Source organism: Cinclus cinclus, chromosome 26, assembly GCF_963662255.1.
Source record: "Cinclus cinclus chromosome 26, bCinCin1.1, whole genome shotgun sequence".
NCBI lineage: Eukaryota > Metazoa > Chordata > Aves > Passeriformes > Cinclidae > Cinclus > Cinclus cinclus.
In genome coordinates this window covers 1,721,491-1,789,343 of record NC_085071.1, presented here as the reverse complement: position 1 = coordinate 1,789,343, position 67,853 = coordinate 1,721,491, and the positions used below count along the sequence as shown (strand labels likewise).

Here is a 67,853-nt window from a genome sequence, read left to right as displayed (position 1 = left end):
CTGCCAGGGAACAATTCCTTCCCAAGATCCCACCCAGCCCTGCCCTGTGGCAGTGGAAGCCATTCCCTGTGTCCTGTCCCTCCGTGCCTTGTCCCCAGTCCCTGTCCAGCTCTCCTGGAGCCCCTTTTAGGCACTGGGAGGCTGAGAGGAGCCTCAGAAAGTTCAGCAAGGTGAAAGGGCAAAGCTTTGGCCCCAGGAAGAGCAATCTCACACTCCAATATGTGGTGGTGGCTGCTCAGTTGGAAAACAGCTCTGGGAAAGGCCCTGGGATGTTGCTGGGCACCGGGGGGAACACGAGGCAGCAGCGTGTCCCTGCTGCAGAAGGTGAGAGGTGTCCTGGGCTGCATCAGCTCGAGGGGATCCCATGATCAGCACTGGTGAGGCCACCCTGGAGTGTTGTGTCCAGTTCTGGGCTCTCCAGAACAAGAGAGGCGAGGCCATACTGTAGAGACTCCAACAAAGACCACAAAGGTGATGAAAGGTCTGGAGTATCCCATGTGTGAGGAAAGGCTGAGAGGCTGGGGCTGAAGGGCCTGCAGAGGGCTTTGGGGGATCTCACGAACACATAGAAACATCCACTGCTCTACCAAGCCACTGCTGTCACTGGAGAAGTTGATCAGGTTGGCTGGGCTTGGCTTCCCCTCATCTGCCATCCTTGATGAGCCTGGAAATGCTTCCCAGGATTAGCTCCTCCACCACCTTCCCAGGGACTGAGGTGAGACTGCTGTGTCCACAGTTCCCTGGGTCCTCCCGGCCCTTCTGGAAGGTACAAGTGACATTTGGTTTCCTCCAGACTCTTCTGTCCATCCCCACAATCAGTGAAAAGTTGTTGAGAGTGGCCTCACAATGGCACCAGCCCCTCCCTCACCACTCGGGGACAGGACTAAAATGTGCCCAATTTGCTGAAGTATGCCCTGATCTGAATCCTCTCCCATCGAGGATCTGTCTTCCTTGGTGCAGCCTTTCCGCATGGGATCTCTGGGTTCTCTGGAATTCCTTTTCTCTGCCTTCACCATTTTCCATGGCACCGGGTCTCCCACATCATGGAGCAATGGACCTGTGTTTTACCTAATCTTGCCCTTTTCTCCTGCACGAGCCCTTCTTGCTGGATTTGACATCACACCTTCCAGCTCCAACATTCCCACCACTCCCAGCAGACCCACCAGCCTGAACCCAGTCCCCTGCAGGGTCAGACCCCATGTCAGGGGGCTGAGGGTGGCACAGAACAGGTTTTTCCTGCTCTTCCTGCCCAGACAGAGCCTGGCATGACCTCCCAAGGCAGTGAGTGCTCTGCCATGCATAATACAGGGGCTGGAATAAACCGGGAGGTGCCAGCCCACTCCCAGACCCTAAATTTAGACAGAGGAGAAAGTACGTGTCAGCAGCAGACCTGTGGCTGGGGCCACATGTCCCCTGTGTCCTTGAGGAAGACGAGGGTGTCACACTTCTGGCTCCAGAGGTAAAGCTCCGGGATTTGGCCCCTGATCAGCAGCTGGCACAAATTAATAGAGGATTGTCTGAGCCTCTGTGGTCTCCCAAAATCTGCTGGCAGGGCCCTGCAGCACGAGAAGTCAGCACCCAAAAACTGCGCTCTGATCTCAGCTGCTCTCAGGTTTCTCCTTTCCGGAGGCGCTGGGGCGTGTGCGGGGACATCCTGCTCCGGGCACGGGTCTGGCAGCGCCCCGCGGCCCCGGGACACGATGGGCTGGCTCTGACACAGCCCCGGGACGGGCCCGGGGCGTCTGGCAGCTCCCGTCCCCTCCTGGCTGGGTGTCAGAGCCCTGTGACATCCCCAGCGGGAATGTCCTCCAGTCCCCCTAGTCTCGGGAAGGACAAATTGGCCGGGCAGGTGTCTGTCCCCTCGGTCCTGCTGTCCTTGCAGGCACACGAGCTCGCTGGCACGCCAGGAGCAGGAATCCTTCCATGCACCCTGGAGGGACCAGTCCCGCCCCCGTCACTGTTCCCTGGTCCCTTTGGCGATGCCACCAGATGGCAGTGCCGGAGTGAGGCAGTGCCGGACCCCGGGGCCGGTCACCGGCTCCGTCCCTGCCGCTCCCGGAGGGCCTGGCACGGCTGCCAGGAGGGAGAGGGTCCCCACCCGCCTGACAGCGGTGTCCCCCACCCTACTGCCACCACCCCCAGCGAGGGCTGCCCCGGGCCGGGCGGGACGCAGCGCTGTGACAGCCTTGTGACAGCAGTGTCACCCGGGACAGAGCCGTGGCGGGCCCCGGACAGGCCGGGTTCACCTCACCCTGCACTCAGGGGGTGGGATGTCACTAGAGCTCAGGGACATGGGGCTGCCCCCAGCCATGTCAGCCCGTGTCCCACTGCTGGGAGCATCCCTGTATCCCAAGAAAACACCTTTTTTATTTTTTTTATCTCTGCCTCCCCTCTGCTTCTTCTCCTGCATCCCTCAGGCATCTTTCCCCTTTAGTGATTCATTAGAGGTCAGGGCCCCCAAAACCTCAAATACGGTTCCTTAGGGCACAGGCCCCCCCCCATTTCTGCCCCTATGAGGGGATTATAGGGCTGAGGGGAGCAGGGCCAGGAGCAGGGTGCCAGGGATGCCCGGGAAAACAAATGCTTTCATGTGACTGTATCTGGGACAATACCAGCTTAGCTGTGGGTGCAGCCAGCAGGAATCCTGCTGCTCCCGAGTCCTGCTAGTCATGGATAAACCTACATTAGAGCAATTAATTATAATAATTGGTTCTGCATTTGGAAAAGCAGCTAAACCCAGCAGTGCTCTCCAGAGCATTGTCTAGACAATGTGGCCATGGCACAAGGTACCGTTTTGGGGTGATGGGTTTGGGGTTGACAAACCCCTAATCTATGGGGTTGTCCTGTTTTGGCATCCTGGGGTCTTCTGGCTGGGATTTAGGGCACGCAGGACCCTCCCCCTCAGCCCCCAGCTGCAATCGGGCACATCCCAGGCACACTTGGGGGTTGGGGGTCCCCTACCCACCCTGTGCTGCAACGAGGGGCAGGGATGGAGCCCCCAAAGTGCCTTTGCTCAGCTCTGCTGCCTCCTTAGGGGTCTGAAGCCCCCAGGTGAGAATGGGGACAGGAACAAAGCCAGGCTGGGATGGAAAGGATGAGTGCAAAAGGGCTGGGATGGAAGCACTGCTGGTCCGAGGATGCCTCTGAGGCACGTGGGGAATTAGTTTTCCACTAAGCTCCTCTGCAATAAACAGAGACACTGGAGCAATGGGCAATTGGGCTCGGCCTTTAATTACAGCCAGTCAGGGTGTTCAGGGTCACAGGAGCCAGGATTCAGAGCCAGGGGAAATGAAGGGGATGATTTTCAGGAGGAACACTGCAGGAATCTGCAGAGCCTTCTGTGCCTGAGCTCCTTTGTTGTCCTTTTCATTCACTATGACCCTCCCGTCTTCCCAGCTAAGAACATCTCAAATTCCAGAATCATGGATAACAGAACATCCTGAGCTGGAAAGGACCCACAAGGATCATCAATCTCACCCCTCTGTCCCTGCCCAGACCCCCCAACAATCCCCCCTGTGCATCCCTGGAGCGCTGTCCAAATGCTCCTGGAGCTCTGGCAGCCTCGGGGCCGTGCCCATTCCCTGGGGCATCACCCCTGAGAGCCACCCAGCCCAGGAGCCTGATGGAGCCCCAGAAAACTCTCTGAGCTTCCTGAGGGCCTTCCCACACTCTGGCGTTGCTTCTGGGAAACTCACTGAGAAACTAGAACCCTCTTCAAGGGCCTTTTGCCAGTTTGAGATGTCTTAAAGTGCCACTTGGAGTGACACAGAGGCTGAGGGGCTATCACTAAACCTGTCCCTTGTCATCGTGCTGGGGTCTTCTCCCCACAGCCTCTCCCATTCACGAGGATGAAGGGTTGGAAACGTTGTCCTTGAATCCTGGTTTGGGCTCCCAGACACAGGGACAGGCTGAGAAAGCTGTGATGTTTCCCCACTGAGCTCAGACAGATGCTGTTTGTCTTTCTCCTGGTGGTGCTCAGACACCTGCCTGGTGATGGATGGCAGTGTCACAGCAGAGATTCTGTGCTGTCACAACCACTGGGTCTCTCATGGGGTGGAAAATTTGGGGGGTTACTCCACCATGAGCTGCATTTCTTCCCCAAGGATCTGAGTCCCAGAGGTGGCAGGGTAGGGAGAGTGCAGGAGGAAGAAGCAGGGTGAGACCTTGCTCTGAAGGTGTCCTTGGCCCACCTGGCAGGAGGAGCTGGTTCGTCCCTTCCCTTCCCTTCCCTTCCCTTTCCCTTCCCTTTCCCTTCCCTTTCCCTTCCCTTCCCCTTCCCTTCCCTTCCCTTCCCTTCCCTTTCCCTTCCCTTTCCCTTCCCTTTCCCTTCCCTTTCCCTTCCCTTTCCCTTCCCTTTCCCTTCCCTTTCCCTTCCCTTTCCCTTCCCTTTCCCTTCCCTTTCCCTTCCCTTTCCCTTCCCTTTCCCTTCCCTTTCCCTTCCCTTTCCCTTCCCTTTCCCTTCCCTTTCCCTTCCCTTTCCCTTCCCTTTCCCTTCCCTTTCCCTTCCCTTTCCCTTCCCTTTCCCTTCCCTTTCCCTTCCCTTTCCCTTCCCTTTCCCTTCCCTTTCCCTTCCCTTCCCTTCCCTTCCCTTCCCTTCCCTTCCCTTCCCTTCCCTTCCCTTCCCTTCCCTTCCCTTCCCTTCCCTTTCCCTTCCCTTTCCCTTCCCTTTCCCTTCCCTTTCCCTTCCCTTTCCCTTCCCTTTCCCTTCCCTTCCCTTCCCTTCCCTTCCCTTTCCCTTCCCTTTCCCTTCCCTTTCCCTTCCCTTCCCTTCCCTTCCCTTCCCTTCCCTTCCCTTCCCTTCCCTTCCCTTCCCTTCCCTTCCCTTCCCTTCCCTTCCCTTCCCTTCCCTTCCCTTCCCTTCCCTTCCCTTCCCTTCCCTTCCCTTCCCTTCCCTTCCCTTCCCTTCCCTTCCCTTCCCTTCCCTTCCCTTCCCTTCCCTTCCCTTCCCTTCCCTTCCCTTTCCCTTCCCTTTCCCTTCCCTTTCCCTTCCCTTTCCCTTCCCTTTCCCTTCCCTTTCCCTTCCCTTCCCTTCCCTTTCCCTTTCCCTTCCCTTTCCCTTCCCTTTCCCTTCCCTTTCCCTTCCCTTTCCCTTCCCTTTCCCTTCCCTTTCCCTTCCCTTTCCCTTCCCTTTCCCTTCCCTTTCCCTTCCCTTTCCCTTCCCTTTCCCTTCCCTTCCCTTTCCCTTCCCTTTCCCTTCCTGCTCCTGCTCGGATCCTCAAGACCTGAGCCCCTCAATTTTCTTTTCTAGTGTCCAAACCCACCCAACATCACCCAAAACCACCCAATGTCACCCAAAGTCACCCAAAGTCACTCAAAGTCACCACCCTTCCTCCAAACTCCCTCACGAGCCCCCCTGAGCCCCTCCAGGCATTCCCATGTCCCCTGGTTGACAGAACATCTCTGGTGCCAGTTGGATGCACAGGAATCAGGGCAATGCCATGGGCATGGCAAATTTGGGAGAGCTGCCCAAGGTGCGTGTAGCTTTTGAGCCTCTTCATCTTCCTTAACATATCTCTTTCTCAGAGAAAGGATAATGAGCCATGGAGATTCAATTAGACTTCTCTGGTTGGCTTTTTACTTCGTTCTTGCCAGTTAAAACCAAAAAGAGAAAAAAAAACAAAAACAAAACAAAACAAAAAAAATACACAACTGGCAGCGTGGAGAAAATTAGATCAGTGTCTGCTTAATGTGTTCATGGATCCAGAAGAAATATCCCTCTGACAGGAAAGGCAGGAGCCGAGTCCAGCCCATCCCCGAGTCCTGTCCCCACTTTGCAGAGCCTTTGAGGGGTGCAGATGAGCCCTGCACGAATTTTGGGTTTGCTGCCTGCACCCCGTGTCCTCCCGCAGCCGCTCGGCTGTTCTTTGTTAGCCACGCCAGCCGGCCAGCCTTTTCCACCGCACGTTTCTAGGATCAGGCATCCCAACAAACTCCAGATGCTCCAGATGGGTGGAAGAACCCCAGAAAATCTCGGGGTGGGAGCAGAACTGGCGCTCCAAGGTGGGGAGAAGCCATTGGAACCGCCGGGAGCATCAGCGGCAGCGCTGGTGACACCGCGGGGTGACAGATGCCACCGGCAGGAGCTGGCGGTGTCCCCCCGGTGCTGGATCCCCCCGGTGCTGGAACCCCCCCGGTGCTGGAGCCCCCCAGTGCTGGAGCCCCCCGGTGCTGGAGACCCCCGGTGCTGGAACCCCCCAGTGCTGGAGCCCCCCGGTGCTGGAGCCCCCCAGTGCTGGAGCCCCCCGGTGCTGGAACCCCCCGGTGCTGGAACCCCCCGGTGCTGGAGCCCCCCGGTGCTGGAACCCCCCGGTGCTGGAGCCCCCCGGTGCTGGAACCGCCCGGTGCTGGAACCCCCCGGTGCTGGAGCCCCCCGGTGCTGGAACCCCCCGGTGCTGGATCCCCCCGGTGCTGGATCCCCCCGGTGCTGGAACCCCCCGGTGCTGGATCCCCCCGGTGCTGGATCCCCCCGGTGCTGGATCCCCCCGGTGCTGGAACCCCCCAGTGCTGGATCCCCCCGGTGCTGGATCCCCCCGGTGCTGGAGCCCCCCAGTGCTGGAGCCCCCCGGTGCTGGATCCCCCCGGTGCTGGAGCCCCCCGGTGCTGGATCCCCCCGGTGCTGGAGCCCCCGGCCCGGCGTGGCTGCGGCGGCGCTGCCGAGCCCCACGTGGCCGTGCCGAGCAGATTTTGCTTGGCTGCCTGGGCTATATTTAGCCGCCTGTGAAAGGGGTTAGCGAGCAGCGCTGGAGCCAGTGGCACAGCTAAGAATGTCAACGTAAGAGCAGCCAGGGCTAAAAAAAGCCCGGCCCGGGCGCTGGGAGCTTTGCACAAATCCCCGTGGCTGCGGGAGGTGGAGGCGGGCAGGGCTGCGGGCAAGCGCCCGCATCTCCCGGTGGCACCGGGCCGCGGCCACTCCCTGCCCACCCAGCTGCAGGTTTCTGTTTTCGGGCTGGTTTGCAGCATCGCTGCGCTCAGCTGGGCACTCAGGGGTTGGAAGCCGGTGGGTTTGGTGAAATCCCCCATTCTGGGGGCGGGTGTCCAGCTTTGTGCGCAGGGGACAGTGGCAGGCAGGAGGGACGAGGCTCTCCCCCGAGCTGGGAGGTGTTTGTGAGGCTCCACATCCCCATCCAGGCATCTGGAAGTTACTGGAGCATGAAGAATAGATTTGAACGCTTCTTTTTTTGCCCATGAACACATTTTTTTTGGGATGCTGCCTTTCTGCTCAGTTAACTCGAGCACACCTTTCCTCCCAACGCTCCACTCACCGCCCTGATCTGGCCCCTTAAAGCAAGAACTGGGCAAATCCTGGGCAAATCCTGCCACATCCCAGCTCTTTCCACCTCATCCCAGTTCTTCCCAAGTCCTCTTGTGCTGCTCTGAGCTGTCCTGACCTTGCCTGGGCTCACTCCTGCCTGTGCAACCCAGGCTGCTGCCCAGAAATGTGGGATTTCAGCCAATATCAGAGCCAATGCACAGGCAAGGTGGTTTCCTGAACTAATTCCCAGAAATAATTTGCGTGTTCTGCTGGTCCACTGGGGCAGGGGATGAATATTTTGGTGGTTGAGCCCCGAGAGAGGCACTTTGAGTCATCCAGTCCCCTTTTTATCCCCAGCTCCTGTGATGAACTGGCAGCAGGATGAGCCTCAGGCTGCGATTGCATCTGGCTGCAGGATCCACCTCACCTTTGGGTCAGGAAGGAGCTTCTGCTGCTGCAAAAACAGCAACAAATCATTCCTTTGGTTGAAAATTTCCATTCTGCTCGGGACAGCGAGGCTGCAGAAGAGTTGCGAAGACCTGTGCAACTCATTGCAGATATTCCAGCTGCCCTGACGGCTTAAATTAGGGAATAGAAACAGGAAAAGCAGCTTGTGTGTTGTCCCCCACCGGGGCAGGATGCTCTGGGCTGGGCACAGGCCGCGAGGGGAAGATCTCCAAAAGCTCCCCGATGTCCTGGGGACAGATGGAGCCGCAGAATCCTTGTGCCCTGCGAAGGACAGGGCAGAGCAGCACACTGGGATCCAGATGGCAGAGTCCTGGAGCACGAAGGGTGCCTGGGAAGGGCACTGCTGCAGCACTGACATGTCCAGACTCTCTGCTCAGTGTGACACTTCAGCCTGCCTGGTGACAAATCTTCTCCCTGGGAGCTGTTTGCTGGCATTTTCCCTCAGCTTTGAAATACTCCAGGCAAGCAAATGCTCTCGCTGCCTTTGGCCCCCGAGATCTCACAGGCAGGGAGGTTTTCCCCTCCTGGGCAGAGGCAGAGCACATTTCACACAGATTCATCCCTCAGGAGCCACCTCCATCACTCCAGGGGCAGCCTCGAGGCCGTGTCCTACCTCATGGAAAGTCCCAGCCCCCAGCCAGGGAACAACCTGCAGGTCCCCAAACCCTGTGACCCATGTCCCGAAATAGCACCTTAACAGAGGGACTGACGCAGCCCCTGGGCTCAGGAATAACCTTCCCTGCACGTCACCTGTGTCCCCAGCAAGCAGGGGCTTAACTGGGCTGGAAATCAGCAAGATGAGTCTAAAAGAGGAACAGCAAAGGGCTGCTCTCCCCCAGCAGTGACTTTTAGCCCAGATAAGAGCCCACAGTGCTGGGCAGGGCAGTGGAAAACAGCTCTGCTCCTTCCCTGCTGCCTCCACATCAGGAACTGCCCCGGAGCTACAGCAACCCGAGGGTCAGTGGGGTTTATTGACCCTCCTGCCCAGGGGGATAAAGCAGCTGGGCAGCAGCAGGGGGAGAACAAACTCCTCCAGACCCATCTTCTCCCCACTCTGGACCCTGGGTTTCTAGGGGAAAATAGGACTTTTAGAGAAGGTGGCAGAGCTGGGAACAGTCTTGAGCCCATCCTCGCTGGCCTCACATCCCTCACATCCAGGGACTCTCCCAAAGCTCGGGAGGGCACAAACGATGTGTTTTAAGCCCCCCATCAGCAGAGAAGCTCATCCTGCTGGGAGCATCCTGGGAAGAGGATCCCGAGGTCTGCAAAGCCCCAGAGCAGCAGCTGATAGAGCAGAGGAAGAGCAGAGCAGTCTTCATCCCCATACTGGTGCAGCATCAGGCACCATGACCCTGCCCTGGACCAGCTCCCAGTGGGAGCTGCCTGAGCAGGGAATAATTTTGGAATGATTTTTCCCTTCCCAGCTGTCCTGAATCCCTGGGGTTTGTACCTGAGAGTTTGGGAGCTCTGAGGGGCTGATGCTCAGCATGCCTTGGATGCAGGTGGGTTGGAAGAGGTTATTCTGTGTCAGCCCTGCACTGGCAGGATATGGAGGGACTCACACACCTCTGGTGTGCCTCAGTTTCCCCAGGTCCCCCAGCCCAGCCATCCCAAAGGCTCACACGGGGAATTGTTCAGCCTTGGAGGAAATGGGGATGTGGCGCAGCCGCCCTTCAGCTGTCCCAGGGCAGAGCATCCATGCAGAAAGGGAGAACTCTCCAAGGTGCTCCGAATCACAGCGGGCTCTCCTCCTGTCCCTTCCCATGCCCACAGCATCCCCTCCCTCTCTCCCAGCCGCCCCCTCGGCCCGCGACAGCAGTGTCACATCCGATCGGGTGCCAGGCAGGATAAACATCGCCGCTGTTCGGCCCGAGACTGCTCTGGAGAGGGGAGACAGTCAAGGAGAAAGCGGAGCGCGAGCAGCTAAAAATAGCGGCTGGCGAAGGCTCCGCTCCCCGCCGGCCGCGCGGGAGCTGCCGCTCGCCCGTCACCACGCGTGAGCGAGCAGCGGCACCGCGTCCCTCCCCTGGCTGCCGGGGATGGCGGCTGCAGCCCCTCCCGAGGGTTTGGGGTACGGGGGTACCGGACACGAGCACCGGCCGTGTCCCGGTGGCGCCGCTGGCTCGTGTCCCCGTCCCCTGGCGCAGCCGGGGCTGTCCCGCTGCTGCCTGCGGGGCTCAGGGAAGCGTCGCCCGTCCCGGGCCAGCAGCACCGGCGGTGCCTGCAGCAGCCAGCGGGGTGTCCCCATGGCCCACGAGCTGCAGGGGAAGGGACGGGATGGACACCTCGCTCCGGCCGCTGAGCATCGCCCCTCGCCATCGGCAGGGAGAGGAGCTCGGCCAGAGCCCGGAATTTGGGATCGCGCCCCCAGCCCAGCCCCTCTCCTGCTGGGAGCAGCGGCCCCGTGCAGGGATGGGGGGCACGGAACCCGTCACCCGCGGGGGTCCCTCCCAAAGCACACCCGCTCCCCCAGCCCTGGGGACAGCCACCTTCAGGGCCAGGAGGGACATTATGGAACCTCTCACCAACCCCACCAACAACAGGCGTTTCCCAGTTGCAGGAATGGAAGCGTTGGGAGGTGGTTACTGCTCCTGGGTCCAGTGGATTTAAATTCTCTCTCTGCCTCCACCAACTCGCTGCCCTCACCAGCTCAGGGGTGGGGGTGAGAACCCCCATCTCACACCCTCGCCGTTGGCCGTGTCCCCCACTCAAGGTGACATCGGTGTCGGGCCAGGAGCAGCTGGTGGCATCTGCTCCGCGCCCAGGCTGTGCCCAGCGTCCTTCCAGTGGGGCCAGCCCCCGGGCAGGGCACAGCGCGGGGCTGTGCCGTGATCCGCCGGATTCTCCAGCCGCACTCAGGGTCTCCCAGCCCCCCCGCCCCCTCCCCCATCCACCACATGCTACACTGGTGCAGCCACAGATTTTGTAATTCTTTTTCCCCCCAAGGATTCGGAGCCTGTCATCGATTTTGGCTGCACTAAATGGAGCTGTGTGGGTTGGGGTCAAATTGTCCTGGCGGGCGAGCAGAGCCCCCTCAATCCCCCAATCTTCCCCCGGGGGCCCGTGGGGTTCTGCAGCCGGGGAGCCGGATCCAGAGGAAATCTGAGGGGAAAATTACCCATTTCCCCGAGCAGGGCTGGTGGCCACGGCGGGCTGCGAGCCCCCCGCCCGGGCTGGGGGTCCCAGCGGGGCAGAGTCGCACGGAGCTTGGGGGAGATGGGACCCAGGGGATGCCACAGCCCTCCCCTTGTGGCAGCGCGGGGGGACGCGGGGACACAGCACCCGGGGGAGGGGGGCGAGGGGCGGCCCCGGCGGCGGGGAGAAGGGGGGGGGGAGGCGGGCGGGGCCGGCGCTGGGTCCCCCCCGCGCCGAGCGGGGGCCGGGCCGGGCGGGAGCGGCGGCGCTGGGCGGGCGGCGGCGGCGGCGGCTCGGCCCCGGGTGCCCCAGGGCCGCCTGGAGCCGGAGGCTTCCCCGCGGTTCCTGCCGAGCGTGGAGCATCCTTCCCCCGGCAGCCGGGCTGGCGCGGGCACCGGCACCGGCATCACCATCGGCACGGCACTGACACCGGAATCGGCATCGCCCCCCCGGCACCGGCAACAGCATCGCCTTCGGTGTCACACCGTCGCCACCGGCCTCGGCACCGGCGCCGCGATCGCCGCTGGCACCAGGTGAGCTGCCGGTGGCCGCTGGGTGCAGGTGACGTGGTGGCACCGAGGCCCTGGGCCGCCGCGGAGGGTGCCCTGGGCTCACCGGGGCGAGGGACCAGGTGCCCGCCCCGGGGACTGGGTGCCCATTTCGGGAAGGAGGTGCCCACCCTGGGCACTTCCCTGGGAAGGTGGAGAAGCCGGAGGGGCAGGGGTGGTGGTGGCCTCGGGGACGGATGGGTTTTGGAAGGGATGGAAGTTTGCAGCAGCTGCGGTCTCTCGAGGGCTTGGAGTGTCCGTGCCCACCGCCCCAGGGGCAGGGGGCTTCGGGGAGGATCTGGGGAAGCAGTGCTAAGGCACCGAGCAAGGCTCGTCTGTCTCAGGGTGGCCACTTTAACCCCAATGGCGGCACCTCTGTCACACCCTGGGTCACCCACCCCCTGCACGTCCTGGGTCACCGCTGCCCCGTCCGCCTTTCCCCCTGCCCTCTCTTCCTCTCAGCTACCACGACACTTCTATCCCCACCCCCAGCTCCAACCCTCAGCTTCCCGGATTGGAGCTTCCCAGACGATTTGGGCCCGGGGAGCTGCGGGGGTCCCCAGGCACGGAGAGTCCCCCCGGGGCTGAGCACTCCCGTGCAGGGGACACGCTCCTGTGCTGCTTCCTCACGGGAGGAAAGGGCTTCCCCCAGGGACAGCCCCTCCTCCCTGCGTTCGGGGCATCACTTTGGCAGATTGCCCCTGCAGATGCTTGGATCGGGTCCCTTTGGTCCCCGGAGCTGGCTGCTGTCCCCTGGCTGGGTGGCAGTGCCGCTGAGGAGGTGGCAGAGGCAGGATGTCCCACGCTCACCCCAAATGCTCCCATCCCATGACCTTGGGGTGTCCACCAAGGGACACCTCAGTCCTTGCTGCCACAAATGGACACAGCCCCGCCACTGTTCCCCTGTCTCCACCCTTCCCCTGCTCAGCACCATCTTCCCCAAAAAGCAGGAGATTGGGAAGGGGAAAGGTGGTGGCAGAGCCATATTCTCACTTCTTTTAATTGAGGGAATCCCAGCATTTCTTCTGGGATTGGGGTGCTGGGAGGCAGAGTCGGGGTGCTCTGGGGGAGGCTCTAGGGTTTGGTTGTAGGAGGAGACCTTGGGGTTCAGCTCCTGGGGCAGCTGGAGGAGCTCTGGCTGCAGACCCTGAGGAACCTGGTACCGTGAACAGAACCCCTGCTCTGCCCTTGTCTCCTGGAACAGGCAATTCCAGCTCCTGGCTCAGCCCTGGGGTGTTGGATCTGGCTCTGCTCCATCACAGATTTCCAGCCATGCCTCTGATCCCAGAGCACCTGCACAGATTTCTTCCCTCCTTGGCTTTTGGTCCCTTCCCTTTCAGCTTCCCAGGGGCCAGGGGTTTTGTCACAGCATAGTGGTGACAGCTGGAGAATCCTGACAGTGCTCCCATCCTCGGTGCAGGGGTGGCAGGAAACATCTGGATCACCTCCATGCAAGGCCTTGCCACCGGGTAGGGGCTGCTGCCTCAAAGCTGAGTGTCCTGGAAGTTTTCCACCTCCCCCCTTGGCTGAGCTGGAGTAGGAAGGAGAGGATCTGCCAGCATCCAGGGGCCTGGGGAAGCACATGCCCAGAGCTCCCCAGGGAGCCAGAGCTTCCAAGGAAGGTTCAGCTCCCCGGAATTCTGGGTGCCTGCACTTATCTGGGTGTGCTGGCAGGGCTGGGAGCCTCCTCCTGGACCAGGGTCCTCTCCAGGTGCCACTGGTGGCACCTGGAGGAGAAGGAGCTTGTGCAGGGAGATGAGGCTCCCGTGGTGCATGAGCTCCAATGTCACCCAGCCCATGGCACTCCTGGCATGGCACAGCCATGGCACACCCTGTAACAGCCCACAGCTCTCATCACAGCTCCCTGGGTTTCCCCTGGCACCGATCCCTGTGCCATGCACGGCTCCACAGCCAGGACAACTGAGGGTGTCCCCAAACCGAGGGTGTCCCCGTCCCCATCTCCGGATCGTGTCCCTCAGCTCCACCCAGGATGCTCAGGCTGGAGCACAGGTCGAAAACCATTTGGGGAGAAGGGAGCCTGAACCTGGTGAGTAATGGAACTGCTGTGGATGTGGGTGACACGCTTATTATGCAAAATTACCTGGTTTTATTATGCAAAATTACAGTTTGTGGTGTGTCAGAGCAGGGAACTGAGGGTTTTGCTGGTAGCTCCATTACCCAAGGCTCAATCACCCTAATTATCCTCATTAGATCCCTTCATTCCCCACGGAGATGTGGAGCTCCTGTTGATTCCTCTGACTCCCAGAGTGGGGCTGGGTTATCCAGGTGCCAGGTCCATCTCTGTGGGGCTGGGGGTGGCCCCATCCCCCTCACGCCAAAGGGACCACTGCATTTCCCCCTTGGACTCGACAAGGACTCGGATGCAGCCGATGGGACTGAGGGGTGTGGGGAAGGGAGACTCACCCCACACCTTTGTAGGTCCCTGATGGGCAGCCAAACTCCCCAGGAGGAATTCCTATGCTCCTCCCACCACTCCAGCTGATTACCTTTAATCAGTTAATTAAAGGGAATTAACTGATGGGGGTGGAGGATGGAATAGGAATAGCTCTGGAATAGGTCACAGCCTACAGGCTGGTGAACACCTGGCTGGCCTGGGAGTGGCTGGAGCAGCTTCCATTTCTCTTTGGGATGGGGTGGGATCCATCCATCCTTCCTGGAATCCTTCCTGGCAGGGAATGGATGGGATCCAGGGAGCTGTTCCTGCAGGAATGATCCCCATCCCCACCCAAACCAATGTGAGTGAGGGTCTCTCCCTGCTGGTGCCAAGTTGGATCCTGGAGCTGTCCCCCCTCCCCCTGGCACTGGGAATAAAGGCACTGCCAGCCCTTGGGATTTGCCATGTTCCTACAGGGAATAGCCATGGCTGGAGTGCTGCTGGTGGATTCTGGGTGCTTGTCATATCCCTGGTGCTGCAGAGGGGACTCCCTTCTGTCACTGAGCTGTTCCCAATCCCGTGCTTTACCCAGCACATGGATCAGAGCCTGGCCAGGGAGCTGATCCCTTCCTCGGGGATGCTCTCCTGCCAAGCAGTTCCATCCCCACCAGCAGCAGCATTCCCAGAGCCCCAAATGCCTCCTGGCAGAGGGACCTCACCCCTCCCAGCCTCCAGAAACCCTGCTCCATGTGATGGGAAAAGCCAGAAATCCTTACTATGAACACAAAGCAATGGAAACATTGCCCAGGGGAGAGCAGAAGGGGTGGGAAGCAGTGATGTGTGCTGGGCTGGGAGCATCACAGGATGGGGAAGAGGAGCTGGAATTTCGCCATTCCCTCTCTGGGCACCATGGGCAGCACAGCTGAGGCTATCCAGGTTTTCCATGCAGTCTCCTGGAGGTTTGGGATGCAGGATGAAGCCCTGCAGTGTCAGCCCACGTCCTCGTGCCCCTGCTCACTGTGCCTTTGGTGCTTTGTTTTCTGATTAGAGCAGCTCAGGCTTGTCCAGGGCTGGAATCCAGGTGGCCCAGAGGGAATCACACATCCAGGTTTGCCTGGCGCTTTCAGCATCTTTCCAGGATGCCTGTTCCTGTGCACCATTCCCAGAGGAAAAACACGTCGATTTTATCCTGGTGTGCACTCGTAGGAGATGCTGAGCTCAGCAGGGTTGTGCCAGGATTAAAGTGCTGAGTCCCCTGGAGTGCTTTTCCCTGGCCCAACCCAGGCCTGTGGGATCCAGAGGGGATTTTTTCTGGGGTCACTGCCCTGTGGGGATGCCAAGTCCTGATGTGGGAAGTGGTGTGAGCACCCCCAGGTCTGGAAGCACCTGGATATGGGTTGGGAGAATTTGGGTTTGCTTGGGGAAACTTAGGATTGGGATGTCAGGAGCACAAGAGCTGGATTCCCTCCTGCACTGGAGCAGGACTTGCTCTGGTTTGTGTTTCTGGTATTAAAAACCAAAGGGACAATTCATACAGACAGCCTGAAATCCCTTCTGGACAGATTTGGGTTGGATTTTAGAATTTTTCCTGGTTTTTGTGGGATATTAAGCACAGCTGAACTCTGCCATCATCCCCCTGACTGACGGAGAAATAACACAGCCTCTGCTTCTGCCGGCGGCTCCATTCCACGGATGTCAGCAGCAAACCCCACCTCCTGTGCACATCTCCCTGCTGGAAGCCGGGAATTACAAGGAATGGAGATTACCAGTGTCCCATTTCAGAGCCCTTCCTTCTCCTTGCCTTGAACAGGAATTTAGGTCCCAGTATCCCACAAGCCCAGCTGAGCCCATGAAGGGAAGGGTTTATGCTCTGCCTAGGCCAGTATTAGCTGGGACACAGCTGAGGATTTGTGTGGAAATAAAAATTCCAAGTCCTACATCTGTGGAAAAAAAAAAAGCCCTAAAAACAAAAGTCCTACAATCCCTGGTTGGAAAGGACCTTAAATCCCATCCACTGCCACCCCAGCCATGGCAGGGACACCTCCCACTGTCCCAGGCTGCTCCAGCCCCAGTGTCCAACATGGCCTTGGGCACTGCCAGGGATCCAGGGACAGCCAGAGCTGCTCTGGGCAGTGAGATCCTAAACTGTGCAAGAGGAAGCTGAGGATGAAGGCTGATCTTTAAAAGGATCCCTGGGATCCAGGAAGAGGTCCGGGTGAAATAATTCAGGATTTGGGTGTGAGCAGGGGTGGGACTGAGTCTAAAGCTGGTCTTGCCCATCTGCAGGGCAACAACTGGAACTGAGCAGGGGAAAGGGTTGTGAGGATGATGCAGGGGACAGAGACACTTCAGCATTCCCCAAATCCATGGATGAGACAATGCAAGCACAAGCACTGGAGAAGAAGGAAAGGTGGTCTGGATGTGAGGATGAGCGTAGGAGGAAGGTCAGAGCTCAAGGCAGGACATGATGGGAAGGGGCTTAGAGGGTGATGGGAATTCCTCTGGGAGTGCATTATCCCAACGAGGAGGATCTGCTGCTCTACGGAGAGGAAAGGAGTGCGAGCCACTTGTCCGATACCTTTGGAACACGGGGTTTGCTGGGAAGGGAGTCACAGGGAAGAGCCGACCCAGCAGGTACCGGGATGTGCTGGAGCTTCTCAGGCTGGGCCAGAGCTTTGGGGAGCTGCTAGTGTCACCTGTGCCTAGAAATCCCACTGGAACAATTCCCCAGAGCTTTGGGAAAGAGCCAGGGAGCCAGGGCAGAACTGTGGAAAAACCAGTGGGAGACTCTGCTGATGCTCCAAGCAGGATGCAGGCTCGCTTGGATCCCTGCACCACTTCACTCTGGACCATCACTCCAAAGGTGCCCGGCAAGATCCAAGCTGGCCCAAATTCCTGCCTGGCCCTCTTGGAATCCTGGGGATTTAGGGATAGAAGTGTCAGGCCATGGTTGGAGAGGTTCCACTGCCGAGGGCAGGCAGGGAGGTGCCAGCATCCCACAGGAATGGGTCCTGGAAGCTGCATCCCTGCCAGGAGGGATCATCCTCTCCAGACACTTCCTCATGTGAAGCAAAACCTGTTCCAAAAGTCATTCTGCACCTCCACATTCAATATTCCTGAAGCAGCCCTCATCCCTGCAGCCTCTGCCCCCTTTTTCAGGAAACGACGATATCAGGACAGTATTTATCCTCCTCCTTATGCTCCCTGGGGTCCTGGAGCTGTCCCTGGGCAGGTGACACAGCCCGTTCCCACCTGGCTCAGCATCCCCAGTGCTCCAGCAGCCTGCAGGCACTTCCCTGGAGAGGAACCCGCCAGGACTGAACCTGCTGCGTCCCCGGGAGAGCTCCCGGCTCTCCAGATTTTATCCTGTGTTTAATTATTGCCATCTGCTGTTCCTGGCTCCAGGGGCTGCTCGGGCTGTCTGGTGGCTGTCAGGCTCTGGTTAACCCAGCCCCGTTGGATTTCCCTCCTGTGTGGACTCCTGGCTCATTTTCATTGATGGTGCTCCTGCTCCCTTCTGACCTGGGGCAGCTCTTTCCTTCCCATTTCACTCAATTTTACAGATTCATCTCGCTAAACCTTTCCCGTTTTTCATTGTGTTCATCAGCATTGAGGGGTTGCTGGTGGATTTTTGGAGGGTTTGTTCCAGGTTGCAGCATTCCTATCACAGAGCCCATAAAATATTGAATTAAATGAGCAGGAGGAACCCCCCCAAACAGAGAAAGCCAAGAGCATTAAATGCCCCAAACCCCCTTCCAGAGGAGCTTATGACCCACTAACAACTCAGAAGCTAAAGAAGCAAATCCTTGTGGTTAAATGAATCCTCAAGATCCCTGGAACACCTCCCAGGTCCTGAATTCCTGGAGCATTCCTGGTTTGTTGTCTCTGGTGGGGAAACGTGTTTGGCAAAGCTGTGGTGATTCTGTGGTGGCCCCAAGGCTCTAGGTGCAGTTTGGGGTCCCTGCCACCCCCAGCAACCCCCAAAAATTGTGTTAGAGGAGACGTGCCGATGCTGAGGGGATCCATGGATGTGTTTGACCCTGACCTGGGTTTCTTTGCTCCATCCCCAGCTGGGTCACAACTTTCTCTGCCTGTTCAGCACCTTCCTCCCTTCCTCCAGGGCTCTGCTATCCCAGGGAACCTGCCCAAGGAACACATCCCTGTCCATCTCCTCCCTCCACCTCTCCCTGCACCTTCCCTGCTGCCCATCTCCAGCAGGGATTAAGGTTTATTTCTGCCCTTCCCTCCTCTATCCCATTAGGGGCATTAGAGCAGGAGCCAGTGGCCCCAAGGACCTTCCATGTGACTCCAGGAGTTTTTTTAGGCTGAGACCATGTTAAGCCACAGAAATTGTCCCTGCTTAGAGGGGAAATCCTCTCTCACCAGGTTTATCCAGTGGGATTTGCCCCATTTGGGTTGGATTTGCCTGTGGGAACTGCAGGTTGTGGCATGGGGCAGGTGTTGGTGGCTTGGACATTGTCCCCAGGGGTGCAAGGACAGCCCTGGGCTCCTGGGACAGCAGTGCTGCATCCCAGGAGTGCTCAGGGTTGACAACCCCCGGGTTTGGGTCCCCAGCCAGCACCAGGGTCCTGATCCCCGGTGTGGCTTTTCGGAGCAGGGTGACCACGCAGGATCCAACACCATCCCCACATCCCTGGCAGTCTTTTGCTGAGAGAAGGACACAGGCAGGACCCAGCAGGTCCTGGATGCTGATAATTCCTGATTGTCCAGCGCTGGAGGCAGCAGGAGCTGCTGGGGCTGTTGGGAAGGAGTTTTGATCTGGCTGCAGGGCTCTGGCTCTGCTGGGCTGTGCAGAGGATCTGTGTGTGAGTGTGTGTGAATGTGTGTGTGTGTGAGTGTGTGTGTGTGTGAGTCTGTGTGAGTATGCATGAGTGTGTGTGTGTGTGTGAGTGTGTGTGTGTGTGTGAGCCTGTGTGTGTGTGTGTGAATGTGTGTGTGTGAATGTGTGTGTGTGAATGTGTGTGAGTGTGTGTGTGTGTGAGTGTGTGTGTGTGTGTGTGTGTGTGTGTGTGTGTGAACATGGGATCAGGGATCCATAAGGATCCACAGGCAATCACAGAATCCTTTAGCCTGGAAAAACTCACCGAGATCAGAGTCCAACCATTCCCTCAGCCACCAACTCCTGTCCCCAGGTGCCACATCCCCGCGCCTGTTAAACACCCCAGGACTGGTGACTCCAAGGCCTGCACTCCAAGCCCTCAGCCCTTTCCATGCAGGATTCCTCCCTAAAATCCAGGGAACCCCCTGGAATGTGTGTGCCCGTGTGCTCACACCATCACACACCGGTGCGTGTTCCCAAACACTCCCAGGGACACGGTGGGACACCCGCAGGATGTCACACGTGTCCCTGTGCCAGGCTCAGGGCTCCCCCAGGTGCTGCTGTGGCACAGGCAGTGCCAGGGAGGGACGTGACCTTGAGCAGGTGGGGGATGAGGACAAACTCTGGGACAAGGAGGTGACACAGCTGCAGCACTGGGAGAAGTGCCACAAGTGCAGACACAGTGACAGGGAGTGTCACACAGTGTGGCAGGGGGTGTCACACAGGCACAGACTGACAGGGAGTGCCACACGTGCACACACATGTGACAGAGTGTGCCACACAGGCACACACATACGACAGGGAATGTCACAAATGTGTATACATGTGACAGGGAGCACCACACTGTCACACAGGTGTGACAGGGAGCGCCACACATGCACACACAGTGTCATGGGGTGCCACACAGTATCATGGGGTGCCATGCATGCACATACATGTACAGTCACATGGAACAGCCCAGCCAGAGATGACACACACAAACACACACAAGTGTGACAGTGCACACACATGGGACAATGCACACACCTGTGACAATGCACACACATGGACAATGCACACACATGGACAGTGCACACACCTGTGACACTGCACACACCTGGGACCATTCACACACATAGGACACTGCACACAAATGTGACAATGCACACCCATGTGACAGTGCACATACCTGTGCTAGAGCAGTGCAGGTGGCTCCAGAGGGCAGTGGCCATGCAGGTGTACAGGGAACCTTTGTCACTGCCCCTGCCTTTGTCACCACCAGCCCGGCCCCATGCCTCAGTTTCCCCCCCAAGCAGAACCCAGGTCTTGCCCCTCATGGCACAGCCACCCCAGCAGCGATCACTAATTAACTAATCACTAATCACCTCCCGGGTTAATAATTTATTTCTGTCCCTCCCCTGCAGCCGTGGTGACCCCTCCCATGCACAAAGCGCCTGTGCCCAAGGACTTTGGCTTGTCTTCCCTGCAGTGATTCCCAGCAGGAATTCTCAGGGATTCCCAGTGATACCCAGCACTGATTCCCAGTGATTCCCAGCACTGATTCCCAGCAGGAATTCCCAGCAGGACACAGGTGAGTTCACACCCCTACTGCCACCACCTTGGGGACAGCAGTCCCAGCATTACCACCAACACCTGGCCTGGAAGGGACGGGGCTGCTGGGGTGGTGGTTTGGGGTTCCTGTGTTTTATGGGGGGTGGATTGGATTTGGGGGCTGGAGGGCACCTTGTCCCTGCCAGGTCCTGTGCCAGCCCTGTGCCACTCCCACCTCCCATGGCAAAAGCCCAAAGTGTTACCTCGAGTCCCTCACCTGGAGCTGGGCAAATACCTCAAGAAGGTCCCATCAGCACAGGCATCAGGATGGCACCATGCAAGATGGATTTTCCTGATTCCAGCAGCTTCCCAGGAGAGCCCCCACCCACCCAGGACACCCCAGCATTGCTGCTGCCTGCCTGGCTCAGCAAGAGCCACTCTCCAAGGGACACGGTGATGTCCCCAAGTTGGGGACTCCATGTAGTTCACTGGTAGTGCTGGCTCAGCCTTCCTCCCTGTCACCTCTTCATCTCCATCCATCCATCATCCATCCATCCATCCATCATCCATCCATCATCCATCCATCCATCCATTCATCCATCCATCCATCATCCATCCATCCATCCATCCATCCATCCATCATCATCCATCATCCATCCATCCATCATCCATTCATCCATCCATCCATCCATCCATCCATCCATCATCCATCCATCCATCCATCCATCCATCATCCATCCATCCATCCATCCATCCATCATCCATCCATCCATCCATCCATCCATCCATCATCCATCATCCATCCATCCATCCATTCATCCATCCATCCATCATCCATCCATCCATCCATCCATCCATCCATCATCATCCATCATCCATCCATCCATCCATCCATCCATCCATCCATCCATCCATCATCCATCCGTCCATCCATCCATCCATCCATCCATCCATCCATCCATCCATCCATCCCACCATAGACAAGGCTCAGAGCAGCCCCCCAGGGTGGGGGGTGCTGTGGGTGCTCCCAAGGATGTCTCCCTGTTGTCCCCCACCCCAGACTCACTCCCTGCTCCCATTTCACCCCCCCTTCCCCCAGCCCATTGGTGACCCCCTGCGCTCCTCCCCCAGGTCGGAGCCAGAGGGAACCCAGCTGGGACTGATCCCTGTTCCCTGTGGTGTCCCTCAGCTGGGCACGGGACAGGCACGGTGCCAGGCCAGGCTGGAGGGTGCCCGGTAAGGCAGCCTGGGGTGGGGATGCTGGTGGGACCCCAGGGAACCCCTCTACGTGCTGCAGTGACCAGCGGAGATCAGAGCACCCAAAGGTGCCAGGGTGGTGGTGGTGAGTCTCAGGGGCAGCGTGGCCCTGCCTTTGCTCCTGGGGGAGCAGAGGGGGTGCAGGAGGGAACAGAGGGCACCAGAGCACACAGCCCGGAGCAGAGCCGGGTCCCTTTAGCTCGCCATGCTCTGGGGGTGACAGAGGGGACATGTCTCCACAGGGTTAGTATGACTGAAGTGGAACCCGTGCTGGACTTCGCATCCTCCGGCAGGACGGGCCGGCGCAATGCCCTGCCCGACATCCTGGGCTCACCCGCCGGTGTCAGCCCCGCGGACCTGCCCCTCAAACTGGCTGAGATGTCCCTGAGCGCAGGTGGGTGACCGGGGGGGGTGGGGGGGAGCAGTGACAGGGGTTCCCATGTTCATCCCGGGATAAGGACATTATGTGCTTAGGAATAGGGACACTGAGAGGCTGGAGCATGTCCAGGGCAGAGAATGGAGCTGGGAAGGGGCTGGAGCCCCAGGAGAGGCTGAGGGAGCTGGAAAGGGGCTCAGCCTGGAGAAAAGGAGGCTCAGGGGGGCCCTTGTGGCTCTGCACAACTCCCTGACAGGAGGGGACAGCCAGGGGGATTTGGGATCCGCTCCAGGGAACAGGGACAGGAGCAGAGGGAACGGCCATGGGAGGTCCAAATTGGATATTGGGGAAAATTTCCCCACGGAAAGGGTGTTCAGGCACTGGAACTGCCCAGGGGAGTTTGGAGCCCCCACCCCTGGAGGTGTCCAAGGAATGCTTGGTCACTGGGCTAATGACAATGTGGGCATCGAGCACAGGTTGGACTCGATGCTCTTGGAGCTCTTTTCCCACCTAGATGATTCTGCGATTCCGTGCTCTGATCCCATCCCTTGACCTCTCCCCTGGTCTCTCCTGGCAGGCAGTGCCCAGGACATGCAGTCGCCCTCAGCGGAGGTGCCCTCTCCGCAGCCCCCCAGCCCCGAGCTGAAGGACACGTCCTAACCCCGCCCGGGGGGGACATTTGTGACCGGCGGAGGAAGGAGGAGGCTGTGGAGCTCCAGCCCAGCTTTCCTGGCACAGCCGGAGTCCGCTGGGATTTCCTCGGTGCTGCCGCAGCGGGACCCTGGAGCGTCCCCCTGGCCATGGGGGAGCAGCGCTTGGCGGGGAAGCGGCGGGGACATGGAGGGGACCTGCTGTGACCGAGGGGTGATTCCCTCCCACGCCCTGGGCCAGGACTCGGGGCGGGGAGGGGATGTTTTTGCCTCCCCGGGGGGAGGAATATTTTTCTTCTGGGGCATTTGGCGGAGCCGAGCGCGGGGGGAGGGTCCCGGGGGGCCCTCCTGGCCGCAGGAGCAGCCACGGGTGTTTCTTGCTGAGTGTGGTGTTCACTGTGATGTTTTTGGGTACTACCTCGTCTCCTGGCCTTTCTTCTGGGTGACTCAGGAGCCACTCCCAAGTTTTGGGGCGGTGAGATGGGGAAACACAACCCGAGAGCCCCCCCAGCCCTTAAGCAAAGCCCCCGGGCTGCCAGCATCTCTGAGGGATCCCTCTGAGGACCAAAGCACCCCAGCGTGGTCCCCGCTCCTGGGGATGAGGGTCAGTTTGGGGTGTGGGGAGCAGGGCGATGATGTTTGGAGCACCCCCAGCCCGCCGAGCCAGGTCACCCATTGTCCCCACGCCGGCTCCTCTCCCGCAGCCCGGGGCGGGGCCAGCCGGGTCCTGCGGGGTTTGGGGATGCGGGAGAAATGGGATGAAGCTTTCCAGGCTGTGGCCGTGCTCCCCACATCCTCTGCTTCTGCCAGAGGGCGGGATGACGCCCTCCTGCCCGGGCGCTGAGGGAGGATTTGTCTGCCGGCTCTGGGAGTCGCTGGCCTCTGGCAGGATTGCTGGACGTGGGGCTGGACCCAACCCATCCTTCCATCCATCCCATTCCGGACAGTCAGCTGTAGCTGTCGCTGTGGGACCAGCAAAGGAATCCCGCTGCCCAGGTGCCCCCTGGCCACCAGACAGCCGTGCGGGGTCACAGGCAGGGCCACCGTGTCCAGCAGTCCCTGTCCCCAGCACCCCACGGTGTCCCGGCCACCATCAGACTCCCGGCCACCGTGTCTGTCCCTTGATGTGGAGGCCACACCTGGATGGGAGGGTTGGGTATGAGTAGACACGTGCAGGGGCATCCATGTGCGCGGGTATCCGTGTGTATGGGCACGCGTGGCCATGGGCACGCACTTACACGGACATTCGTGGGCATGGGAACTCGCGTGCGGGAGTGTGTGGGGATCTGTGTGTGGGCACACACTGCATGGGCGTTCACTGTCATGGGCTCTCCTGCGTGTGTACAGCCATGTGCAGGGTCATAGGCACCCACACGCCCTGGAATGGCTGTGTGGGCATCTGTGTGGTCATGGGCACTCAAGGAAATGGGAATTCATGGGCATGGAGTCCCATGGGCATGTACATCCATGTGTGTGGGCATCCATGGGCAGCCCTGTGCACGAGCATCCATATCAGTGCATCCGTGTGTGTGCATCCATGTGTATGTGTGTGCATCCATGTGCGTGTGTGTGTGCATCCATGTGCGTGTGTGCATCTGTGTGTGTGTGCATGCGTCCGTGTGTGTGTGTGTGTGTGTGTGTGCGCGCATCCGCGGGTGTGCACCCATGCATGTGTGTGTGTGCACCCATGGTTGTGTGCAGGGGCAGCCGTGTGGGTTTGTCTGTGCCTGGGTGTCCCTGGGTGTCCCTGTGCCGGGGTATCCCTGTGCCTGGGTGTTCCTGTCAGTGGGTGTCCCTGTGACGGGATGTCCCTATGTCAGGGTGTCCCTACGTCAGGATGTCCCTGTTAGAGGGTGTCCCTGTGCCTGGGCAGCCGTTCCTGTCAACGCCCCCATCTCACGGTCCCGTTGTAGAGGGAACACCCAAAGGGACAGGGCTGTGCAGGTTTGGGGCACTGCCACCCAGGTGAGGGGACAGAGGACAGTCCTTGCCCTCTGTGTCCCCCCTGTGCCATGGGGGCTCTGTCTCCCTGAGGAATAAATTATCCTTGTGACCCTGGTGAGCAGGGGCAGGACAGGCGACACCCATCCCACGGGACGGGTCCTGTGCCCCCAGGGCACGAGGTGAGGGGTCCTGTTCGCTGGCAGCGTCAGCAGGAGGAAGCTGAACACAAGCTCCGGCTATTTTTGGGTATCTGCGATGTCACACAGGGGACAGGGAAGGCAGAAAGTGTCCCCGGTCCCTCACGGCCCTAGTGCCTTTGACCCCGAAGTCCCCAAGACAAGGGGACATGCTGCAGCCACCAGGCTCCCCCAGCTGGGTCCCTCCACGACCCGGGGATGGGGGCAGGAGTGGGGACCGTCCCCTGGGGTCCAGGGAACACCGAATCCCACAGCCGGGGTGACCCCATCCACGCTGGGAAGGGGCTGGAGATGCACAGGTCCCACGGGAGCCCAGTGATGGGGGAACCTGATGTGGGTCTAACAGTGCCGTGCCTGTCCTTGTCCCCGGCACCCAAAGCATCACTGGTGGCACACGCGCGTGTCCCCACGCACACAGGGAGGGGACAGGGTCGCACATGTGCCCACACACAGAAACATCAAGCAGGATCACTCGTCCCCACAGACGCCTGGCATTGAGGGGGTGTCACACATGTCCCCACACTCTCCTGGAGTCCCCACATGTATTCCCACAACCCCCCGGTGCTCTCTGATCCCCCTGCCTCAGTTTCCCCAGCTCAGCTCTCCTGTCCCCGCCATTCGTGTCCCTGAAGGGCATCACCACTGTCGCTGTCCCCGACGTGCCCAGGGGTAGCCCCTGCCCCTCCCCACGCATCCATGGGACCACCTGGGCTGGGCACACACCCTCCGTGCCCACCTTAGCGTCCCCTACCCCGCACCCACCTCCCCGCAGAGCCCGGGCACAGCTCACGACACAAGTGCCCCTCTCCGCTGTCCCCATCCCTGTCGCAGCCCGCCGGGTCGCCCCGGGGGCGGGGGGCGGTGGCCGGGCCGGGGTGGCCGCTGGCAGCGCTGCCGGGGAGTATTTCGGGAGCGCGTTGTGCTCTTTCCAATCATGTGATGAGGACATTATTTAAGGCGGCTGCGGGGCCGGAGCAGCTGCAGGCGGTGCCACGCTCGCAGCCGGCCGGACCCCCGCTCCTCTGCAGCCCCCCGAGCCCTCTCACCATGGTTGACGCCTTCGTGGGCACCTGGAAGATGGTGGACACCAACAATTTCGATGAGTACATGAAGGCACTGGGTGAGTGGGCGCGGCTGAGAGCGGGCTTGGAATCACATCACACTTTCTTTATTTCCTACGCCTCCCCCCCCCCCCCCAAATTTGCCTGGTGAACCTTCGCCCCCCCCCCCCCCACGGGGGTCTGGCTGGGGGGGCTGCAGGCGGTGTTGGGGGGGGTCGCTGCTCCCTCCGTGGGTGGTTTAGAGGCGCTTTGGGGTTTTGTGCACGTGGGGTTGGGCTGGGTGAGGGGGTCTCGGGCTGGGTGAGGGCTCTCGTCCTTCCCGTGCCTCCCCCTCCCGGGGCAGCGTTTGGCAGAGGGTGGAGGGATGGGATGCCTGTCCTGGGTGCTGGGGGTCGCTCAGGACCCCCTCCCAGCCTTCCCCAGCCCCCGAGCCCCCATCAGCCAGCCCTGGCATGGTCAGGGGGAGTTCCCCACCCCAGAGGAGTGCGGAGAGGGGGAACAGATACCAGTCCCCCCCCTCACCCCGCTCAGGGGCTGGTGGGTGCTGGTCCCGGATCCATCTCTCAGCAAGGACAGCATTCCCTGCCTCTCCCATCCCTTTCTGCTCCTGCCCGGAGGGCGCACGGAGCCCCCAGGACCGTGAGCGGGCAGCAGTTTTGGGGTTCCCCCTCCACCAGCACTGGGAGGAAGAGCCCGGGGGTGATGCCGGGGGTAGGTGGCTGCATCGTGCCCCTCCACACCCCCTCACCCCTCGGCCCCAGGCGTGGGCTTCGCCACGCGGCAGGTGGCCGCCTTCACCAAGCCCACCACCATCATCGAGCTGGACGGCGACAAGGTCACCGTGAAGACCCAGAGCACCTTCAAGAACACCGAGATCACCTTCAAGCTGGGCGAGGAGTTCGATGAGACCACGGCGGACGACAGGCACGTCAAGGTGAGCCCCAAGCCCTGTCCCACCCCGTGGCACCCCCAAAAGGCTCAGTGGGCTCCGGGGGATCACTCCATCAGCCTGTGGCTCCAGGGTTCCATCCTGGCTGCCTGTGCAAGGGGAACATCTCTGTGCCCTCCGGGGCTGCTGCTCAAGCCTGGTCCCGTCCAGGCAGCCCCCTCGGGTCCGTTTTGTGGCTGGGCTCCCCCGGGAGCAGGATGGAGCTGCCGGGAAGGTTGTGCAAGAGCCGGGCTGGCGAGTGCCAGCTTGCTCAAGAGGAGGCCGTGGTGGGGTGGTGGGAAGTGTCCTGCCCCGGGGGGAAGAGGGGCACTATTCCCCTTTCTCGATCCCCCTTTGTGCCTGCCCTCCCAAGCTGGCAGCGCTGCCGCGATGCAGCACCGGGACAATCCCAGCTGGTCAGTGCCTCTCCAAGGGCTCATCCCAGAGCTGCGGGTCCCTGGGGAGCTAAAAACTTCCCAGGCCGGGCTGCTGCTCCCTGTAACAGCAAGGGAGAAGTCACCTGAGAGAGAGCAGTGACTTTCGTGGCCTCTCCCACCCCGCAGGAACATTTTCCCTTGAAGGAGTGGCCCATCTCCTGACTTTTCCTAGATTTCAGCTGCCACTCCCGTGCCCCACTGAACAGCCCTGTGCCCCACACCCAGCCCGGGGGCACCTCAGGAGGGACCTGGCGGCTCTTTGGGCACAAAACCCTTTCCTGGCCCCAGAGCAGGAAGCACAAAGGGCTGGGCTCGGGGTGAGGCTGGGGGAAGGGGCTAAGTGTGAGCTCCCTCCGGCCCCAGCTCCTGGAAGCTGTTCAAGCAGCAGGAACGTGTGACCAGCCCGGAGCTGCTGCCACAGCCCGGAACGTGCCCTTGGGGTGCCCCTAGGCCGGGGGCCAGAGGGCACATGATGGGTCAGCGGGGCCAGGATGGCTGCCTGAAGTACAGGGCTGGACAGGATGGGGCAGGGGGACCTGCCATGGGGTGTGGGGAGTTGTGGGGCACCCACCCAGGATAGCATGGAATGGTTTGGGTTGGAAGGGACCTTAGAGATCATCTAAATCCAACCCCCTGCCATGGCGGTGATATCTTCCACTATCCCAGGCTGCTCCATACCCTGTCCAACCTGGCCTTGGGCATTCCAGGGATCATCCAGGGGCAGCCACAGCTGCTCTGGGCACCCTGTGCCCTGTCCTCACAGGGAGGAATTTCTCCACAATATTCCATCTATCCCTGCCCTCTGGCTGTGGGCTCCAGAGCAGTGGGGCACCCAAACCCTGCGGGTACCCAAACTTTAGGGCAGTTGAACAGTGGGGGGACCTAGCTATGAGGAGAACTGGGATTTGAGGAAGCACCCAGAGCCGTGTGGGGAGCTGGGGCTGGAGCACACCTGAGCTCTGGACAGACCCAAGTCATGGGGGCACCCGAGGGGCAGCCCTCGGTTCTGGAAGGGCTGGGAGGGGGAACGGGGCAGGATGGGGACGGGCAGGCGGTGCTAGTGCTGCTGCCAGTGCTTTTCCTGGCACAAGCCCGTCCTGCGTGCCGTGGCCAGCGCTGTCACGGTAACCTTGGCACGGGCCGGGCTCTCGGGGCTGAGTCAGCAGCGGCGCTGTGCAAACAGCAGTGCGGCGAGCAGAGGCGACAGCAGCCAGCCTCTCCAAAAACCAGCCTCTCCAAAAACCCTCGCCGGGCCCTGCAAGGGCCGGGAAGCTTCGGTTCCATGCCCCTATCCCTGCCCCGCTTCTCTCGCCTCCGCGCTTGGGAGCGCGGCCGGGACAGGTCCTGGTGGCCCCGGAGCCGGACGTGGCTCCGAGCGGCGCTCCCTGTGCTGGCCCCGGGGCACGGAGGGCAGGGTGACCGTGCCGGTGGCACTCTGGGCTCACAGGGGGGCAGCCGAGGCCGTGACCCAGTGCAGGATCCAGGCTGGGCTCAGCGTGGCTGACCAAGGCAGGTGGGAATGGTGCCAGCTGGGCATCCCCACGGTGGCACCCCCAGGCTGATCCTGAGACCTGCAGGGCTCCAGGGTCCCCTCGGAGCGATAAACCCCCCAGAGCCCAGAAAGCCCAGGCAGGAAGGTAACTGTGGGTCTTCATCCATCCTTGTAGTCTGTGGTCACACTGGATGGAGGCAAACTCGTCCACGTGCAGAAGTGGGACGGGAAGGAGACATCGCTGGTCCGGGAGCTGAAGGATGGGAAATTAATTCTGGTAAGGAAATGGTTTTATTCTGAGGTCCCCACCTTGGAAATGGTTTGGAGTGGGAAGAGCTCAGCTCGGGGCTGGGCAAGGCAGCACTAAACCAGCCCCCACCCCTCTACCCCCAGACTCTCACCATGGGCAACGTCGTCTCCACCCGCACCTACGAGAAGGCGACATAGACGCTGTCCCAGGTCCCCTGCCTGCCACCCGGTGCCACATCGTCCCCACCTCCTGGCCCCGTGCCAGGCACGGCTTCCCGTGGGCTCGGAGCCGCTGCCCCGCCGGGGCCGCCCCCGCCCTGCTCCTGCAGGGGCTCGAGGGGTTTGGGTGGTGGTTTCGTGCTTCGTTGTTGGGTTCTTTTATAATTGACTGTGGGAAAAGTCACGTGGAAAAATAAAAAAAAGGTGTTGTTACAGCTCTGTGCTCGGTTTACTGAGGCGTTTTTGGCACGTGCCCAGCCGCAGGGATGGCTAGGATGGGGTTAATGACCAGTGATCCCAGTAGCTCATCTCAGCCTCTTCTCCAAGCTCTGGGGATCAGTTCTGGTTAGAAATGTGCACTCCCGCCGGGAATGTTCAGTCCCGCAGCAGCTCAGGCTCCGCGAATGCCCCTCCCAGCGAGGCCGATTCACCAGGGCAGGAGCCCCACAGCCTGGAATGAAGGTCCTGAGCTCTTGGTGTCGGGATTTGGGAGGGGAAATGGTCTCGAGGGGGGATGCAGCCATGGGCAGCTGGGCCGGGAAGCACAGGGAAGGAAAAGGGATAAGGGGAGGCTGCATCAGCAGTCCCAGCATCTCCTGCGGGCGATGCCAACAGCTGCCAACCCCCCCGAACAGCTCCCTGGAAAGCCAGAGACCGCAGGAGCGACTCCTTCCTGTGGAGAGCAAGGAACGCTCAGCACAGGAACCCCCTGCCCCGCTGGGGAGGAACCAGGCCTGAGAGCCAAAGTCACTCCCCAGAGATACACCTCCCAAAGGAGTCCCCTTGCAGTTGGTGGCCAGAAGGAAGCCACCCCCCCACCGTGCTGTTTCTCCGTGTTAATAACCTGCACCCCGTTGGTCTCTTTCCCTTGTTTTGGTTCCGGGCCCTCAGACTATTTGCCCTCTTGCTCTACCCCACCCCCTGCCTTCACCATATAAATAAATTTTTCCACAGTTAAAGGTAGGTGTTGACCCTGGCACCCTTCAGAGTGGCCTCCTATAATAAAGGCTTTGCTCTCAGTGGAATGCTGTATGAGGCTCCTGTTCTTCATCTTCGTATCACCGCAGAGTGACTTCACAGGAGAGCTGAAATAACTAGAGCTGAAATCACTAGAGCTTCTGTCACCACTAAGGGACGTGCCTGCACCCCTTGGGCCATCCCCTCCTGGACACCTCTCCAGGAAGGTCATGGCACCATGAAGAACATCCCCAGACCATGGGACCTTCTCCCATTCACATCTGTCCCAGCAGGGCCGAGCTGCTCCTGGCACACCCTCCCCTGCCCTTCAGCTCCAGTTACAAGATTCATGCTCCTTCCAGAAGTTTCTCCTATGCCTTACCTCATCACACACCCCCTTCCCATCCCAGGGAACCTCAGGAAGCAGCCAGAACTTCCCAAAAACGCCCTTTCCCATCTCTTCCATGCAGCCAGTACTGTTCCCTGCCCAAGATGAAGTGTGGAGGGTACAGAAGAAAGGAGCTGGTACAAAGTACAGCTGGAAAGGGCAGATTTATTTTCCATCCCTTTCCAAGGCAGCAAACACTCCACGGTTCATGTTTACTCCCAGTATCTCCACTACCCCCCTTTGCTCCTTGCTCCTCCACTCCCAGTGTTTGCAGAGACCAAGGGAGCTGGGGCAGGTTTGCAGCCCAGAGCTGTACCAGGGGGTTGTGGTCCCACCACAAAACCCTGTCCCCAGCATGCTGTGCACCTGCCTGTGCCACCCCAACCTCTGCATGCCACTGCACAGGGCTGCTGCACCTCAGCTGTCACAAGAGCTGGCAGCAGCTCCAGCAGGACACGAGGTGTGGGACAGCAGGGGTGCCCTGCAGGGTGTCATGAGCCTGTGCTGGCAGCAGCTGTGGGACAAAGGGGCAGCCCGTGCCCAGGGTGACAAGGACAGCTCCGTCAGCAAGGTCAACACCTGTAACACCACACGCCCGTGGTTACTTGGAGAAGGAAACTCCTTGTCCCTGGAGCAGGAGAGGTGCTGATCCCTGCTGGCTGCACCAGTGAACGGCTGTGGCAGCAGCCCAGCCTGCCCGGCTCATCCCAGGGCTACTTCTTGTGCTTCTTCTTCTTCTTCTTCTTCTTCTTGGAAGCCCTGCTGGGTTTCCCAGAGTGCTTGGGTCTCTTGCTGGAGGGCCGAGCTCCATCACTGTCTGAGGCTGAGCTGTCCGAGTCTGACTCTGAGGACTGCTTGGCCTTGTGCTTCTTCTTCTTCTTCTCCTAGGAAAACACAGGAAAAGCCTGGGAATGTGGGGAATGCTCTCCCTGGTGCTCAGCAGGGCAGCAGGAGCCTTTCTGGGCTGTTCCTGCATGGAAAGGGCAGCATGCCCCAGGAGGCAGGAGTTGATCAGCACTGCCAGCCCTCAGCTGCAGGGGCACAGAGCATGGCAGAAATCTGAGCAGAGGGGCAGCAACAGGGAAATCCAAGGCTGGAAAACACTGGATAACTCATGGAAGGAGAGTTGTTGCTCTCACTCCATTATTTCATGGTTCTTTATTAATGCAAGTTGGAAAGCTGAAGCTTTTTTGCCTAAAAAATGGGTTTGTAAACCAGCCGTGAGCAGCATCCCTGCAGCCCCAGCCCCCAGCCTGCCAGTACAGGAGCACTGGAGCATCCAAACACTCCCTGCTCCGGACAGGAGAGCCCAGAGGAGCTTCCTGCAGAAGGACAACGTCAGTGCCCTCCTGCAAGATGTGGTTCTTTGCACAACCTCCCTAAAGATGTCACCAGCCCCTCCTGTTTCCCAACTTCCTCTGTTCCCCTTCCTGCTCCCCAACTTCCCACTGCACCCGTTCCTGTTCCTCAATTTCCACTGTACCTCCTCCTGCTCCCCAATTTCTCCTGAACCCCATCCTGCTCATCTTCCCACTGGATCCTGTCCTGCTCCCCAACTTCCCACTGCACCCTCTCCTGCTCACCAAATTCCCATTGCACCTCATCCTGCTGATTCCTTCATACACTCTCCTGCCTCCCAGTTTTCCTTGCACACCCTCCTGTTCCCAAACTTCTCCGCCACCCTCCTCTCCTGTTCCCCAACTTCCCCTGCCCCCTCTCCTGCTCTCTCCCCCTTCAGAGCCCCCCATGCTGTGCTTCTGCAAAGCCCTGAAACAAAAGGTCCAGATCTGCCCTTTGGCTGCAGCACGAGAACAGCTGGTCTGGAATAAAGCCTGTAAGGAACTTTGAAATGGATCTAAACCCTCCAATTTGAGGCATGTGACGAAGCAGCAGGCAGAGATTACCCTGAAATCAGGCCTGGGGGTCACTGGGATCACCCCAAGGCAGATCTACACTATTTAATGATACAGGATGGCAATTTGAGCATATTTAATCAGAATGTCCTGGGGAGAGGATCTGATTGACCCCATGCTGCTGCATCCCCTTCCAGCAGGCTGCAGGAATGCAGCCAGGAGTTCCCAAGGGCCTGGCAAACCCCATCCTACAAACTCAGGTGTTCCCCCCCTTGGCTCTGGAAAGTAAAGGGAAGCAGGTGAATGGCCTCTAAAATAATTGTGCCTTGCACATGGTTAAAGCAAAGCTGCAGCATTCTGTGCAAGCACAGCAGCACCAGGCTTCAACAAGGACCCACCAACTTCATCCATGGCCACATCAGTGCCTGAGACACCTTCCAGGCAAAAGGCTCTGAGGGTCGTGGAATGGTTTGGGTTGGAAGGGACCCGAACAACCACCCAGTGCCACCCCTGCCATGGCAGGGACACCTCCCACTGTCCCAGGCTGCTCCAGCCCCAATGTCCAACCTGGCCTTGGGCACTGCCAGGGATCCAGGGGCAGCCACAGCTGCTCTGGGAATTCCATCCCAGCCCTGCCCACCCTGCCAGGGAACAATTCCTCCCCAAGATCCCACCCAGCCCTGCCCTGTGGCAGTGGAAGCCATTCCCTGTGTCCTGTCCCTCCATGCCTTGTCCCCAGTCCCTGTCCAGCTCTCCTGGAGCCCCTTCAGGCCCTGCCAGGGGCTCTGAGCTCTCCCTGGAGCCTTCTCTCCAGGTGAGCACCCCCAGCTCTCCCAGCCTGGCTCCAGAGGGGCTGAACAGGAATTTTTGCCCTATTTGACGACCCAAGAAAAGAAGCCAAGGAGGGTTTCAAGGGGCAGAGATGGCCACTGAGGTGGCCAAAGTCCTGGGACAGGCTTGGACAGCTCCACTGAGGAATGTGGTCCAGCAAGCTCAGCTCAGGGCTCTGACTAACCCAGCTTTTAAGCTGCTGTGCCCAAACTGGATTGTGTGTCCCAGCACCAGGCCCAGGCTGTCAGCTGGGGAAAAAGTAAAGGAGCTGTCAGCTTAATTTGTCCAAGTGAACAACTCTTTTAGGGAGCTGGAAGAGCAAAGACAACACTTAGAGCTAAGCATCCAGCAGAATCCTCTGGGATTCCAGGGAAGGGAGCACAGGATGGAGTCACTCCACAGCTACCAGACCCTCGGCACATTTTAATTCCATAACAGCAAATAATCACCCAAAACTGAGTCTGTTTTCCTGTGGGGCAACAACAGACTCACCACAAAGTCCCTGACCCACAGAAGAAAGGCAGAAGCAAATCCTCCCAGTCCTGAGAAGATGGGAAGGAGTTAAATCCTCCAGAGAAGGGGATGCAGCAAGGAGAATTTTCTCAAGCTTTTCCAGCGGGTGCACATGGTGAGAAAGTTTGACAAGACCTTCACAACCAACAGTTTCATTCCAGAGCTTGGGAAACTTTCTCAGGATGTGAGGGCTGAAGGCAGGACAGGATATGACACACACTCCTGGGGATGGAACAGGGGACATAAAAGCACACGTGGGCATTGTGCTGGCTGGAAAAGAAAAAAAAAAAAAATCAACAAACTCCCACTCTCCCCTTTTTGGGGGCTTCTAACAGTCAAGATCACTCCAAGAGAGACAAATTCCTTTTCTGGCACACAGTGGGGTTTATGGGGTGTCCTGTGCAGGGCCAGGAGCTGAACTAAGTGATCCTTATGGCTTTTCCAAGCCTGAATTATTCCATGATTGTCTGATTCTTGAAGTGCAGAAGTGCAGGCAGCACAGCAAATCAGCACAGCCTGGGCTGGAGGTGCACCAGCAAACACAGAGAGCTGAGCATTCCCAGTGGAAAAAACGTGGCTGCTCCAGCCCTGGAAGGACTTTAGAGCAGCCTGAGACAGTGGAAGTGTCCCTGCCATGGCAAGTGTGGCACTGGATGGGATTTAAGGTCCTTCCAACCCAACCCATTCCATGATTTTATGATTTTCAGTAGCAGGAGGCAGCACTGCTGCATAATCCTCCTGCACAAGTAGCAGCCTGCTCCGGAGCACAGCTTTCCTTCAGTCCAGCTTCCCAGCCCTGCACAGGTCACCAGGGAACGCTGTGCAGGGGCTGTTCCCAGCTCAGGGATTGCCCAGCAAAGCCCAGGTTTGTGCCTGCAGGGACAGCCCTGAGCTGCCAGGTGCCCTCCAGCCGTGCTGGATGGGGCTCAGCTCAGCTCTGGGCACACCCAGCACTCCAAGCACTGCACTTTGGCGGATGTTTGGAGAGGATTTGGCCCAAGCAGCTCTCAGTGCAGAGGGCTCACAGCACACTGAGCTGCACTTCATGGTTCCCTGCACATTCTGCTCCACCTATGCAATTATCATACCAGAACCCAACAAAAGTGCTCCAGAACATCTCCCCAAGCCCCTGTTGGAGCTGCCAGCAGGACAGCAGCAGGCTGGGCTGGAGCCCAAGTGCTGGTTTTCACAGAATTCCTTCCCTACTGCTCCAAAAACTCCTCTAAGAGGGGCCCCTCCAGCACTCCACACTCCCTCCTGCCCTTTGTGAGAAAACTGCTCCAGGCTGTGCCCTCAGAATGTTACAACAGCTCATTCCTCCTAAAGGTATTTGGGGTTGAGATAAGAGGGGAGTGTGCAGAACTCTCTAAGAAGTTGAAATGTTTTTCATCAGACCCTTTTGAGGAATTATGATCCCACTCCAGGGCTTTGTGTCCTGTCCTTGTGAAAAATTCGAATGGATTTCTAATGTCTGTCTTCATCCCCAGGGGTGTGCCAGGAATACTTCTAGGTTTCTTAATTTTATTCTTTATCCTCATTCCACCAGCCAATTTCATTCCAAACAAGATTCATTACATCAGTCTAAAGGTGTTTTTGCATCCTTTGTTGGAGGAGCAGTCAGAATGAAGCTGAGAAGAACCCAGCCTAGAGCCAGTAAATAAAGAGCCAGATTCAGAAAAACTTGGATTAAGACAATGTGTAAAGGGCTGTGCCCTCTTAAAGCCATGGAAGAACCAGTAAAACCAGTAAAACTGAGGATGGACCAAGGCTGGATGAGCCACAGGTCACAGAGCAAACACACTTAGGTGTGGTTTTCTCATGAAGATCTGCAGGAAAATCTGGAAATCTTCCAGAAGGTGGGGAAAAGAGCAGCAAAGTCATAAAAAAAACCCAATCCCAAAGGCCATCCAAACACACCTCAAGGATGAGCTGTTCCATGTGGAATAAAGCTCGTAAGGAACTTGGAAATGGATCTAAACACCCAAATTTGAGGTTGTGTGAGCAGCAGATGGGAGGGATGTGGAGAATTTCAATGCAAGGGGTTATCCCTCGGTCAGCACTGCAGGTTTTTTCTTGGAAGACAAAGGCAGTAGGACCAGCAGGGCTCAGCCATTCCCAGCCTCCTGCCTCCCACACAATCCCAGCAGGGACACTGCTGTTCCCACAGGAGCTCCTTTAACCCCTGACCCCAGGAGGGACAGGGACACAGAGCCCGGGCCTGCCCAGCTGTCCCAGACAGGCTCCAGGGCTCATCCCTGGCACGGCACCATGGGATCGTGGCATTGCTTGGGTTGGAAAAGCCCTCCAAGATCAGCCAGTCCAACCATGCCCCCAGCACCACCAGCACATCCCCAGGTGCCACATCCATGTGGTTTATGAGGGATGGGGACTCCACAACTGGAGGACAGTTTTATCAATCCTTTCTGTGAGCGATTTTCCCCCAATATCCAACCTAAACCTCCCTCAGTACAACCTGAGGCTGTTTCATCTTATCCTTCATTCTCTGGCAGCAGCCCCCGGCTGTCCCCTCCTGTCAGGGAGTTGTGCAGAGCCACAAGGGCCCCCCTGAGCCTCCTTTTCTCCAGGCTGAACCCTCCCAGCTCCCTCAGGACCCTCCACAGCCTCTACCCTTCTCCCTCATCACCCATTTTCTCGCGATTAGGAGACAGGACAGGGCTCAGTGCTGCCACCCAAAGATGTGTCACTGTCACACCAGTGCCACTCCCATGCAGAGACCCGAACCAGCTCCAGCCTGTGAACGCTGTGAGGCTCAGGCAGGAGGGAAAACCAGAGCTGGGAAACCACTGGGAAGGCAAGGTGAGAAAAAAGGTGGTGACGATTCTGGAGTGTCTCAAGAGAGGAATCTTCAGGAAGAGGAAAAAAACCCCAGAAACTGCAAGGAAACATCAGATCCAGGAAAGCACAAAATGCTGATCCTGAACAACTACAAAGATAAATTTTATTGCTCTGACACTCAGTGGAGATTGAATCCCTTGGGACCTGGCAGCTCCCTTCTCTCATTTAAAAACACCAGCCCAACACTGGTGTCACACACATGGGAGGGGACAGGTCAGCAAGGAGATTGTCCCTGAATCCATGGAGCTATTTCCATGTGCTGTAAATCCCCGGAGCCCCAGGCAAGCAGGGAAGCACGTGGTGGCTCCCAGACAAGATCACAGCAGGCACTCGAGACTACAAGGGAACCATTCATCTCCAGGATCCCACATCCTGCCTCCAAAAAAGCTCAAAGTTTTATTATTCCAGCTCTGGAAAACATCTGAAAACTTTTGATGTCACCCTTAAGAAGGGAGGGAGATCAAAGGAACAAGTGAGACTTCAAGGAAAGCTATTAATCCACCAACCCCCAAAAAATCAGGAACAAATTGAGGACAGTGACCCACATTTCCTGTAGTGTCAGCAGGGCAAGACTCCAGTGGAAATCCTCATCCTGGTGGATGGGCAGGGGCAGGATAACAAGCTCTTTGTGCTATTTGTGCACTTATTTGTGTAATTTTCCCCCAAAACATTTAAATAACTTGAGCCTTTTCTGCCTTTTGCCACTCTCCAGGGATACAGAGAGGCCACAGAGCTGGGAAAAGGGAAAAAAATTAGAGAAAGGGCTTCGGAAGAGTAATTAAAAGTGGGACTGTGAAGGGGCTGATGGGAGAGTTTATTGATTGGAGTCTTGAATTGGATTGTGGCTGCCCCTGGATGTATCCCAGGCTAGGTTGGACACTGGGGCTTGGAGCAGCCTGGGACAGTGGAAGTGTCCATGTCCATGGCAGAGGTGGGATGGGTTTTCATGGGATTTAAGGTCCCTTCCAACCCAAACCACTCTGGGATTCTGTGAATACTCACTCATCCCTGAATAAACCTGACCACCAAAAGCTCCTGGTTTGGGTTCAAGCCTCACCTGTGTTTTATTTTATCCCATCCTGCTCCGAGTCAGAGGTCAAACACTGCCTGGAAAATGTCTCTGATCTGGTGCCATTTTCACAGGGACAGAAATTGCTCTGGAGCCTGAGAATGCTCCCTGTGCAAACACAGTCAGGGATTTTCCCCCAGGGTGCACAGATAAACCCAATTCTCACAGGAATGGCAGGGTCAGGATACCCCTGGAGCCAGCAGGGCACTGAGTCCAGATCAAAGAAAGGTGTGAGGGCAGCAGAAGGGAGGAAAACAGGTCACTGGCAGGAATACAGGAATCCAGGACACTGAAGCAATGCCTACAGAGCCTCACAACGACCAGGAAAAGCAATAATCATCCTTCCCTCACTCTAAGAATATCTTTTGAGGGCCTGTGTTGTAGCACAAAACCAGCTTGAAGGCAGCTTGACAACACAAGGAAAAAAACTAAGAATTAGTAAGAAATCTGCAGAGGAAATTCCTGTTTTGCTACAGAATCTGCCCAGAAGTGAGGCACCTTCTCAGCCCACACCTGGCTACTCACACCCACGCTGCTGGAGTAACTCAGTTGTAACTACAGAGCAAATACCCACCCCCATTTCCTTTGCCAGGCCAGCCAGAGGCCACCTCATACCTTTTTCCTCTTTTTTGAAGACTCCTCAGCGTGGCTGATCTTTTTATCCCCTTCAGGTCCTGCTGTTACTCCCTCCTCTTCCTCCTCCTCTGGAATGAGGCTGTATTTGGTTCCTCCAGGCTGCATGAAACACTCCTTGGCAAAGTGACCTGGAAAAAAAAAGGTGTTCAAAGAACAACCCAGCCCCTTTTCCTTTTTATTTTTTTTTTTGTTCTTTTTTTAGCAAACACATTTCACACACCTGAAGTGCTGCCAAGGCTCTTTTGATTATCAGTCACAAGGAGACAATCTACACTGGACATTTTTTATCCTGAAATTTCAGCTGGTTGAACATGCCCTGATTAAACAGGGGGAACAAACACAACCCATTTCATTCTGGAGGGATTAGTTAGGCATAAAATAAAATATTCTTGTCTCAACAAGTAAAAATCTGTCTCTGCAGGGGCTTAATCAGTCCAGAAGAGTGAGGGAAAGGTAAATTGGTGTGACTGGCACCTGGAAAATCAGCTAAAGCCACAAAGAGAGAAATTCAGCTCTTCTGGTTCTACCCTTTCTACTCTGGAGACATCAAAGTTGACCTACTAAGAGCTGCAGTGGAAGTTGGAGAGCTGGCACCTGCTGTCAGGAGGAGACACCGTTACTAAAAAGAAGATTGAAAACAGGCATAATCCTGGGTTTTGGGATTCTTTAAAATAGTGTTTTATATATAAGAATTCTTTAAATAGCAATAATTCTTTAAAATAGTATTTTATGGATACTTCTCTGTCACTACAGAGCCCACACTCATCATTAAACTCCTCCAGAATAGCATGAGCCCCATTAACCATAACAGAAGTAGGGCACAGCAAAAACTCCTGCACAAAAAACCCTACTTTGTGCCTCAGGAACTTGAATAAATCTACTGAAAGGCACCACAAAATCATCTTCACTCTGCTGAACCAGGCAGGAGACCATTTCAGCAGGTCACAAACTTGGTTTTAGCTCTGACAGACAGCCCCAGTGTCCCAGCAGCTGAGCTGGAGCTTCTACTGATGGCTGTTTACAGTGGGGTCACCTGGGGAAGGTTTGTTTGCTTCTTAAAACCCGAGATCAGAGAAAGATCTCAGGTATGAGACAGAGGAACCACAGAGTGCAGGAAGGGGACCTGTCCCAAACTGTGCCCAGCAGAAAGCACAGAATGGTTGGGGTTGAAGGACTCTGGAGATCACCTGGAGCAGGTGACATAGGGACACATCCAGGGGTCGGGATGGCTCCAGAGGGGCAGACTCTACTCCCTCCCTGTTCCAGAGCTCTGCCAATCCCCATGGACAGATGTCCTTCCTCACAGTGAGGTGGAGCTCATTGTGTTTGAGTTTCTGGCCGTCACTCCTTGTCCTGGCCCTATCCCCTGACACCCCCTGGGGTATTTGTGTGGATTGATGGGATCCCCTCTGTGTTTCCCTCTCCACAACAACCACGTCCAGCTCCCTCAGTCTCTGCTCATGGCTCAAGCCTTTCATCATCCTTGTGGCTTCCACTGGCCCCTCACTAGCACCTTGAAGTGGTGTGATATTAAGGAATAAACTTTTTTTATAGGATTTAAACTAAATATTTTGTTTTTGTAGCAAGTGATAAAAAAGCCTCCTCCAGAATACAAACATGGAACTAAAATTCACTCCTTACAGCCACATGTAACCATGTCAGCAGTGTGCCCAGAGCAGCCTTGTCTGCCCGTGGAGCCCTGGAAGTGTCCAAGGCCAGGCTGCACACTGGGGCTTGCAACAGCCTGCGATGGTGCAAGGTGTCCCTGGGGATTGGAACCAGGTGGGATTTAAGGTCCCTTCAAACCCAAACCATTCTGGGATTCTAACCATGAGACACACACTGATACAACCCCACCAAGGGTCATGCCTGGCTGGGACAAAGCCGTAAGGAAGCAGTCCAGACCCACCTTTGCAGCCACATTTCTTGCACACCGTGTTCAGGACAGCCTCCAGGGTGATCTTCTGGCTCGTGTAGTCCCTGAAGGTTCGTTTCTTCCTCTCATCCTGACTGGATGGACAAGAGCAGCTCCATTTTCAATCCACCCTCATCTTTAATACCTCATTTTGGTACAAACACACCTGACCACAAGGCTTTTAAAGGTTATTCTCAAAGTAAAACTTTCTAAAAACAAAGAGCAGAGCTGACCTGGCCTTGGGCACTGCCAGGGATCCAGGGGCAGCCACAGCTGATCTGGGAATTCCATCCCAGCCCTGCCCGCCCTGCCAGGGAACAATTCCTTCCCAAGATCCCACCCAGCCCTGCCCTGTGGCAGTGGAAGCCGTTCCCTGTGTCCTGATGGAAACCATTCCCCTGGGCTGCTCAGATTTACCCACTCAAGGGAAACGTTGTTGGGATCCAGGTCTTTCCCTGTGCCTTGGTGAACAACCTTCATGGAGAGTGACAGCTTCAGCTTCTCATCCTTCATCTAGAAAACATGGAATTAGCAGGATAAAAGACCCCGGTGTTAATTAACAGCCAGGATACTTTATTATAACTGAGGTTACCTCTTTCCCAATGAGCTTCACCCAGACTTTGTCCCCAACATCAACAATCTCAGAGGGTTTATCCACACGGCAGGAGGACATGTGAGTCCTGTGGACAAGGCCTGCACGAGGGGGTGCGAGAGAAGAGACAGAAACAATCCTCAGGTTGGCCTCAAAGCAAAGGACAGCAGTTCTAAAGTGCATGCAGACAATCCCTTCAATGTGTTTTTACGCCATTAATAAACAGAATTAAAAACTGATACTGATTATTTCTTTAGCTCATCCTTTTTTTCAGTTCTATAGAGGCAATTCTCCACTGAACCTCAAATTTGCAGTTTCCAAAGTGGCTCAGAGATGATAAAGCTTTGGGGTGTGGGAAGAATGTGTTTTTAATAAATTAGTTAATTAATAAATAAATTAGTAGATAAGTTAAATAAAAAAGGTAATAAATAAAATTTAAAAATTCATAGTCCACTTAATCTTTAAATAATTTTAATTGCTATTTTTAAATCGCTATTTATAATGTAGACACCACTGCTAAAGCTGTAAATGATAATAATAAATACAATTAATAAATATGTTTATGATTAAACACACATGTATTTTGGAGGATGCTCCCACTTTTTCACTCCTAGGACAGGTTACAACACCCCAAATTAGATTTTAATTTGGGTGACTGACATGTGGACAACAGGGTTCTGCAGGGGAGGAGAAATCTGGGAAAACTTTGCTGCTCCAGCTCACATTCCAAGGCCACTTTGAGCCTTCCCCCAGCAGCCAAAATCCTGCAGGGAACAGGGATTTCAGGAGGGCAGCAGACAAGGGGTTCCTTGAGGGTTGCAGCTTTCCCACAAGCACCGACACAGCTTTAAGTCTGATTTTCCACTTTATATTTCAGCTTCGTTTTAGTCTTTTCCCCCCTCTCATGTACACTGACCATTAAAAGGAGGAAAATGGTCAAACTACCTAAGTGCAGAATTTCTATAGTTGTGCCATTATCTTCAAGTGATTCTCTAAAATATCCTGAAGTTATCAAAATCTCCACTACAATATTCTGAAGGTACCAAAACCCCACCCAAAATATTCAGAATTTACCAAAAACTCAATCCCAAATATTCAGAATTTACCAAAAACCCACTCCAAGACATCCTGGAATTAGCAAAACCCCACCCAAAGATATCCTGAAGTTACCAAAAGTCCTTTTGAGCCTTTTCTGGAAATCATGCAAAAGTGCATCATCATCCTCTAAATGCTTTCCAAGGACTCCAAATTTCTTCTTAATTGATGAAAAACTCATTTTCTGAGCTTTTGCTAAAAGCCTTCAGTTCTGAGGCAGCTACCTGCCTTGGACACACCAAATGAAACAACTTCAGAGACACAAACCTTGTTTCCTGCAGCCTGGGATTTTGATAAATGCCCCATAATCTGTCACCGCAGCAACCTGGGGAGAAAATCCACACTAGAGCTGAAGGAAAGCTCTTCCCAAATTCTTCTTCTCAGCCAAAAGGGGAGAGCCTGCACAACAAACCTGCACAGTTCATCTGACATGGAGATTTATCAGAGCATCAGGTAATGTTTTGGACTTGGAAAGGACCTTAAATCCCACCCAGTGCCACCCCTGCCATGGCAGGGACACCTCCCACTGTCCCAGGCTGTCCCCAATGTCCAAGCTGGCCTTGGGCACTGCCAGGGATCCAGGGACAGCCACAGCTGCTCTGGGAATTCCATCCCAGCCCTGCCCACCCTGCCAGGGAACAATTCCTTCCCAAGATCCCACCCAGCCCTGCCCTGTGGCAGTGGAAGCCATTCCCTGTGTCCTGTCCCTCCATGCCTTGTCCCCAGTCCCTGTCCGGCTCTCCTGGAGCCCCTTCAGGCCCTGCCAGGGACTCTGAGCTCTCCCTGGAGCCTGCTCCTCTCCAGGTGAGCACCCCCAGCTCTCCCAGCCTGGCTCCAGAGGGCTCCAGCCCTGCAGCAGCTCCCTGGATTCCTCTGGGCTTTCTCCAGCAGCTCCAGGTGCTGCTGGTGTCGGAATTCCGAGCTCTGCAGGTGGAGAATCACCTGAGTGAGGCAGAGGGACAGAACCCCCCTTCCCCGGCTGTCCCCTCTGTCCCTGCACACACACCTATAAATAAACAAGCCCACGGCCACAGGTGTGCGTGCCCGTACAGAGCTGTTCGTCACCCAAATCTCCCCTGCGCTAAACCCTGATGAAAACAAAAGAAAAAATGCACACAGAGCACGGCCCAGGCCGTGCCGCCCGCTCTCCGCACCTCGCCTTGGAAGATGGAGTAGAGTTCGGGGAGCGGCTCCATCATCTCCAACGGTCCCGTGCCAGCCAGCTGCGTCCACCTCACGCTACAGCATCCCCTCTCCAGAATGCTGAGAAAAGAAATATTTCATTAATGCCTGGAAAACCGCAGGGCTCAGAGGCTTGAGGAGGGCGGGAATAGACCCGAGGGGAACCCGCGGTGTAGGACTGACCAAGAGCGGCGCAGTGGGACACGACGGTTCTTCCCAGACCCCGCGGGGCAGGGAGGGCCCGTCACCACCCGGACCAGCAACACAAACGCTCTACCATCACCTCAACCACCCCCGCCATTCCCCCCTCACGCTGACAGGCTGCACTCCCCGCCAATCATAGAGCGCAATATTGCCGGGTTGCGACCCGCAGCCAATCAGCACTACCCATGCTGCCCAGCGCCAGTTCTCCACCAATCAGAGCGACGCGCGCCCGAAGGTGCCGCGCTCTCCGCTCTATCCTCGGGGCGCCGGTAGCGTGGGGCGGGGCGGGACATCCAGGGCGCTCCGCCAATCAGCGCGGCGAGTGCTGCGCCTACAGCCAATGGGAGGCGGGAGCCGGGGCCCGGCTCCCGCCATGATCGAGCAGCAGAAGCGGAAGGTCCCGGGCCCCGGCCCTGGCCCCAGCCCCGCTCCCGGCCCCCCCCCGGCGCCCGCCGCCCCCGGCGCCGCCCCCGCACCCGGCCCCGACCTCCCGCTCGTCCCCGTGCCCGCCAAGCGGCCCCGCCATGATCTGCCGGCGGCGCCGGGCACGGGCGGTGCGGGGGGACAGCCTCCGGCCGGAGCTCTGCTGCAGTCGGTAATGGGGGCAACGTGAGGGGAGGGTGGGAGGAGATCCGGGGTGGGGTGGAGAGGTGAGGGAAGAAGGCCGGAGGTTGTTCCAGTAGGAGGGAAGGGCCACGAGCATGTTGGGGCTGAGCACAGCTGAGGCGCCTCCAGTGCTGCTGGGTTCGGTTCTGGGCCCTTCAGTTCAGGAGGGGCTGGAGCGTGTCCGGCGAACGGGGCTGGAGCCCCAGGAGAGGCTGAGGGAGCTGGAAAGGGGCTCAGCCTGGAGAAAAGGAAGCTCAGGGGGGCCCTTGTGGCTCTGCACAACTCCCTGACAGGAGGGGACAGCCGGGGGGATTTGGGATCTGCTCCAGGGAACAGGGACAGGAGCAGAGGGAACAGCCTCAGGCTGGGCCAGGGGAGCTCAGGGTGGACAGCAGCAGGAATTTCCTCATGGAAAGGGTGGTGAGACCTTGGCAGGGACTGCCCAGGGGGGTTTGGAGTCCCCATCCCTGGATGTGACCAAGGAAGGACTCTGGCACTGAGAACTCTGGGCAGGGAACAAGGTGGGGATTGAGTACAGCTTGGATTTCATGATCCTGGAGCTTTTTTCTAACATCAGTATCCTGTGATTGTGGTGGAATTTGCTGTGAGAAGGTCAAGATGCTCTGCACGGGTGGTAGGCTGGCTATATCCTGGCCTTGTCCCTTGTCCCCTCATGATGTCCCTGTGTCCCTCAGGGCCCCCCGCGCTGCTCCTCACTGCAGGCCCCCATCATGCTGCTGTCAGGACATGAGGGGGAGGTTTATTGCTGCAAGTTCCATCCCAATGGCAACACCCTGGCCTCGGCTGGCTTCGACAGGCTCATCCGTGAGTGTCACTGCGTCCCCTGCTCTCCCTTGATGTCCTCCAGGCTGAGCTCACCCAGCTCAGGCCCTGCTTCTGAGGGGTTTTAGCTCCACCCTCACTTGGCTGGGTCCTGAGTGGGAACTGATTCCTCAGGGGTGTGCAGGAAGCTTTTCCCAGCTCCTCTCCAGGCCCATCCTAATGGTGCTGGAAATGTGTCTTACTGGGCACAGCCCTGTATGCTGCTCACCCAGGTTCTAGAGGTCTGCAGAAACGCAGTTTTTAATGATTACGGTTGGTAAAGCAAAGATTATAATTTTTCTTAACAAATTCACCTTAAATAAGACCCCTAAATCATCTCTGTCCCAGGGCTCACACGATGCTTTGTTCCTGCTGTGAATTATCCCACATGGGACTCAGCAGTAGTGCTGGCCCATCCTTCACTTGGCTGAAATCCTAAAGACCAGCTCCATGCACACAGTGGGCTGTTCCCATGGTTTTCTTGTGCTCACCTCTCCCTTGCTGTCCCTAGTGCTCTGGAATGTCTACGGGGACTGTGACAACTTTGCCACCCTGAAGGGACACAGCGGGGCTGTCATGGAGCTGCACTACAACACGGATGGCAGGTGAGGGCAGGGGCTTGCTGCTGCTCACAGACCCCAGGGACTTCCTGAACCTCAGGGAAGGGGCTGGAGCCCCAGGAGAGGCTGAGGGAGCTGGAAAGGGGCTCAGCCTGGAGAAAAGGAGGCTCAGGGGGGCCCTTGTGGCTCTGCACAACTCCCTGACAGGAGGGGACAGCCGGGGGGGGTTTGGGATCCGCTCCAGGGAACAGGGACAGGAGCAGAGGGAACGGCCTCAGGCTGGGCCAGGGGAGCTCAGGGTGGACAGCAGCAGGAATTTCCTCATGGAAAGGGTGGTGAGACCTTGGCAGGGACTGCCCAGAGAGGTTTGGAGTCCCCATCCCTGGAGGTGTCCAAGGAAGGTCTGGAGGTGACACTGAGAGCTCTGGGCAGGGGACAAGGTGGGGATCAGTTACAACTTGGACTTGCTGCTCTTGTTGCTCTTTTCCAGCCTAAATGATTCTGGGATTGTTGCCCTTGCTCAGTCCATGGACACCAAGTCCTTGTAGTGTGGCATTCCCAGTGTGAGCAAATGATCTGGGGGCAGCTAGGACCCACCAGTGCCCTTGATGCAGTTTTGGGGAACAGAGGGAGGTTTGTGCTGGGTGTCTGGGAGTCCCTGGGGAGGGGGAGAGAGAACAAATGCGATACTGGGAAATTTAAAAAGCTGTTCCACCATTGCTGCTGAGCCTTGCTGCCTCTACTCATCCCAGATGCTGCTTGAGGAGGCAGAAAAACAATTTATAGCAGGGATTAGAGGGAGTTTATCCATATAGCCACTCCAGTGTCATTCAGGCTCCTCCAAAACACCACCGGGGAGGTTCTCCCACTGGTTATTCCTGAGAGGAAGATGGGAAGGGAGCTGAACCCTCACAGTGATTGTTGCCTGCAGCATGCTCTTCTCAGCATCCACGGACAAAACCGTGGCTGTGTGGGACAGTGAGACCGGGGAGAGGGTGAAGAGGCTCAAGGGCCACACGTCCTTTGTCAACTCCTGCTACCCAGCCCGGAGGGGACCCCAGCTCGTGTGCACCGGCAGCGATGACGGCACTGTCAAGGTCAGGGTGTGCCCTGGGGAAAAGAGGGGGAGAAGCTTTTAGGATCTTCCCATTTAACTGGGCTGAATTCAGCCGTTCATTACTCATTTCCTTATCATATCACTCTGAGTTCAGAATCAAAAGTGTAACATTGAATTTCACTGCTCCTTTTTTTCTGTACTTCTCAGGGGGGTTAGGAAGGTTGAGCTGCTCAGCTGGGCTTTTTCTGCTGCTCTGGGTTAGCAAAGCATGAGAAAACTATTCCTGAAATCTGAGCTGGCCCCTTCTCTTTCCTGAAATCTGCACTGACCCTTTCTTCCCTACCTTGGTTCCTCTGCCACAAACACATCGGGTTTAACGTTTCTAATAAAGATTTCCAGATTGGGTGTTTTTTATAATGATTTCCTGAGTTCTACAAAGGGATTTCAGGAGAACAGTCTGAGTCTCTGCCAATATCTCTGCAGCTCCCTGTGATTTTAAATATCTGTTAAATATCTGTACGCAGCTCTTACAAGTGCCGCATTTCTTTCCAGCTGTGGGATATCAGGAAAAAAGCTGCTGTCCAGACATTCCAGAACACCTACCAGGTCCTGGCTGTCACCTTCAATGACACCAGTGACCAGATCATCTCTGGAGGCATTGACAATGACATCAAGGTAGGACCCTGTTTCCCTTACCCACTGTGCCCACCTTGTCCCTCCTCTCACACCTTGTGTTGCTCAAGGACAGCCATGGGGGTCACCTGCTGAATTTTACATCCCAGCGCCCCCTGGACCTGCTGTGTCCCTCTCTGCTGGTGGTACAGGTCCAATAAAGTGGCAGGGAGCTATTCCAGGCTGGCAGTGACAGCCTGGCATTCCCGGTGTCCCAGCACTGCTGTCACCCGCCTGAGCCAGCGTGGAATGCAGGCTGTGCTGGCAGGCTGTGCTTGCAGGCTGTGACAGAGCCATGGGTGAGGTCAACGGAAGAAAATGTGGTGACATGTCCCCTCTGTGCCCTCTGCCCCAGTTTGCAGCTCCCCCTGGCACCTGCTGGTGTGGAAAGTTCTTATGTAAGAGTGAGCTCAGCGTTTCATTCAGCTGATTGCCCTGGTGGCCGCAGGGCTCAGGCTGTCCCTGTGCCCTCCACCCCTGTCCCAGCCAGTGCTCGGTGTGGCACTGCCACCAGAGCTGTCCCCTGCCTGTCCCCACCAGTGCTGAGATTGGCACTGCCACCAGAGCTGTCCCCAGCCTGTCTGCACCAGTGCTGAGATTGGCACTGCCACCAGAGCTGTCCCCAGCCTGTCCCAGCCAGTGCTCAGTGTGGCACTGCTACCAGAGCTGCTCCTCTGCCCCTCTTTGGGAATTGGGGAGCTCCTGCTCTGTACCATCAGGCAGGGGGATTTGGGGTTTTGGGGGGATTCTGTACCAGTTCAAGAGGAATTCTGCTGGCACGGGGCTGCTGATATTTAGCTCTTTGAAGGTTGAACATATTCACTGAGAAATCTTCTAATAGGCAAATTCTGTTTTTCTAGAACACACATAAACTTCCAGCCTCATATTTCCACAGGATCATGGAATGGTTTGGGTGGAAAGGGATCTGAAAGATTATCTCATTCCACCCCCTACCATGGCAGGGACACCTCCCATGTCCCAGGCTGGCCTTGCACACTGCCAGGGACATCCAGGCAGGCATCTGCAGGTGCTCTGGGAATTCCATCCCAGCCCTGCCCTCTGGCAGTGGGAAGCCATTCCCTGTGTCCTGTGTAGGTGTGGGGGGCTGCTGCTGTGTAACTCCTTGGGGGTCGAACACACCTAGTTACAAATCTAAGGCACAAATCCCATTTTCCTACAACTCCCATCAAGCTCCAGACCCCAGCAGCTGGAAGCCACAGCTGATGGCAGCAGCTGAGTGCCCAGTGCCTGTGTGGGATGCTCTGGGAGCTGCAGCTCCAGCATTCCTGGCTGTTTCCTGTACCAGGTGTGGGACCTGCGGCAGAACAAGCTCACCTACAGCATGCGTGGCCATGCCGACTCGGTGACGGGCCTGAGCCTCAGCTCTGAGGGCTCCTACCTGCTCTCCAACGCCATGGACAACACAGGTACAGCCTGCTGAGCCTGCCGGGGACACCTCTGGGTGTTCATCCCAGGCACACAGCACTGAGGGGGGTGGGCTGCAGGGAGCTTGGCTCCAGAGCTCAACCACAGATTGGTGGCCTTGGTTGGGGGGGAGCAGCCTCAGAAGGGGTTGTCCCAGCTCCTGGAGGGAGCTGGGGACAAGAGCCATGACACAGGTTATCCTGCAGGACACTGGGGACAGGAGCTGTGCACAGGTTATCCTGCAGGACACTGGGGACAGGAGCCGTGGCACAGGTTATCCTTCAGGACACTGGGGACAGGAGCCGTGGCACAGGTTATCCTGCAGGACACTGGGGACAGGAGCCATGACACAGGTTATCCTGCAGGACACTGGGGACAGGAGCTGTGCACAGGTTATCCTGCAGGACACTGGGGACAGGAGCCGTGGCACAGGTTATCCTTCAGGACACTGGGGACAGGAGCCGTGGCACAGGTTATCCTGCAGGACACTGGGGACAGGAGCCGTGGCACAGATTATCCTGCAGGACACTGGGGACAGGAGCTGTGGCACAGGTTATCCTGCAGGACACTGGGGACAGGAGCCTTGGCACAGGTTATCCTGCAGGACACTGGGGACAGGAGCTGTGGCACAGGTTATCCTGCAGGACACTGGGGACAGGAGCCGTGGCACAGGTTATCCTGCAGGACACTGGGGACAGGAGCTGTGCACAGGTTATCCCTGTACTTGGGGTCTGGCTTGTTTCAGGGTGTGTTCCCTCAGCATGAGTGACAGCCCAGCTGCCACCCTGCCTGTCCCATTGTCCCTCAGTGAGGCTGAGCCCAGCAGGACCGTGCCCATGGGATGTGTCAGGATGAAGAAAGGCCTCCTGTAAGGAGGTGGTGGCTTAATTTTGGGATGGCAGGTTTGAATTTTTTTGTAATTCTACATTGCTGCTGTTTTCCTGCCAGAGCAGAGCCTTCTGCAGGTTCCCTGTGGCCTTTGGGAAATGAGGGATCAGGGAGCCAGTCCTGGGCACGGGGCTCTGCCAGGGCTGTCCTTTCCCTGTGCCCCTCACCTGCTGCCTCTGATTCTGTTGTAGTTCGGATCTGGGATGTGAGGCCTTTTGCCCCCAAGGAGAGATGTGTCAAGATTTTCCAGGGAAATGTCCATAATTTTGAAAAGGTGAGTGTGTTCGATTGCTTGTTCAATTCCCCCTGCTATTAACTTTTCTCTTGTTTTTTTTTTTTTTTTTTTTTCAATTCAAGTTTGCCCAGAAAGGCTTTAGTAAGAACTCAAAGAAAGATGAATACTCAAAGTGGGATTCCAATTAAAGCCTCAGGAACAAGATTTCTTTGCTCAGTTCAGCTGTAATTAGCTGTAAATTAAGTATTTTCTACACTTAACATCTACTTTGTGTAAAATAACAAGGCACTGGCTGTTTCCAGCAATAAAATAAAATCTGTAATTACCATCTCATCTTCCAAGGGGGATCATTAATGTGGTACTTTTAATTCAAGGAGAAGAAGGAATCTAAATAGATCTGTGCATGTTCTTTTGTTGTAGAACCTTCTGAGGTGCTCCTGGTCCCCTGATGGCAGTAAAATTGCAGGGGGCTCTGCTGACAGGTGAGTTACCACTGCATTCCTCTGTCCCCATCAATCCATTATGGATTTGCAGTGTTCCTGCATCAGAATCTCAAGGCTCAGGGTTGTGTGTAAAGGTGTGAAATTCCAAACAGCCCTCAGGGAGTTTTCCTGATTTCCACAGGGATGTGTTTCTGTTGTTTTGGTGTCTGTGCAGGAGTACTTGACTGTTGTAAAATCTGGTTATTATTGTCAAAACCTGGCTGAGGCTCTGCCCTGTCCCACCACAGGATTCCCCAGCAGGTGACAAGGACATCTTTCACTGGGTTGGATCCCTGCGTGTCCTGGCAGAAGCTTGGGAGGGTCTTTGAGGGCAGGGTCTTTGAGGTCAGGGTCTGGGTGTGGGGTTGGAGGATGAGGAGCACAAATCACAGTTAAATCCCTGCATGGTGGGATTCCAGGGATCATTGATGACCTCTCCTTTGATTAAGGAGAAAAAAAACCCAAAACAATTGGCACATCTCAGACTTGTAAATGGAAGATTCTGTAAAATGAGCTGAGGAGTGAAAAGGGCAGAGAGAAGAGGCAGAACAGGGTCTGAAGGTCCCTCTGAAGGACACCCTTGTCCCCTGGAGCAAATCCAGGCCCAAATCCAGTGCCAGGAGACAGGAATTCCTGCAGGCCAGGGCATGGAGCAGCAACAATCACCAGATTAATGAGGTTCTGATAGCAAAGAGGCACAACTTGAGCTTTCCCTGTCCAGATTCAGTGGGACAGCTGTCCCAGCATGTGCCAGGGCTGTGACTCTGCCCCCAGCCCTACTGGGCACTGAGTGGGGCACGTGGGGAGAGGGCAGCTCCTAGTCCAGGACAGAGCAGCTCCTGGCCCGGGGCACAGAGCGGCCCCTGGCCTGGGACACAGAGCGGTTCCTGGCCCCGGGACACAGAGAGGCCCCTGACCCGGGACACAGAGAGGCCCCTGACCCGGGGCACGGAGCGGCCCCTGACCCGGGACACGGAGCAGCCCCTGGCCCGGGGCACGGAGCGGCCCCTGACCCGGGACACGGAGCAGCCCCTGGCCCGGGGCACGGAGCGGCCCCTGGCCCCGGGACACAGAGAGGCCCCTGACCCGGGGCACGGAGCGGCCCCTGACCCGGGACACGGAGCAGCCCCTGGCCCGGGGCACAGAGCGGCCCCTGGCCCGGGTGTCCTGGTTTGAAGGACAGGTGTTTGCCAAGGAAAGCAGAAGCTTCCCCTTGGACTGAAAGAAAATGTGATTCTTCCGATTATTATAATTTTGGAATTAAGAGAGCTCTCAGGCAAAGATATGGGGGTAGGAATAACAGTTCTTTACTAGTATATCTAACATGACAAACAAGAACAACAACAGCTATGAAATTAGCCACAAACAGAACAGTAACTCAGTCCCAGTGTTTCTTGGCTGCAGGCACCTTTTCCCTGAGCTGCAGTTCCCGGTGCTGGGGGCGGGCGGGTCCCGCAGAGCTGCAGGAGGGCTGGGGGTGATGGCAGCGCTGTCCCAGGGGGAGAGAGAGATGGAGAGAGAGCTCTCCGCTCACGGTGTCGGTCCCGGTGCTCAGTAGAGTGCTGGATGGTGGTAGTTCACAGCGAGAAGACAGCAGGGCAGGGTCCGATGGTGGTTTCCCGACGCTGGGATGGGACACAGGCGGCGATCGTCCTTCTCATCCGAACTCCGCGGGGGAAATGGGCCGAGGCCCAGCCTTCCGCTTCCTCTTCTGGCTGTTTGAATCTCGCGGGGTTTCTCTCTTCCCTCCCGTCCCTTCCCCCTTGTCACCAGGGCCCAGTCAACAGGTATCTTAGCATGACAATGGGGAAAATTCCACAGAGGGAAAAAGGGAGAGAACTAACCCTCAACATTATCCACCCCGAATTTTCCCCTACCATCATGCCAAATCAAATTAAAAATCTTCAAATTATAGACATCCATACAGTTACAGATACAGGCACAGTATCATAGGTGGTTCACCCTAAAACAAGGTCTCCTTGGGGTATGCATCTGGTCTTTCCATCCCTTTGCATGATCCACCAGGTACACCCTGGCCCTTGAGCAAAAACCACCCCCCGAATTGGATTGTCTTTGCTGGAGGCAGGGTTCACCCAAACAGTTTTTCCTAGCATACCTCTCATATGCACCACTGGAACCTTGTCCCCATCTGGTGTTCTCAAGGGCTCAGACTGGGCAGGGCCTGCTCGATTAGTGGAACCTTGGGTGTTCACTAACCATGTGGCCTTTGGTAGATTAATCTCCCAGTTCTTGAAAGTCCCCCCACCCAGTGCCTTCAAGGTGGTTTTAAGCAGCTCATTGCACCGTTCCACTTTCCCAGCCGCTGGTGCGTGATAAGGAATGTGGTACACCCACTCGATGCCGTGTTCTCTGGCCCAGGTGCTTATGAGGCTGTTCTTGAAATGAGTCCCATTGTCTGACTCAATTCTCTCAGGGGTACCATGTCTCCAAAGGACTTGTTTTTCCAGGCCCAGGATGGTGTTGCGGGCAGTGGCATGAGGCACAGGGTAGGTCTCCAACCATCCAGTGGTGGCTTCCACCATGGTCAGCACGTAGCGCTTGCCTTGGCGTGTCTGAGGCAGTGTGATGTAGTCAATCTGCCAGGCCTCCCCATACTTATATTTGGACCACCGCCCCCCATACCAGAGGGGCTTCACTCGCTTGGCTTGCTTGATGGCAGCACACATCTCATAGTCATGGATAACCTGGGAAATACTGTCCATGGTGAGATCCACCCCTCGGTCTTGTGCCCACTTATAGGTAGCATCTCTGCCTTGATGACCTGAGGCATCGTGGGCCCATCGAGCCAGGAACAACTCTCCCTTGTGTTGCCAGTCTAAGTCTATCTGTGACACCTCTATCCTTGCAGCCTGATCTACTTGCTCATTGTGTTGGTGCTCCTCATTAGCCCGACTCTTGGGGACATGGGCATCTACATGACGGACCTTTACGGGTAGCTTCTCTACCCGACTGGCAATGTCTTTCCACTCATCAGCAGCCCAGATTGGTTTTCCCCTACGCTGCCAGTTAGCTTTTTTCCATCTTTCCAGCCAACCCCACAGAGCATTGGCTACCATCCATGAATCAGTGTAAAGGTAAAGCTTTGGCCACTTCTCTCTTTCATCAATGTCCAGGGCCAGCTGAACGGCTTTGAGTTCAGCAAGTTGACTTGATCCACCTTCTCCTTCAGTAGCTTGTGCAACCTGTCGTGTGGGGCTCCATACGGCTGCTTTCCACTTCCGGTTCATCCCCACGATGCGACAGGAACCGTCAGTGAAAAGAGCGTAGCGAGTTTCATCTGCTGGCAGTTGGTTGTATGGCGGGGCTTCATCAGCCCGGGTCACTTGTTCTTGCTCCTCTTCATCGGCAAGACCAAAATTTTCACCTTCTGGCCAGTTTGTAATTATTTCCAATATCCCAGCGCGATTTGGGTTTCTGATACGGGCGCGCTGTGTGATGAGGGCAATCCACTTGCTCCATGTGGCATCGGTGGCGTGGTGGGTAGAGGGGACCTTCCCTTTAAACATCCACCCCAGCACTGGTAGTCGGGGTGCCAGGAGGAGCTGTGTTTCTGTGCCAGTCACCTCTGAGGCAGCTTGAACTCCTTCAGAAGCAGCCAAGATCTCCTTCTCTGTTGGGGTGTAGTTGGCTTCAGACCCTCTGTAACTTCGGCTCCAGAATCCCAGAGGTCGGCCTCGGGTCTCACCAGGTACCTTCTGCCAAAGGCTCCAGGACAAGCCCTTGTTCCCGGCTGCAGAGTAGAGCACATTCTTCACCTCTGGTCCCGTCCTGACTGGGCCGAGGGCTACAGCATGAGCGATCTCCTGCTTGATCTGGGCAAAGGCTTGCTGCTGCTCAGGGCCCCAGTGGAATTCGTTCTTCTTCCGGGTGACCAGGTAGAGAGGGCTCACGATCTGGCTGTACTCAGGAATGTGCATTCTCCAAAAGCCTATGGCACCTAGGAAAGCTTGTGTTTCCTTCTTGTTGGTTGGTGGAGACATCGCGGTGATCTTATTGATGACCTCAGTGGGGATTTGGCGCCGCCCATCTTGCCACTTTACTCCCAGGAACTGGATCTCTTGGGCAGGACCTTTGACTTTGCTCTTCTTGATGGCAAAACCGGCTCCCAGCAGAATCTGGATGATCTTTTCTCCTTTCTCAAATACTTCCATTGCCGTGTTCCCCCACACAATGATGTCATCAATGTACTGCAGATGTTCTGGAGCTTCACCCTTTTCCAGTGCAGCCTGGATCAGTCCATGGCAGATGGTGGGGCTGTGCTTCCACCCCTGGGGCAGTCGGTTCCAGGTGTACTGCACGCCCCTCCAGGTGAAAGCAAACTGAGGCCTGAGGAATGGAGAAAAATGCATTGGCAATGTCAATGGTGGCGTACCACTTTGCTGCCTTGGACTCCAGCTCGTACTGGAGTTCCAGCATGTCCGGCACGGCAGCGCTCAGCGGTGGAGTCACTTCATTCAATGCACGATAGTCCACAGTCAATCTCCATTCTCCGTCAGACTTGCGCACAGGCCAGATGGGGCTGTTGAAGGGTGAGTGGGTTTTGCTGACCACCCCTTGGCTCTCCATCATCTTGTGGATGGGGATCACGGCATCTCCATTTGTCCTGTACTGCCGGTGGTGCACTGTGGAGGTGGCAATTGGCACTTGCTGCTCCTTCACCTTCAGGAGTCCCACTGCAGATGGGCTCTCTGACAGTGCAAGCAAGGTGTTCAATTGCTTAATGTTTTCTGCCTCTACAGCAGCTATTCCAAAAGCCCACCTGAGTCCTTTTGGGTCTTTGTAATATCCATTCCTGAGGAAGTCTATGCCTAGAATACACGGTGCCTCTGGGCCAGTCACAATTGGATGCTTCTGCCACTCTTTCCCAGTCAGGCTCACCTCAGCCTCCAGCAAAGTCAATTCCTGTGATCCCCCTGTCACCCCAGCAATAGAAACAGGCTCTTCCCCAACATGTTCTGATGGTATTAGGGTGACCTGTGAACCAGTGTCAACTAATGCCCTATGTTTTTGTGGCTCTGATGTGCCAGGCCATCGGATCCACACCGTCCAAACGACCCGGTTTTCCCGTGCCTCTCCCTGGCTAGAGGCAGGGCCCCTCTAGCACTGGTTATTATTTCCTTCCTGGGCATACGTGTTGGAGGTTCCCTCAAGGGGATCTGACAAATCATCCTCCCTTTTGTAATACCCTGCATCTTGGTTATGGGAAGTTGAGGCTACCTTCACTTTAGTGGAGCTCCTTTGGTTAGTGTTTCCCTCCTTGAGTTGACGCACCCGTGCTGCCAGGACAGAAGTGGGTTTCCCATCCCACCTCCTCATGTCTTCCCCATGGTCACGCAGAAAGAACCACAGGTCAGCTCGTGGGGTGTATCCTCTCTCCTTAGCTGGGGGACGTTGGGCTCTAACTCTGGGATCTGTGACTCACACTGGTGCTGCATTGACCTTCCTCATCTCCTCCCTCACCCCTCTTATCTCCTCCTTGAACTCCTCTCTGAGTTCCCTAATCACGGCAGAGACCTGAGCCTGCATTGGGCCATTCATTATACTCTCAAAATTTCTGAGCTTATCGGCAACAGAACCCACTGTCTCGTGGTTGGTGTCAGCATTAATGGCTGCAATGAATGTGGTGTATTGAGATGGCCCCAGGTGTGCCAGATTCCACAACATCTGCCCTGTGCACCTGACCTTGTCGGGGTCATTGTCATGTTGTCCACCCCTCCCAAAGAGTATCTCCAGTACTGCCACTTCTCTCAGCTGTTGGATCCCCTCCTCAGCGGTTTTCCAGCACATTCTATGGTGGTGCTCCTGCATTCTCTCTCTATGGACAAACCTCTCTCTTACACTCATTAAAAGCCGCTCCCAGAGGGAAAGGGGGCCTGGTTCCCTTACGAATATGTGATCCACACCTGAGTCCTGGGTCAGGGGTCCCAAATTCCTTGCCTCAGTACCATCCAGCTGCACACCTGTACCCATAAGGTCCCAGACCCGCAGTAACCACGTTGTAAAAGCCTCACGGCCCCTTCGTACAACATCTTTACGCAGATTACGGAGACTCTCGTATGACAGGGACTCCGTGACAATCTCAACCTCTGGCTCCCCTGCTGGTTGTGAGGGCCCTGCTTTCTGATCATTATTATCTAGGTGCTTTGTTTTCACCTTAGACTTCCTAGTTTCCACAGGGGATGGCAGAGATGGAGGAGAAGCGGCGATCGTCCTTCCCGTCCGAACTCCGCGGGGGAAATGGGCCGAGGCCCAGCCTTCCGCTTCCTCTTCTGGCTGTTTGAATCTCGCGGGGTTTCTCTCTTCCCTCCCGTCCCTTCCCCCTTGTCACCAGGGCCCAGTCAACAGGTATCTTAGCATGACAATGGGGAAAATTCCACAGAGGGAAAAAGGGAGAGAACTAACCCTCAACACCGGGGCACAGAGCGGCCCCTGGCCCAGGACACAGAGCGGTTCCTGGCCCGGGACACAGAGCGGTTCCTGGCCCGGGACACAGAGCGGTTCCTGGCCCGGGGCACAGAGCGGTTCCTGGCCCGGGACACAGAGCGGTTCCTGGCCCGGGACACAGAGCGGTTCCTGACCCGGGACACAGAGCGGTTCCTGGCCCGGGGCACAGAGCGGTTCCTGGCCCGGGGCACAGAGCGGTTCCTGGCCCCGGGACACACAGAGCGGTTCCTGGCCCGGGGCACAGAGCGGTTCCTGGCCCCGGGACACACAGAGCGGTTCCTGGCCCAGGACACAGAGCGGTTCCTGGCCCGGGACACAGAGCGGTTCCTGGCCCGGGGCACAGAGCGGTTCCTGGCCCGGGGCACAGAGCGGCTCCTGGCCCGGGACACAGAGCGGTTCCTGGCCCGGGACACAGAGCGGCTCCTGGCCTGGGACACAGAGCGGTTCCTGGCCCGGGGCACAGAGCGGTTCCTGGTCCGGGGCACAGAGCAGCCCGGGACACAGAGCGGTTCCTGGCCCGGGACACAGAGCGGCTCCTGGCCTGGGACACAGAGCGGTTCCTGGCCCGGGGCACAGAGCGGCTCCTGGCCCGGGGCACAGAGCGGTTCCTGGCCCGGGACACACAGAGCGGTTCCTGGCCCGGGACACAGAGCGGTTCCTGGCCCGGGGCACAGAGCGGTTCCTGGCCCGGGACACAGAGCGGTTCCTGGCCCGGGGCACAGAGCGGTTCCTGGCCCGGGACACAGAGCGGTTCCTGGCCCGGGGCACAGAGCGGTTCCTGGCCCGGGGCACAGAGCGGTTCCTGGCCCGGGGCACAGAGCGGTTCCTGGCCCGGGACACAGAGCGGTTCCTGGCCCGGGGCACAGAGCGGTTCCTGGCCCCGGGACACACAGAGCGGTTCCTGGTCCGGGGCACAGAGCGGTTCCTGGCCCGGGGCACAGAGCGGTTCCTGGCCCGGGACACAGAGCGGTTCCTGGCCCGGGACACAGAGCGGTTCCTGGCCCGGGGCACAGAGCGGTTCCTGGCCCCGGGACACAGAGCGGTTCCTGGCCCGGGACACAGAGCGGTTCCTGGCCCGGGACACAGAGCGGTTCCTGGCCCGGGGCACAGAGCGGTTCCTGGCCCCGGGACACAGAGCGGTTCCTGGCCCGGGGCACAGAGCGGTTCCTGGCCCGGGGCACAGAGCAGCCCGGGACACAGAGCAGCTTGTGGCCAGATCCCTGTGGTCAGGCTGAGCCCTGCTCTGAGCATGTGTGCCTGGAGTTTGGGTCAATGGTTTCATTCTGCAGGTGCTGGTGTAGCTCAGGTCTCTGACAGATCCTGGGGCAGGTCACACCAGGCCACTCCAGTCTTTCTGCTATCATAGAGTTTCTCATTAATTCTTTTTAAATCTTTTTTTTAAGTTGCTTTTTTTTTTGGGGGGGGGGGTTGTATCTGCAGGAAAAGCAAAGCAAGATTAAACAAACGTTTTGTTTTGAGTACAAAACATTCCCCTGGTGATTCCTCTCCTGTACTTGGTCTGTGTTGGAGGGACAATTACCTGAATCTTTATTTTTGCTGTTGAGCCCTTCAGAAGTGTTGTAGTAAAATCAGCCACTTTGCCTCTTTTGCAACACCAAATTAAAAACCACAGCAGCAGAGTGCTTTAAGAAAGGAACAGATACAGTTCCTGCCCCCTAGATAAGAGTTGGACTTAAGATATTCCTGATTCAAGGCTTACCTTGCAGGCCTAAGGGTTTCCCTCAAGAAAATAAATTACAGAATAGCACTGGCCTGGAAAGCTCCTAAGGAGGAGGAGCACATGGTGCTGATACCCTGTGCCCTCTCTGGGCAGCCAGCAGGGGTTGTAAATAATGCAGGGCTTTTTTGGGGTGAAAAGCAGCAATTCAGTTAAAATCCAGGTTGATTGTACAAGCAAAGCTTTTTTTTGTCTGGTCTTCAAAGCCCTGACATGGAAAGGAAGGGGGAAACTGAGGAACCCAAAAGAAGCCTGGAAGGGTCCTGACTCGGTGCTGAGGGAGGGGCTACCCATGCCCAGTGAGTTTGAGTCCCTGCAGGAGCAGGGATCCATTTCCCATGTGTTCCTGGAAAATGCTCCTTTCCCGTGTGTTCTGGGCTGTGTCCCTGTCCCTCAGCCTCAGTGATAGCCTGGGGTGTGACAGCAGAGCTGCCCTTCCCACCAAACCCCACTCCTGCCCTTTCCTGCCCCAGGAGTTCCTTTGAGCTGTCAGCCACCTCCCTAAGGAGGGGATAGAAGGAAAGGCTGATGCCTTGGGTTTTAGCTTCTGTATTTTTCAGACTTTCTGATGCTTGCTTCCCTGACTCCAAGATCGTTTTTAAGAGAAGTGTGAAAGCTGAGCTGTGCCTGGTGCTCCCAGAGAAGATTCCTGGGGGGTTCTCAGCTCAGGCAGGACCCAGCAGTGGGTGAGGCCTGACAGAGAGTGATTAAAGGGTTCAGTGTCATCCCATCACTCCCTGTGAGATGCTGAAAAGTGGATCATGTGGCACAGCAGGAAGAAATGCCATCTTTAGAGCTGCTGGCTGTGAGGGATTGCAGTGCAGCAGGGGCTGGGGGAGCTCTGGGGGGGCACTGGCAGCCCAAGGGGATGCCTGGACATACAGAGTGTTTTGGGGGGTGACTGTGAGGGTGAGACCCCTCGTCCCCATTCCCAGTGCTGATTTTCTCCCAGTCCCTGCACTATCAAGGATTTTTTTGGCCTCCCAGCTTTCAAATCCATCTCTGGACCCTGAGGGGTGAAGTGCAGTGTTGGCAGGGAGGTTTTTGCCTCTGGACCTGTTGACTCGTCTCTGCTCCCCTGGGCCAGTCAGAACAGCATTTTTCTCCTGGGAAGTTGCTGTTTATCCACACAAAGATTATTCCAGCCAGCTGGAGGGCTCCCTGGGGGGAGCAGATGTTTTCTTCGGCCCGTGCCTGCCCTGACCAGGACTCTGTTGCAGGTTTGTGTACGTGTGGGACACCACCTCCAGGAGGATCCTGTACAAGCTGCCTGGCCATGCTGGCTCTGTCAATGAACTGGCTTTCCACCCTGAGGAACCCATCAGTAAGTGCTCCCCACCTCCCCAGGGCTCACTGGGCTGCCGATCTGTGGGAATCAGCCCCAGAATTGCCAGACTGGCTCAGAGTCCAATTATCAGCAGATTTAGAGGTGGCAGGGCCTTGTCTGCTCATCTGCAGTTGGGTGGGGGCATCCTGGGCTGAACACAGAGAATCTGGGACTGGGGTGGGGACACCCAGAGGGCAGCAGGGTGGCTCTTGGCTGGGCTGGGGGTGGCTGCTACTGCCCAGGGCTTGTCCAGCCTTCCCAGGGGCCATGAGGAAGGGGTTTGGAAAATCTGGAATGCCAGGGATGTAGGCATGTTTGGTGATTCCATGAGGATATGGATCACCTCGGGAGCCTGGGGGCCCTAACTTCCCTAAAAGCTGTAGGAAACAAATCAGAGAATCACAAAATCACAATCCCAGAGTGGTTTGGTCAGGAAGGGACCTTAAATCCCACCCAGTGCCACCCCTGCCGTGGCAGGGACACCTCCCACTGTCCCAGGCTGCTCCAGCCCCAGTGTCCAACCTGGCCTTGGGCACTGCCAGGGATCCAGGGGCAGCCACAGCTGCTCTGGGAATTCCATCCCAGAACAATTCCTTCCCAAAATCCCATCCAAAGGAAGGGTTTAGGCCCTGTTCTGGAAATGTCTCACATGTGGCACCACAGTCAGAGCTGGGTGATGCAAAGCTCGTGGTGACTTTTCAGAGCCATTTGACCTCCCTGCCGTAGCTGGGCCCAGGTTCCATTCCCATTTCCTGGTCTAGCATGGGCTGGGCAGGACTGCAGGGTGCTGTGTTTCCATGGAAACACTCACCTTGGCCAAAAATTAGGAACAGTCAACTCCAAAGCCAAGGCAAGGGGCAGGAGCTCTGGGTTTTTTCCTGGGTATCCACGGCTCTGCCTGAGCCTGGGGCTGTGCTGGAGGGGCAGAGCCAGCTCCTCCCTGGGTGTGAGATCCTGTGCTCTTGGCTCATCAATCACTGGCCTTCAAATAAAAATTTAAAAACTATTACTAAAAACCTACGGAGTCATGCAACTGATGGCTGGGAACTCCTGGGAATGTAAATCCCATAAATCACTGCAGGATTCTCACCTGCACAGGGAGCCAGGCTGTGGCAGGCTGACAAACACCAGGCTGGAATTGGTGCAGAAACCCCCAGAGCTCTCCTGGGCAGGGATTAAACCATTGATGGTTTCTTCTGGGTCATTTTTGTGCCTCTTGTGCTTAGAATTCTCTGAAGCAGGGGAAGGGTCTGGAGCCCCAGGAGAGGCTGAGGGAGCTGGAAAGGGGCTCAGCCTGGAGAAAAGGAGGCTCAGGGGGGACCTTGTGGCTCTGCACAACTCCCTGACAGGAGGGGACAGCCGGGGGGATTTGGGATCTGCTCCAGGGAACAGGGACAGGAGCAGAGGGAAGGTTTAGGTTGGATTTTGGGACTATCTCTCCATGGAAAGGGCTCCCCATCCTTGGAGGTGTTCAGAGAAGCTGTGGCTGTGGCACCTGGGGATGTGGGCAGTGGTGACCCTGGGGGTGGTGCCACGCTGGCAGTGGGGTTTGATGATCTCGGGGATGTTCCCCAACCCCAAGGCTCCCCTGGCTGTGGCTCAGGATGGCCCAGGGCCCGGGGCAACTGGAACCAGGTGAATTTTCCCTGTTCCCAGGGAATGCTGTCCTGGGGACCCTGTCCTGGCCGGATGTGCCCTCTAGTGGCGCTGGCAGAGCCTCAACGCTTGTGGGGATGAAAATCCCTCCTCGGGAGCCTTCCAGAGATGTTTTATCCACCTCTCTCCTTCCACAGCCCGGCTCAGCCGTTCCCAGCAGCTCAGGGACAGGGGGTGGCAGCCACCAGCACAGCCTGGCATCGGTGTCACAGCACTGTTCCATGGTTGTTTGGTTGTTTTGGGGAACAACTGAAATTTGGCTTCCAGCAAAATGAGGAGTTCAGTACTGTGTCCTTAGGGAGGTCCCAAACCACTGGGATAATTTTTCTATTTTAGTTTTTATACTCTGTTTTAATTTTTATATTCAGTTTTAATTTCTTTATTCTTTTCTGTATTCCTTTCTGTATTCCTTTCCTTCCTTTCTGTATTCCTTTCCATCCTTTCCTTCCCCCTCAGTTCTTTCTGCATCCAGTGACAAAAGGCTGTACATGGGGGAGATCCAGTGAGGCCCAGGAGGAGCTGTGGGATCTGTGCCCTTGGGATCCTGGATTTGCAGGAGCTGGATGGATTCACTTCCCAGTGGAGAAGGTGACAGCAGCTTGGTGTGACAGCCCACCCTGGTGCAGGCTGTCCCCTCTCCACATCTCACTGTGCAGCTTTTTCCACCTCCCCTTTCTTTGGGGAGGCAGGAAAACTTGGAATTGAAAGGAATTTTGTTTTGGCTGTGCCACTGACAATGAAATCCTTCTCCAGATCCCTTGAAATTGAGAAGTTTTGTTTCAGAACCACGTGTGGCCTGTATATTCCCTGTCCTGTTTCTTTTTGCTTTTTTTTTGGTACAGTTAAAACTGCAATAAATGACTTTTTACACAGCTCAGTGTCTGGGGTTTATTGCTCTGAGTACTTTTCTGTTCTCCAGTATTAAATCTGGTCCTCACCTGTGGATAACCAGGGAAATCGTCAAAATTAAAATCATGGAGTGGTTTGGGTGGGAAGGAATCTTGACTCCCATCCAGTGCCTGCCTCCCACTGTCCCAGGCTGCTCCCAGCCCCAATGTCCAACCTGGCCTTGGGCACTGCCAGGGATCCAGGGGCAGCCACAGCTGCTCTGGGAATTCCATCCCAGCCCTGCCCACCCTGCCAGGGAACAATTCCTTCCCAAGATCCCACCCAGCCCTGCCCTGTGGCAGTGGAAGCCATTCCCTGTGTCCTGTCCCTCCATGCCTTGTCCCCAGTTCCTCTCTCAAATCCTGGGAGGATTCCCCTGGGCCCTGTCAGCTGCCCGTGGCCACCTCCCCTGGCTCCCAGGGAAGGGCAGGCAGGATCCCATGGGAATGGCTGGTGTAGCCCTGGGGTTGTCCTTGGAGTTGTCCCTGATCCCCTGTGGTGTCCCATTGTCCCTACCCTCAGTGAATAAGTGACAGGAGCCCTCGGGGAGGTGCTGGGCAGATCCATCTCTAGATCCCGATGGATGAGCAGCTCTAAGCAGACAAAGCCCTCCCTGGAGAGGAGCAGGCAGGGCTGGAGGCACGAGAGGTTTATTTTTAACTGCAGAGTACTAAATAACCCCGAAAGGCACGGGCAGCGGGGCTGGGACTGCCACGAGGGACCCTGGGCATGCCAGAGTGGGAGCCTGGTGCCCAGGGATGAGCCCCTGCCTCTGCCCCTGGCTGGGGAGGGCCTGCCACACAGATTTGGGGCTTAATTAGTTCCTGTTATATTCTCAAGGGTTTATGGGTTTGTTTGGGTCTATCCCAAGTGTCAGAGGGGAGAGAGACCCTTGGGGCTGATCTATGACAACAATCCTGAGATTTACTGAGTCCTGTTTCTTTAAAGGAACCAAAAAAAGGGGTTTTTTTTCTAATTCCCACCCCAGGAACCAGCAGAGAAGTGAGGGAGGGGCGCCATTCTTCCCTTGCCCTGAGTTCTAGGCAGTTCTGGGGCTCCTGAAACCTGGGGGTGCCCCACAGGAACTGCTCCCAGGATGGGGCAGTGGGGGCTGGATGGACCCACACCCCACCTCGGGTGTCACCCCCTGTGCCCTGGACACCCCTCCATGGCCTGAGCACAATGGACATGGAGCCATGACCCAGATCAGGGAAATGATCCGGATTAAGGACAAATCCCTGGGCTGAGAGAACAGAGGGATGGACGGAGCCAGACCCTGGATGGACAGGGCTGGGATCTGGATGGACAGAGCCAGGCCTGGATGGACAGAGCCAGGGCTGGGCAGCTCTGTGGGCACTCCCTGCCCATGCCCAGCTGCCCCTGACAAACTCCCCACAGCAGTGAGCACCCAGCCCAGCATCCCTGTGCCCATCCCAGTGCTGTGACCGTTCCCCAGTGCCAAGGAGTTCCAGGATCAAATAAACCTTTGTTCCTGAGGGATGGTGGGGAAGGAGACACGGGAGGGCAGCTCGAGGTTTCACTGCTCATTGCAATTGGGGCTGGACAATGCCCACCCCTTGGCCCATGTGTCCAGATCCCAGCCCCTGGGAGAGAGGGAACCTGGTTTGGGAGAAACTGGAACACACCTTGGGGAGGCTGGAACCCAGCATGGAGGGCTGGCACCAACCGCCCCAGTGGTGCCAGGGCCAGTGCGGCCACCACCCCTTGGGGACAGGACAGTGCCCTGTGCTGGGCAGCAGAGAATCCAGAGGGGTTTGGGGCCAGTTCCCCTCTGTTCCTGCTGGATCCCAGCTGCATCTGAGGAGATTTGGGGCCAGTTTCTCCCGTTTTCACTGGTTCCCAGCAGCATCCAGGGAGATTTCGGGGCAGTCCCCTCTGTTTCCACTGATCCCAGCTGCCCCCAGTGCAGCCCAGGCCTCTCCTGGCTCCCATCCCACACCGGATCCATGCCAGCCCTGGGCCATGGCAGCAGCAAAGAATTCAAGGCTTCATCTGAGCACAGAGAAAATTGTTTCCTTAAACAGGTTTATTCCTCCAAGGGAGGTATTTGCTTGAGAGATTTCCACTGGAAATTAAATCTTTCCTGGGATCCAGATAAACAGCCCCAGTTCCATGGAGCTGTGCCAGCAGGGGTGGGGCTGACCCCCAGCCTCCAGTGGGACTGGGGGCTGGAAGTGACCCTGGGGGGTGTCCCCATCCCTGTCCCCATCCCCATCCTGGTCCTTGGCCCTTTGGCAACGCCAGCACGTGCAAGAGATCCCGCATGGAGGTGGAGGCAGCACCCAGAGCTCCTGGGATGGATCCAGCACCCTCATTCTGGGATCAGTGGGGATATCCCAGCTCAGCCAAAGGCAGCTCCGGCCCCGCCACCCCTCTCATCCCTGCCTGTCCTTCCTGCAGATTTTCCCTTCCTTTCCCCACCTTTTCCCACTGCTGCTCCTAGGCTCCCTAATGAATTCATAGAGTTCCAATGAGCGGGTGATGATTTCTGAAAGAATGGAAAACAATTATTTGCTCTGTTGGGGAATAGATGCTGTTTAGTCTCCATTTAATGGAAAGCTAATTAAATTACATGAGTAAGTGAATAGAAATTTTTTGTTAATTATGAATTTTGCAAGCAACAAAGGCAAAATGATGATGGATCCTGTGATGTGCAGCCCTTCTCCCAGCACGGAGATAAGATGACAACAGAGAAGGAATGGTGGGAACGCAATTCCTCCATCGATTTTCCCACAGCCACCTGAGCTTTATCCATTACCTGGGACCCATGGAGCTAATGGTGACTGGCAGCTGGGGGCTAATTATGTTCAGACTGGGGAAAGGTTGGTTAAATAAAGGTGTGTTTCCTCCTGGAGGTGGCTGGGAAAGTCACAGAATCACAGAATTCCAGAGTGGTTTGGTTGTGGGGACATAAAGCTCCTCCCATTCCACCCCTGCCGTGGGAAGAGGGACGTTCCACTGTTCCAGGCTGGGGCTGGGCTGGACCTGAGCCCAGGGATGGGGCAGTCCTGACCCTGGGTTTGGAAGATCCCTGGAGTCAGGGCTGGAGCAGCCTTGACCTCACAACCAGGGCTTCTACGACCTCAGGGATGGAGCATCCTTGACCCCATAACCAGGGCCTCTGGTTGTGGGGTCAAGGATATTGATCCCAGCATGATGGAGCATCCCTTACCCAAGGCCTCTGACCTCAGGGATGGAGCATTCCTGATGCCGAGTCCAGGACATCCCTGGTATCCATGGCTGGAGCATCACTGACCCCAGGGATGGAATATCCTTGACCCCACAACCAGGGCATCTATGACCTCAGGGATGGAACATTCCTGATCCTGAGTCTGGGACATCCCTGAGCTCGTGGCTGGAGCATCTTAGACCCATCTTTGACATTCTTGATCCCAAGTCTGGGATGAGGCTGGTATCCATGGCTGGAGTGTCACTGACCCCGTGGCTGGAGCTGCCTTGACCCCACAGGCAGGGCCTCTCTGACCCCAGGGATGGAGCATTCCTGACCTCAGGTCTGGCACATCCCTGGGTCCAAGCCTGGAGCATCCTTGACCCCAGGACTGGGGAATTTCTGACCCTGGGGATGAAGCATTCCTGACCTGGGTCTGGAACATCCCTAGACTGAGGGCTGGAGCACCTTTGACCCAAGGACTGGGACATCCTCAATCCCAAATCTGGGACATCCCTGGTATCCAGGGCTAGAGCATCACTGACCCCAGGGCTGCAACACTCCTGACCCCAAGCTGGGGTATCCTTTACCCCAGGGCTGGGCCATCCCTGGACCCAAAGCCAGAGAATCCCTGGCCTTGGGGTGTCCCTGTCCCTGCCCCCAGGCTTCTCCAGCCCAACAGACAAAAAACTGACTTCTTGGTGTAAAAATATCAGTTTTGTGAAAAAAAATGATTTCTCTGGGTTCCGTTTATACCCCTAGCAGGGAGAGCTCTCTCTGGCATAAAGATACAGATAGATTTTGACTCAAAATACCCAGGTTTAGTAGAAGGAGAGGATTGTGTGTACCTGGGGAAGAGATCCCATCTGGCTCCTCCTGCCCTGGAGCTGGAGAACTCGGCTGGGTCGGACCCAGCCCCTGCCAGAGCCAGGTGGCCATAGAGGACATGGGACATCCCTGTCACCCCACCATGGGGTGTGGGGTGGCAGAGAAGTGGAGTCTTTGGATGGGGGGGTGTTCCTCTCCCTTCTCCATCCCACAGGAGATTTGGGATGAGGCTCCCACCCTGTCAGGGGTGTTGAGGAAACTGAGGCACAACAGGGCTTGGCTGGGATCACAGCATGGATCCTGATGGCTCCTTCTGATTCCCCATCCTCACAATTAATTACATGACCTTTTTTTATTTCCTCCAGTTATTTTCTCTGTAATTTTGGCCACTGGGGCTTTTTATTGCACATAACCCCCAGGGTGGGGCGTGTGGAGTGGCAGGTTCTGAGCAGAGTAAAGGACAAAGCCCTGGGCTCATTTCCCACCCTCTTCCGGATGAAGTTGTCTCCTCTCCTTCCAGGGAAGCTCTATGACAGGCTTTATTGACCTTTTTTTAATCTAAAATTGATTCTTTGCAAAACTCCACCCGGTCAGGAGCCAGGCGGAATCTCGGCACCGTTGGATGGGGATTTATGGTTTTCCATCAGAGCATTTGGCCTTTCCCTGGTATTTTTGGGGGCTGCAGGAGGGTTGAGCTGGGCAGATTTGCCAGGCCATGGCCAAGGAGATGCTGTGGGGTGGTTTGGTCTTTATCATTTTTGACCTGTGGGGTGATCCCAGTCCCTCTGCTCCAGGAAGGAGCTGTGCTTAAATCCCAGAGGAGCCCAAAAGCTGGATCCTGGAATTGTGTCTGTACCTGGATAATCCTCATGAGCCTGGGATGCAATGAGATGAAGGTGATGGGACCTCTCCCAGGTGAAAACCTGGGGATCCTGGAGCCAGGAGAACTTGGAGGGATGGACAGCCAGCCCATGGTGGGGGTGCCCCAGCTCCACTGCCGGGATCCTTGGCAGCCTGCAGAACGAGGTGTGGGAATATTCAGGGATGCTGGAGGTCACTCAGCCAGGCCAGGGTGGAATAAACAGAGGTGGCTCCAAACACCAGGTCTCAGTCTGCTCCTGCTCCCAGGAGCGCAGCTCAGAGCATCCCTTGAGGAACCCGCGGCATCTTTGCACTGTGTTTCTGAATGCACAAAGACCAAGCATTTTCTGCAAAGCCCTGTCCTTCAGCCATGCACGAGCCTCTCCAAATGCTCCTGGGAGCACGGAACGGCCCCGGGAGGGAGAGAAATCTCCACCGTGGAGGATGAAGAAGCTCTAGGTGTGAAGATGCTGCAGGCTTGTCCCAGCAGCACACAGGGATGAGCCCTGGCAAGCTTGGATGGGCTTGGACCACACACACAAACGCAGCTTCATCCTTCGGATGCCATGTGGATGCTCTGACACCTAAGGCTGTGTGGGGCCGGTTTAAGAGACGCTTCCTTTTGAACATCGGTGCTGAGGATTAAGAAATCATGGAAATTAAAAGCAGCAAACTGTTTCCAAGTGCTTCTGCCAGCGGCATTTCAGCCAGAGGTTTCTAAAGCTCTGGGAAGGCAGCATCCCGGTGATTCCTCGCGCTCTGCGAGGTCCCCGAAGGTGTGCTGTGAAAACTGAACAAAGGAGAGAGGGGGATGGCGGTGAGGGGCCGTGTCAGCCCTGTCTGCACCCACCTCCCTGCCCGGGCACCCGGCCCCGGGCCGGCGCTCGCTCACGGCCCCAGCCGCGTGTGCCGAGCGGGGCTCTGCGGAGGGACGTGGGGCGCTCCCGCCGGGCTCGGCCATCTGTCCTCCCCGCAAGCCCAGCTGCTGCGCTGGCATGGCCACCCCAGGGGAGGTGGCGGGGTCCCTGTGCTGCGGGTCCAGGCGCCGCCCAAGGGCCGCAGGGCAGGGGGATGCGGGGGATGC

At 56.9% G+C, this 67,853-nt stretch overlaps 4 protein-coding genes across 7 annotated transcripts; 3 read left to right on the top strand and 1 right to left on the bottom strand.

Annotated features, from left to right (window-relative positions):
• The first annotated feature begins 21,674 nt into the window (after positions 1-21,674).
• On the top strand, positions 21,675-22,461 carry LOC134053902 (cAMP-dependent protein kinase inhibitor beta-like). The gene is made up of 2 exons (XM_062509237.1): positions 21,675-21,819; positions 22,379-22,461. The coding sequence occupies exons 1-2, from the start codon at positions 21,675-21,677 to the stop codon at positions 22,459-22,461; spliced, it is 228 nt and encodes a 75-aa protein (XP_062365221.1).
• A 3,070-nt stretch (positions 22,462-25,531) lies between these two features.
• Positions 25,532-29,153, top strand: FABP3 (fatty acid binding protein 3). Of its 2 annotated transcripts, none has more exons than XM_062508890.1 (4): positions 25,532-25,712; positions 26,415-26,587; positions 28,686-28,787; positions 28,904-29,153. In XM_062508890.1, the coding sequence occupies exons 1-4, from the start codon at positions 25,532-25,534 to the stop codon at positions 28,955-28,957; spliced, it is 510 nt and encodes a 169-aa protein (XP_062364874.1). In that variant the 3' UTR covers positions 28,958-29,153. The 2 variants fall into 2 exon arrangements, with proteins under 2 accessions (XP_062364874.1, XP_062364875.1); XM_062508891.1 differs by having other exon boundaries at positions 25,614-25,705; positions 26,369-26,587.
• Positions 29,154-30,624: 1,471 nt separating this feature from the next.
• On the bottom strand, positions 30,625-43,140 carry ZCCHC17 (zinc finger CCHC-type containing 17). 2 transcript variants are annotated; one of them, XM_062509095.1, is made up of 8 exons: positions 43,049-43,140; positions 42,838-42,946; positions 41,951-42,008; positions 40,589-40,689; positions 40,418-40,509; positions 39,991-40,091; positions 38,061-38,209; positions 30,625-31,207 (listed from the first exon to the last, which is right to left on the bottom strand). In XM_062509095.1, the coding sequence occupies exons 2-8, from the start codon at positions 42,880-42,882 to the stop codon at positions 31,037-31,039; spliced, it is 717 nt and encodes a 238-aa protein (XP_062365079.1). In that variant the 5' UTR covers positions 42,883-42,946; positions 43,049-43,140; the 3' UTR covers positions 30,625-31,036. The 2 variants fall into 2 exon arrangements, with proteins under 2 accessions (XP_062365079.1, XP_062365080.1); XM_062509096.1 differs by lacking the exons at positions 40,589-40,689; positions 42,838-42,946; positions 43,049-43,140 and having other exon boundaries at positions 41,951-41,989.
• Positions 43,141-43,442: 302 nt separating this feature from the next.
• SNRNP40 (small nuclear ribonucleoprotein U5 subunit 40) lies at positions 43,443-61,874 on the top strand. Of its 2 annotated transcripts, XM_062508941.1 has the most exons (11): positions 43,443-43,466; positions 43,548-43,664; positions 44,371-44,500; positions 45,009-45,102; positions 45,989-46,154; positions 46,667-46,789; positions 48,093-48,213; positions 49,291-49,373; positions 49,755-49,816; positions 59,240-59,343; positions 61,459-61,874. In XM_062508941.1, exons 1-11 carry the CDS (start codon positions 43,443-43,445, stop codon positions 61,506-61,508), a joined length of 1,074 nt encoding a protein of 357 aa, XP_062364925.1. In that variant the 3' UTR covers positions 61,509-61,874. The 2 variants fall into 2 exon arrangements, with proteins under 2 accessions (XP_062364925.1, XP_062364924.1); XM_062508940.1 differs by having other exon boundaries at positions 43,443-43,664.
• Positions 61,875-67,853: the final 5,979 nt, after the last annotated feature.

Bases quoted from the DNA above. Each gene is read 5' to 3' on its own strand.
- LOC134053902 (XM_062509237.1), top strand. From the start codon at position 21,675: ATGACTGAAGTGGAACCCGTGCTGGACTTCGCATCCTCCGGCAGGACG. The intron at 21,820-22,378 runs GTGGGTGACCGG...CTCTCCTGGCAG, and splicing joins TGAGATGTCCCTGAGCGCAG to GCAGTGCCCAGGACATGCAG.
- FABP3 (XM_062508890.1), top strand. From the start codon at position 25,532: ATGAGGACATTATTTAAGGCGGCTGCGGGGCCGGAGCAGCTGCAGGCG. The intron at 26,588-28,685 runs GTGAGCCCCAAG...CCATCCTTGTAG, and splicing joins CGGACGACAGGCACGTCAAG to TCTGTGGTCACACTGGATGG. The intron at 28,788-28,903 runs GTAAGGAAATGG...CTCTACCCCCAG, and splicing joins AGGATGGGAAATTAATTCTG to ACTCTCACCATGGGCAACGT.
- ZCCHC17 (XM_062509095.1), bottom strand. From the start codon at position 42,882: ATGATGGAGCCGCTCCCCGAACTCTACTCCATCTTCCAAGGCGAG. The intron at 40,690-41,950 runs GTTTGTGTCTCT...CCCCTCGTGCAG, and splicing joins CCCAGGCTGCAGGAAACAAG to GCCTTGTCCACAGGACTCAC. The intron at 31,208-38,060 runs GTATGAGGTGGC...GTGTTTTCCTAG, and splicing joins CTTCAAAAAAGAGGAAAAAG to GAGAAGAAGAAGAAGAAGCA.
- SNRNP40 (XM_062508940.1), top strand. From the start codon at position 43,443: ATGATCGAGCAGCAGAAGCGGAAGGTCCCGGGCCCCGGCCCTGGCCCC. The intron at 46,790-48,092 runs GTAGGACCCTGT...TTCCTGTACCAG, and splicing joins GCATTGACAATGACATCAAG to GTGTGGGACCTGCGGCAGAA. The intron at 59,344-61,458 runs GTAAGTGCTCCC...CTTCCCCCTCAG, and splicing joins CCACCCTGAGGAACCCATCA to TTCTTTCTGCATCCAGTGAC.